The sequence below is a fragment of the Triticum aestivum genome, chromosome 5D (genome assembly GCF_018294505.1).
Source record: "Triticum aestivum cultivar Chinese Spring chromosome 5D, IWGSC CS RefSeq v2.1, whole genome shotgun sequence".
Classification (NCBI taxonomy): domain Eukaryota; kingdom Viridiplantae; phylum Streptophyta; class Magnoliopsida; order Poales; family Poaceae; genus Triticum; species Triticum aestivum.
In genome coordinates this window covers 292,791,189-292,863,277 of record NC_057808.1, presented here as the reverse complement: position 1 = coordinate 292,863,277, position 72,089 = coordinate 292,791,189, and the positions used below count along the sequence as shown (strand labels likewise).

General features: G+C 44.3%; 2 protein-coding genes across 3 annotated transcripts; both read left to right on the top strand.

The window, feature by feature from the left end:
• The first annotated feature begins 18,997 nt into the window (after positions 1–18,997).
• On the top strand, positions 18,998–25,363 carry LOC123121273 (UDP-glucose 4-epimerase 4). Its single transcript, XM_044541175.1, has 9 exons — positions 18,998–19,675; positions 21,268–21,317; positions 21,435–21,570; positions 22,089–22,190; positions 22,270–22,497; positions 23,408–23,492; positions 24,013–24,095; positions 24,688–24,779; positions 24,861–25,363. The coding sequence occupies exons 1-9, from the start codon at positions 19,022–19,024 to the stop codon at positions 24,973–24,975; spliced, it is 1,545 nt and encodes a 514-aa protein (XP_044397110.1). The 5' UTR covers positions 18,998–19,021; the 3' UTR covers positions 24,976–25,363.
• Positions 25,364–38,836: 13,473 nt separating this feature from the next.
• LOC123121271 (nudix hydrolase 20, chloroplastic) lies at positions 38,837–45,230 on the top strand. Of its 2 annotated transcripts, XR_006459650.1 has the most exons (10): positions 38,837–39,244; positions 39,347–39,411; positions 40,680–40,860; positions 42,592–42,672; positions 42,931–43,056; positions 43,870–43,949; positions 44,059–44,174; positions 44,280–44,400; positions 44,482–44,615; positions 44,908–45,230. XR_006459650.1 is itself a non-coding variant. In XM_044541174.1 (9 exons), exons 1-9 carry the CDS (start codon positions 38,987–38,989, stop codon positions 44,549–44,551), a joined length of 1,098 nt encoding a protein of 365 aa, XP_044397109.1. In that variant the 5' UTR covers positions 38,838–38,986; the 3' UTR covers positions 44,552–44,840. The 2 variants fall into 2 exon arrangements, 1 of the variants encoding a protein (XP_044397109.1); XM_044541174.1 differs by lacking the exon at positions 44,908–45,230 and having other exon boundaries at positions 38,838–39,244; positions 44,482–44,840.
• Positions 45,231–72,089: the final 26,859 nt, after the last annotated feature.

Below are 72,089 nucleotides of genomic sequence, written 5' to 3'. Positions count from 1 at the left end.
CACCGGCGGGTTTAGCCTCAAGAAACGGGCTAAGTGATCAACAGGTGGTGGTGGCGGTGGGTTGTTGTTGTTGTTGCCTTGGTTCTGCACTAACACTTGCATCAGGGCATTCTGTTGCTGAATCAACTGGGTGATCGCTGGTGGGAAAACAAATCCGGTGTCGCGTCTTGGAGGCATCTGATAGGTTAGAAAAGATGAGAGTTAAGAATAGAATGAGGTCTAGAGAGAAAACACTACCCATATGCTCATGAGGCAAATACAATCAATATCACTCAATCAATTCAAACAAGGCATAACAATTGATCTAACTAGCGTTACAAAGTGCTTGAACTATACTATTAAATGGGGAAAAACTACTACTGATATGGTGGTCTACTAGAAATTCTGATCCGTTGAAGACTCCATGATGTCTGCTCCAGCTTCGTCAACAAAGTCATCTTCACTTGGTTCCGAGTCAGTGTCGTCGATGATGATGTAGTTATCCGGACAAGTGCATTCGTCATCCTTTGCTTTTGGCACTGTATTTCCCATGAATACACCAATCTTCTTCTCCAGGTCGTCATTCTTCCGGGAACAAAACGTGAGATGCACTTGACAGAATTGATTAGTTCCCTATATGTATGTGTAGCGACCAGACCTCAACTGGTCTGTGCTGCTGTGCACCAGTGTCATCCCTGGATCAGTAATGCTGACACGCACAGTACAAATGGAGGATTTATAACAGAGTAGCAATCACACACTTATTACATCGAATATCTCCAAAGAGATTAAGTATGATAAATATGGCTTAAGGCCATCTAAATACGATAACAGCGGAAGACTTGGAAGATAAGTGAGTCCATCTACTCCAGCGGCATCACTGAGTATAAGACCACGACCTAAGGCACCTTACTCGTCGTCTGAAAAGTCTGCAACATGAAACGTTGCAGCCCGAAAACGGGTCAGCACATGGAATATGCTGGCAATGTAACACATAGAGAATAATGAACAATACTAATGCTATACTACATGCATGTATGGCTGGTGGAAAGCTCTACAGTTAAGTTTTTGCGAAAAGCCAATTTTTCCCTACTTCAAAGGAATAAATTTTATTTAACTATCATGGTGGTTGTGAAACATTGAGATGGTTGACAGCATCTCAATCCCAATTAAAAGTCATCATTAACCCAACAAAATTAATTAAAAGTAACATGGTGATGAGATTCAAATGAAAATCCAGGTACTAGATACTCAAATTGTCCATAACCGGGGACACGGCTAACCATGATTAGTTTGTACACTCTGCAGAGGTTTGCGCACTTTTCCCCACAAGACTCGATCGCCTCCGCTTGATTCTCGCACTGCATGATGTTTGAGAAACGGATGACCGAGACACAGTCTTTCAGGAACAATCACTCTTTACTCCGGGTGGACCGGTACACCTACTTTCCCCTACATCTGCTAGCCCACCTCTTCAAGAGATCATGTAACCTACTCAACTATGCTAGAGCCCATAATAGCTTGTGGCTGCACACGGAAGTTTCTAGCATGAATAATCTTATGATCCCTTTGAGCCTGGGTGGCGGTCCTTATACAAACAGACAACACTGGATTCTCCAGGTGCCTCAATCCACCCAGATGTGAGTTTTAGTTGCCACCTTAGGTAAACCATTATTAACAATCTCACATCTGTCATGAATATCTCTCAAAAACCAATCCACGTCTACGAGCATAGCATGGCAATATAATAGCAACGTAGAAGTAACTCCCAAGGGTTTGATAAGAGAACAGGTAATAGGTACTACCTCAACTACTTCCCAATTCCCACAATTTAATTAGATCCTAATCATGCAATTGTTTGAGGAGTAGATCTAATGCAATAAAACTGGGTATGGAAAGTATGATCAAAGTGTTACTTGCCTTGCTGATGATCCGAGAAACCTAGCGATTCGAAGTAACAAGCGGCACACTCCGGGTACTCTATCGCAAACAAACAAGCAAACAATAAGTACTTATCTAATGCACAGGTAAAACTCGAATGAAAGATCCAACCAGAAATTTCAACTTAAGAACTCCGGTTCGCAAAAAGAATCAACTCGAACGAAGCAACGAAAGTCAAACGGCGAAAGAAACAAGCTTCGTTTACTAATCTTGATCTAGGTCAAATTTTACAGTAGCAAAACTTGTTTGAGTAGGTTAAACTGAAAGAGAATTCCGAGACGAAACTCTAGGCACTTGAATCGCCTGATTCCGATAAACGAGCGAAAAGTTAAACAGAAACGAAGATTCGATCAGAAATCGAGATCTGAGATAATCGCGGAAAAATCTGACGAAAAAGAAAAACCGACGAACGGTTAAAGAACGGACGTTCGTTAACAGAGAAAATCCGACGAACGCGTTCGTTAAAACGAACGGGTCGGTGAACGCTCACAAAATAACAAACCGAAAAATAAACCGATCTAGGGTTTTTTTATGAACGGTTTTTTTTAAAACGGCAAACGACGGCGAGGTAATACCTCGTCGGGGCGGGCTCCGGCGGGGCTCGGCTGGCTCCGGCGAGGGGCGGCAGGTGCGGCGGGGCTCGGGGCGGCGAGGGGCGGCTCCGGCGGCGCGAGTGGCGAGCGGGCGGCGGCGGTGCGGGCGGGCTCGGGGCGGCGACGGGGTGAGAGGGAGGGCGGCGGCGGCTTATAAGAGGGGGGGTGGCGGCTTGGAGAGGGGGCAAGGCGGCGGGGCTCCCGTGCTCGAGCCGGACACGGCGCGGTGGCGGCGCTGGCGTACGCGGGGAGGAGACGCGGGGTGGGTCGGTGGCTCGGCTGGGCCTCGGCCCGGTCGGGCGCGGCTCGGGTTTTTTTTTAAATGTTCCGCCGAAAATTCGTAGAAAAATAAATAAAAATCCAAAAAAGATGAAACAAATTTTCCCCTCTAGTTAGAAAATTTAGAATAGGGTGAACATTTTTTGACACAAAATAAATTTTGAAAACGTGCAATATTTTTTTAATGCAATTAAAATTGCAAATAAAATCCGAATAAATTCCAATAAATGATTTTAACACTTTTCCTCCAATATTTCAATTGTTTTGGAGAAGTCATATTTTCTCCTCTCATTTATTTTTAATGAAATATTTTTTTTCCCGGAGAGAAAAATAATTAAAACCAAAATCCTCGTTTTATTATTTGATGAAAATCAAATATGAAAATTTGAGAAAAATCCCCAACTCTCTCCGAGGGTCCTTGAGTTGCTTTGGATTTATCGAGGATTTGTCAAAATGCAATAAAATATGATATGCAATGATGATCTATGTATAACATACCAAATTGAAAATTTGGGATGTTACAAACCTACCCCCCTTAAGATGAATCTCGCCCTCGAGATTCGGGTTGGCTAGAAAACAGGTGGGAGTGGTCCTTCCGTAGATCTTCCTCTCGCTCCCAGGTGGCTTCATCTTCCGTGTGGTGACTCCACTGGACTTTGCAAAACTTGATAACCTTACTGCGGGTAACTCGGCTGGCATACTCAAGAATCTTAACTGGTTTCTCCTCATAGGTCAAATCACTTTCCAGCTGAATTGCTTCCAGTGGCACAGTATCTCTCAGTGGTATCTCAGCCATCTCTGCGTGGCACTTCTTCAATTGGGAGACGTGAAATACATCATGAACTCCAGACAATCCTTCGGGCAATTCCAGTTTGTAGGCAACCTCTCCCATACGTTCCACAACTCTGTATGGTCCGATAAAACGGGGCGCTAAATTTCCCTTAACTCCAAAGCGCTTCACTCCTCGAAGTGGTGATACTCGAAGATAAACTCGGTCTCCGACTTCGTGAATTGTCTCCTTTCGTTTAGAATCAGCATAACTCTTCTGCCTGGACTGGGCTACCTTGAGCCTATCGCGAATCAACCTTACTTTCTGTTCAGACTCCTTAATCAGACCTGGTCCAAACAACTGACGGTCTCCAACTTCGTCCCATAACAACGGTGTTCTACACCTTCTTCCGTACAAAGCTTCGAAAGGGGCCATCTTCAAGCTGGTTTGATAACTGTTGTTGTAGGAAAACTCTGCATATGGCAAATTGTCGTCCCAACTAGATCCATAATCTAGTGCACAAGCTCTTAACATGTCCTCCAAAATCTGGTTGACTCTCTCGGTCTGTCCATCTGTCTGTGGGTGAAAAGGTGTACTAAATTCTAGCCTGGTTCCCAATGTTTCATGTAACGGCTTCCAAAACTTCGAGGTAAATTGGGTTCCTCTGTCTGATACAATGGTCCTCGGAACTCCATGCAAACATACGATCCTGGTCATGTATATCTTTGCCAACTTAGCACTGGTGTAAGTGGTCTTCACTGGAATGAAATGAGCCACTTTCGTCAAACGGCCGACTACAACCCATATTGAGTCATAGCCTGAACGAGTCCTGGGTAATCCTGTGATAAAATCCATGCCTATTTTATCCCACTTCCATTCGGGTATCGGCAATGGTTGTAGCAATCCTGCTGGCTTCTGATGCTCTGCCTTCACTCTGTGACATACATCACAAACTGCTACATATTCTGCAATATCCTTCTTCATTCCGGTCCACCAGAAAGTATTTTTCAGATCCAAATACATCTTGGTATTCCCTGGGTGAATCGAGTACGGTGAATCATGGGCTTCTTGCAAAGTCAACTTCCTGATCTCCGGATCATTTGGCACATATACGCGGTCCTCAAACCATAAGGTATCGTGCTCATCCTCACGAAATCCCTTGGCTTTTCCTTTGCTCATCTTCTCCTTTATCTCTTCAATCTCCTTGTCTCTCTTATGAGCTTCTCTGATCCTTTCCATCAAGGTAGACTGAATCTCCAATGTCGCTAAATAGCCTCTTGGGACTATCTCCAAACATAGCTCGTGAAGGTCCTCGGCTAACTCCTGAGGTAACTCTCCTGTCATGAGGGTGTTGACATGACTCTTGCGGCTCAACGCGTCTGCTACTACGTTAGCCTTTCCTGGATGATAATGCAATCTCATATCATAATCCTTAATAAGCTCCAACCATCTCCGCTGTCTGAGATTTAACTCCTTCTGCGTGAAAATATACTTCAAACTCTTGTGATCCGTGTACACCTCACAATGGTTTCCGATGAGAAAATGTCTCCATGTCTTCAATGCATGCACCACGGCTGCTAACTCCAAATCATGCGTAGCATAATTCTTCTCATGGGGTTTAAGTTGTCGTGAAGCATATGACACAACTCTTCCTTCCTGCATAAGCACTGCTCCAAGTCCTCGACGAGAAGCGTCGCAATAAACTTCATAGTCCTTGCGTTGATCTGGCAGAATCAACACTGGTGATGTAACCAATCGTTTCTTCAACTCTTGGAAACTAGCTTCACATTCCTCAGTCCAATTGAATTTGGTGTCCTTCTTCAATAGCTCAGTCATGGGCTTAGCAATCTTCGAGAAATTCTCGATGAATCTCCGGTAGTATCCTGCAAGTCCAAGAAAACTCCGGATTTCTCCAACTGTCGTGGGTGATTCCCAACTTGTCACTGTGTCAACCTTGGCAGGGTCTACTGCTATTCCTTCTCCAGAAATAACATGTCCAAGGAATCCAACTTCCTTCAACCAAAATTCACACTTGCTGAACTTGGCGTATAACTGATGTTCTCTGAGCTTCTCAAGTACCAATCGCAAATGCTCCTCATGCTCTTCCTCATTCTTGGAAAAGACTAAAATATCGTCAATTAACACCACGACGAACTTATCGAAGAACTCCATAAACACTATGTTCATCACGTTCATAAAATAGGCCGGTGCGTTAGTCAGACCAAATGACATAACGGTATACTCATACAATCCATATCTGGTGGTAAAAGCCGTCTTAGGTATATCCTGCTCTCGAATCTTTAACTGATGGTATCCTGATCGTAGATCGATCTTGGAAAATACTTTAGCTCCTTGTAGGCGGTCAAACAAATCATTGATCATCGGCAGTGGGTACTTGTTTTTGATGGTCACTTCATTCAGTCCACGGTAATCAACAACCATCCTCAGCGATCCATCTTTCTTCTCCACTAGAAGTACTGGTGATCCCCAAGGTGACGAACTTGGGCGAATATAGCCTTTATCTAGTAACTCCTTGATCTGCTTCTTAATTTCCTCCAAATCTTTTGCGGGCATCCTGTACGGTCTCTTAGATATTGGCCCTGTGCCTGGCAAAAGTTCAATCAAGAACTCAATGTCTCTATCTGGTGGCATGCCTGGCAACTCTTCTAGAAATACATCTGGATAATCCTTCACCACTGGTACTTCCTCGTGTACAACTCCTGATAAGGAATTCACTTGAGTCCTCTTCGGCATATGCCGGGATACATACTTGATCCTTTTTCCTTCTGGGGTGGTAAGCAAAATCGTCTTGTTGGCACAATCGATGTTTCCTCCATACAACGATAGCCAATCCATTCCCAAAATCGCATCCAAACCTTGCGACTCCAAAACTATGAGGTCTGAGGGGAAAACATGCCTACCAATGGCCAATGGTATCTGAAAACATCCTTGGCTTGCCATATACTCTGCTCCTGGCGAGGTTACTAGCATAGGGGTTTTGAGAACTTGAGTGGACAGCTTAAACTTATTCACAAATCCCCTTGGTATGTATGAATGCGATGCACCAGTATCGAAAAGAACGGTTGCAGTAAATGACTTAACCAAAAACTTACCTATTACTGCATCAGGCTGAGCTTCAACCTCCTCCATGCTCACGTGGTTCACATGTCCTTTGTTGAACGGGTTCGGCTTCTTCCCAGAGCTTCCATTGCCATTTCCATTTTGGGCTTCAGGACAATCAGTTGCATAATGTCCAGTCTTCTGGCACTTGAAACAAGTAACATGACTTAGATCCCTCTTGGCTGGGGTAGATGGGTTGGTACGGTTCTGTCCGTTGCTTCCTCCATTCCCATTACCATTCTTGGAGCCATTTTGGTTGTGCGAACTACCTCCTCCATGGGTATGCTGAAATTGTCCTCCCGGTTTCGGGGCAAATCGTGGCTTCTGCTGAGCTCCAGAATTGTACTTCCCTTGTCCATACTTCCTCTTATGGTTTTCAATCTGTTGTTGCTTCCCTTCAATCATGAGAGCCCTATCTACCAACTCCTGGTAGTTGTTGAAGGTTGCTACCATCAACTGCATACTCAGTTCATCATTCAGTCCTTCCAAAAATTTCTCCTGCTTGGCAGCATCTGTAGCAACGTCGTCTGGGGCATAACGTGCTAACTTACTGAAATCCTCCACATACTGGCCTACGGTGCGTCCTCCTTGGCGTAGGTTGCGAAACTCGCGCTTCTTCATAGCCATAGCTCCTGCTGAAACATGAGCTGTACGGAAAGCTTGCTGGAACTGGTCCCATGTGACAGTGTCAATAGGGTGCGTGGATGTATAATTCTCCCACCATGATGCTGCGGGTCCATCAAGCTGATGTGCGGCAAAACGCACTCTTTCCGCATCTGTGCATTCTGCAGTGGTCAACTCCCTTCCAACTTTGCGGAGCCAATCATCTGCCACAATCGGCTCGGTGCTACTGGAAAACACCGGCGGGTTTAGCCTCAAGAAACGGGCTAAGTGATCAACAGGTGGTGGTGGCGGTGGGTTGTTGTTGTTGTTGCCTTGGTTCTGCACTAACACTTGCATCAGGGCATTCTGTTGCTGAATCAACTGGGTGATCTCTGGTGGGAAAACAAATCCGGTGTCGCGTCTCGGAGGCATCTGATAGGTTAGAAAAGATGAGAGTTAAGAATAGAATGAGGTCTAGAGAGAAAACACTACCCATATGCTCATGAGACAAATACAATCAATATCACTCAATCAATTCAAACAAGGCATAACAATCGATCTAACTAGCGTTACAAAGTGCTTGAACTATACTATTAAATGGGGAAAAACTACTACTGATATGGTGGTCTACTAGAAATTCTGATCCGTTGAAGACTCCATGATGTCTGCTCCAGCTTCGTCAACAAAGTCATCTTCACTTGGTTCCGAGTCAGTGTCGTCGATGATGATGTAGTTATCCGGACAAGTGCATTCGTCATCCTTTGCTTTTGGCACTGGATTTCCCATGAATACACCAGTCTTCTTCTCCAGATCGTCATTCTTCCCTACTAGTGCGATGATTTCCTCCATATAATCCTCGCGTGTAGCCTTAAGTTCTTCCTCCAGCTCCTTGATCTTCGTCAATGCCTTCTTCAGTTCTTCCTTGTCCGAGCACATCTGGTTCTCCTGGCGACGGATATGTTGGTTTTGCTCCTGGATGAAAGCTGCGATTGATCCATCCTTCTTGGTTCTGATCATCTCCCATTGCGCGTCTCGGCGTCCACAAATCTGATAAATTGTATCCTTAAGCTCCTGGTGGTAGACTTCTCCAATGCGTCCCATAGCGATGTGTGCGGCCATGCTCTTCCCTAAACTCCAGGTTGGTGCTTCAAAAACCAATCTTATGGGTTCAGTAACTGGCACAAACGTCCTTCCTGGAATGTGAACTTGAATCTTCCAGCTCTCCTCTTCGGGTAATGTGGCGTTGTAGGTTCCGGTGATGCTTGGTATTCCTATGTTCAAATACTTAGTGACTTCCTTCAAGTGTCGACCAAAAGGCCTGTCTTCATCTGGTTGCATGAACTTGCTCCTTGCATCCGCCATTCCTAAAAGAGTAGAACGTGGAGAGGGGTCAGAAATGAGAAGAGAGAAGTGTTCTAGGGCTTAAGCTTAGTGGTCGTGTCCTACAGTCAGCGTGTGCTCTGATACCACATTTGTAGCGACCAGACCTCAAATGGTCCGTGCTGCTGTGCACCAGTGTCATCCCTGGATCAGTAATGCTGACACGCACAGTAGAAATGGAGGATTTATAACAGAGTAGCAATCACACACTTATTACATCGGATATCTCCAAAGAGATTAAGTATGATAAATATGGCTTAAGGCCATCTAAATACGATAACAGCAGAAGACTTGGAAGATAAGTGAGTCCATCAACTCCAGCGGCATCACTGAGTATAAGACCACGACCTAAGGCACCTTACTCGTCGTCTGAAAAGTCTGCAACATGAAACGTTGCAGCCCGAAAACGGGTCAGCACATGGAATATGCTGGCAATGTAACACATAGAGAATAATGAACAATACTAATGCTATACTACATGCATGTATGGCTGGTGGAAAGCTCTACAGTTAAGTTTTTGCGAAAAGCCAATTTTTCCCTACTTCAAAGGAATAAATTTTATTTAACTATCATGGTGGTTGTGAAACATTGAGATGGTTGACAGCATCTCAATCCCAATTAAAATTCATCATTAACCCAACAAAATTAATTAAAAGTAACATGGTGATGAGATTCAAATGAAAATCCAGGTACTAGATACTCAAATTGTCCATAACCGGGGACACGGCTAACCATGATTAGTTTGTACACTCTGCAGAGGTTTGCGCACTTTTCCCCACAAGACTCGATCGCCTCCGCTTGATTCTCGCACTGCATGATGTTTGAGAAACGGATGACCGAGACACAGTCTTTCAGGAACAATCACTCTTTACTCCGGGTGGACCGGTACACCTACTTTCCCCTACATCTGCTAGCCCACCTCTTCAAGAGATCATGTAACCTACTCAACTATGCTAGAGCCCATAATAGCTTGTGGCTGCACACGGAAGTTTCTAGCATGAATAATCTTATGATCCCTTTGAGCCTGGGTGGCGGTCCTTATACAAACAGACAACACTGGATTCTTCAGGTGCCTCAATCCACCCAGATGTGAGTTTTAGTTGCCACCTTAGGTAAACCATTATTAACAATCTCACATCTATCATGAATATCTCTCAAAAACCAATCCACGTCTACGAGCATAGCATGGCAATATAATAGCAACGTAGAAGTAACTCCCAAGGGTTTGATAAGAGAACAGGTAATAGGTACTACCTCAACTACTTCCCAATTCCCACAATTTAATTAGATCCTAATCATGCAATTGTTTGAGGAGTAGATCTAATGCAATAAAACTGGGTATGGAAAGTATGATCAAAGTGTTACTTGCCTTGCTGATGATCCGAGAAACCTAGCGATTCGAAGTAACAAGCGGCACACTCCGGGTACTCTATCGCAAACAAACAAGCAAACAATAAGTACTTATCTAATGCACAGGTAAAACTCGAATGAAAGATCCAACCAGAAATTTCAACTTAAGAACTCCGGTTTGCAAAAAGAATCAACTCAAACGAAGCAACGAAAGTCAAACGGCGAAAGAAACAAGCTTCGTTTACTAATCTGGATCTAGGTCAAATTTTACAGTAGCAAAACTTGTTTGAGTAGGTTAAACTGAAAGAGAATTCCGAGACGAAACTCTAGGCGCTTGAATCGCCTGATTCCGATAAACGAGCGAAATGTTAAACAGAAACGAAGATTCGATCAGAAATCGAGATCTGAGATAATCGCGGAAAAATCCGACGAAAAAGAAAAACCGACGAACGGTTAAAGAACGGACGTTCGTTAACAGAGAAAATCCGACGAACGCGTTCGTTAAAACGAACGGGTCGGTGAACGCTCACAAAATAACAAAACCGAAAAATAAACCGATCTAGGGTTTTTTTTATGAACGGTTTTTTTTAAAACGGCAAACGACGGCGAGGTAATACCTCGTCGGGGCGGGCTCCGGCGGGGCTCGGCTGGCTCCGGCGAGGGGCGGCAGGTGCGGCGGGGCTCGGGGCGGCGAGGGGCGGCTCCGGCGGCGCGAGTGGCGAGCGGGGCGGCGGCGCTAGGCGGCGGCGGTGCGGGCTCCCAGCGGCGGCGGTGCGGGCGGGCTCGGGGCGGCGACGGGGTGAGAGGGAGGGGCGGCGGCGGCTTGTAAGAGGGGAGGGTGGCGGCTTGGAGGAGGGGAAAGGCGGCGGGGCTCCCGTGCTCGAGCCGGACACGGCGCGGCGGCGGCGCTGGTGTACGCGGGGAGGAGACGCGGGGTGGGCCGGCGCCTCGGCTGGGCCTCGGCCCGGTCAGGCGCGGCGCGGGTTTTTTTTTTAATGTTCCGCCGAAAATTCGTAGAAAAATAAATAAAAATCCAAAAAAGATAAAACAAATTTTCCCCGTCTAGTTAGAAAATTTATAATAGGGTGAACATTTTTTTGACACAAAATAAATTTTTGAAAACGTGCAATATTTTTTAATGCAATTAAAATTGCAAATAAATTCCAATAAATGATTTTAACACTTTTCCTCCAATATTTCAATTGTTTTGGAGAAGTCATATTTTCTCCTCTCATTTATTTTTAATGAAATATTTTTTTTCCAGAGAGAAAAATAATTAAAACCAAAATCCTCGTTTTATTATTTGATGAAAATCAAATATGAAAATTCGAAAAAAATCCCCAACTCTCTCCGAGGGTCCTTGAGTTGCTTTGGATTTATCGAGGATTTGTCAAAAATGCAATAAAATATGATATGCAATGATGATCTATGTATAACATACCAAATTGAAAATTTGGGATGTTATAGTATGTTATCAACAACTTATCAAAATGAGATTAAGGGCATGATTGCACTTCCAATCTCCCCCTTTTTGGTAGTTGATGACAACATACATACGACTCTAAAAAATAAATAGACTTATGAAGCTTATGAGAGATTTGTAACAGAGCTCCCCCTTATTGTATGCATGGTGAAACTATAATATGGTCAAGAGCTCACATAGTACATTTCAAAGCATAGAATGACAACATACAAATAATGCACCATAGAGCTCAACTCAACATACATAGATAGCATAATGTTAAGAACACAAATACCACAGCATAGAGGTTCAACTTAACACCTAAAACATAATGGTCCAACGAGCTCAACACATAAAACATAATGGTCCAACGAGCTCAACATAGTGGTTCATCATACATAAATAACAGAGAGGTAAGATAAGATAAGTCTATGAAAAATCTCCTTCCCCTTGGCATCAAGTACCCAAAAGGGGAAGGCACCACAAAAGCCACAACATCCTCAGAGACCATCACCGTCATCGTCGTCGCCATGGGCAGCACTGCCTCCTGCCTCGTCAAAGAAATCTGCCCATTCAGGACCAGAAGGGAAGCCAAAGTCGGAAGGAGGAGCATCAGGAAGACGCTCATCCTCACTCACATCTGTGGCTCTGGAGGCTCTCAGACGAGCCTTCAGAGCATTCTTATAAGAGACCATGCGAGTGACCACATCATGATTTTTAGAACAGTAGAAGGAGACGGCCTTCATCATGGCTGAATGGGCCTTCCCGAGAAAGCGAGCAATGCGGCCGAAAGACCCCGAGCTAGGGGGAGTAGGACGAGACTGAGCAGCAGACCGTTGAGCAGTTGAGGATTTCTTGGGAGCCCAATCATTCGCCATATGGGGTGGAATGACCCACCGCGGATGAACATGAGTCCGAGCAATGGGAAAAGGAGCAATACTCTCAATAAAGGCTTGAAGAAAAGGAGCATGAGGAAAGGCCCTCCTGTATTGAAGACTAGCAAGACGAATCTCATGCCACATGAAGTGAGGAACATTGATCTTTCCGTTGGGATGTTCATAGAGATGATACATGAGATCAATACAATACCCGTTACAGGAACCTTTGTCACCCATCTTGGGATAGATGGTGCAGATGACACGGTGATAGATAATGAAAAAGGGAGATCGCCAAATAGATACTTGATTGAGATCTTTTCCCTTTTCCACTTCATCAAGCTCAGAAATAGGTTTGAGAAGATAGCCACAGGCCTCAATGTTTTTTGGGAGTGGGTCAGATTTATGAATTTTGAAACCAGTGTCAGGAAACCCAAGAGCCGCAACAAACTGAGTATAAGAGGCGGTGAGCTTGGTGTCAGAAGTCATCCAGGTGACGATCTTGTCAGGACCAAAGAAACACGTGGCATAAAACTGATGAATAACAGCGTGATTGTAATCATGGTGAAAAGCAAATGGAGCAGCAAGACCAGAGGACTCAATGAGTTCAATGGCTCCCGAATATTTCACGGGATGAGAACGGATATGCTCTAAGTCAACATAGAGATGGGCAGACAACCCCTTAGGAACAATGACTATAGTAAAAATGTCTGCCTGAACATTGGTACGAAAGTGAGGATCCCTCAAGTCATGCTCGACAGAGAACTGGTCAACATCGTGACGAAACTTAAGGTAGGCAAGTTTAGAGACTAAGGTGAAATCCTTGATTTCGCGACCTAGAGGCGGAGGAGGCTCAAAAGAAATGCGGCGAGCATCACCAGGAGGCTGATTTGGAGGTGGAGGAGGCATGTAGGAGGGCTTCCGTGTGCCAGGCTTGGGAGCATTTGCCCGAACAGCAACATACTCAGCCCATTCTTCGTATTCCATCTCCTCTTCATAGTCAGATCCTTCCGGTGAAGAAGTATCCTCATAGACAGTCTGTTTCCCAGCCCGCTTGCGCGGACGAAGACGCTCTTGCGAGTCATCAGAGCCACCGCGACGAGACGCTCAAAATCAGCATTAAGAGGGGGTACTCATTACCACAAGGAAACGAGGAATCGGTGATATGGGAGACCATAGTGATAAGAGTAGGGCAATAAAATTACCGCGAGCCAACGAGCCCCCGATATTTTTGTGAGTGGTATGCTTGACCTTCGGCATGGTATGGACAACCACACCTACATACGCGACCTCTAGTGAGAAGGGGATCACCACAATGCGTAAGAACAAACAATGGGAGGAGACGGATGGACAGGGGAAATACCGAGCCAGATCGAGGTGAGGGAGGAACAGATCGACGGTGGATCTGTCCGATTTCGCTGGACTCCTGGCGACAACGAGGCTCCTCGGCAGCGGAGCGGCGAAACCGCCCTCCCCAAGCAGCGCTGCAACGGACAGAGGAAGGGGATGGAAAATGGGAGAAGGGTTAGGGAAACGGACGGACAAACCCCTTCCCCGTTTTTATATGGGTCGCTGATTTACCGGACAACCGACATATGTCGAACGTCTGGGAGCTGATGGGTACGCCAGATAAGTCAGGTATCGGATGACCAGAGAACCTCGGACGTCCGAGAGCTGGGATGACCATTTAGGAATTGACGAGGAAATCTGCACAGCCACAGGACGTCCGAGAAGCGCCGCTCGACCGGTTGCTATGAGTCACCGGACGTCCGACATATGTCGGAAATCCGGTGTCAAATGACACTGATGACAGAAGGATATACTGAAATAAGTATATATTTATATATGATGAATCTCACATAGTGTTTAGCTAGACATGCAAATAGGGTTTTGATTAAGAGAAGTGGCACATAGAGCACAAAGAATATGAACATATGACAAAGAGGTGATGACCCACGAGAAACTACATAAGTTGCTCTAATTATTGGGCGGTGGCCTAGGCCACCATGTTTGAGTAATTGTGGTATGGTGCTACAAGAATAAGAACCTTGAGCCCATTTGCCACGACTCCATCATTAAAAGTACCATGATCACATAGTGATGTCATAGTGACTTTGAGAGTGTTTGGTTTATTTGTGCATCATATATGGCGAGAGAACTCATGAGTTGAATGTCTCCCCCTAAATACATGTCTACATCAAGACAAGACATGAAGTAAATGCATGCATGGGTACTAGATTTCACATAATATTATCAAGCTCCAAGATACCAAGTTCACGCCTAAGTTGACAAAAACTTGCTTCATCCAATGGTTTGGTGAAAATGTCTGCAAGTTGCATATCTGTACCAACAGGAGCAATATCAATGTCACCCTTTTCCACATGATCACTCAAGAAATGATACCTAATATCAATGTGCTTGGTGCGAAGATGATCTTTGGGATTCTCAGCAATATTGGTGGCACTTTCATTATCACATAGAAGAGGCACATGTCTATAGGTGATATGTAATCCTTCAAAGTTTGCCTCACCCATAGTAATTGAGTTGCACAACTGGCGGTTGCAATGTATTCAGCTTCGGCGGTGGAGAGGACGACACAATTTTGCTTCTTCGAGGACCAACTTACCAAGGAGCGTCCAAGAAATTGATATGCACCGGAGGTGGACTTCCGTCCCACTTTGTCTCCAGCCCAATCTGCATCCGTGTACCCAATGAGATCAAATTTAGCATCCTTGGGGTACCATAGACCCAACTTTGGGGTGTGAACAAGGTATCTAAGAATATGCTTAACCGCCTTATGATGACTTTCCCTAGGGGAAGCTTGAAATCTCGCACACATGCATACACTGAACATGATGTCTGTCCTAGATGCACAAAGATAAAGCAATGAACCAATCATAGAGCGGTAAATAGATGGGTCGAAAGGGATACCGTTTGTGTCTTTAGTGAGTACATTTTTTGTTGGCATGGGTGTCTTACATGGGCTAGCATTTGTCATGTCAAACTTCTCTGGAATATCCTTGAGGTATTTTGTTTGAGATAAGAAAATTCCTTCTTGAAATTGTTGTATTTGAAATCCGAGAAAGAACTTCAAGTTCGCATTGAGTGACATTTCAAAGTTCTTGGTCATGGAAGCCGCAAACTTCTTGCATAAATGAATGTTAGGAGAAACAAAAATGATGTTATCTACATAGATTTGGCACAATATCAAATCGCCCGGTCCCTCTTAGTAAAAAGAGTGGGATCAATCACCCCTCTCACAAAACCATCATCGAGTAAAAACTTCTTAAGATGATCATACCAAGCACGAGGTGCTTGTTTGAGACCATACAAAGCCTTGTGAAGTTTATACACATAGTCTTTGTGATCAGGATCAACGAACCCAGGTGGTTGTGATACATATACTTCTTCTTGTAGAGGACCGTTAAGGAAAGCACTCTTCACATCTATTTGATGTAATGTAAAACCATTGATAGAAAAGTTGGACCGGACGTCCGGCAAGCACCGGTCGTCCAACACATGGATAAAAACAGAGATCTAGTGTAGTAGAGGTGAGGGAAGGCGCACACGGAGCGGACGTCCGAGAGTGTCAGTCGTCCGGAAGGAATGAACTTTCGTTAATTTCGGCTCTGTGAAGTGGACCGGTCGTCCGGAAGCCGGTCGTCTGAAGGGATCGGAATCCGAGAATATCTCTACTGTGACATGACACCGGACATCCGGAGAGCACCGGACGTCCGGAGACTGACGGTCGTCCGGACAGAAACTGAGGCCAAAAGGCCTACTAAGATAGGAACACTATCTAAGAGATTTTATTCTAGATTTTGAGCAAGTCTTCTGCGAGAACCAGTGATCCCCTCTTAATAGTGCGGGATCCCTATACTCAAATAAAAGTAAAACACAGAAGGATCTAAAGCTTTGCATCTTGTTTCACCTTCCTTTGAGTATCTTGAATATGTAAGTTTTGAACCACACTAATATCTTCCGGGAACAAAACCTGAGATGCACTTGACATAATTGATTAGTTCCCTATATGTATGTTGTCAACAACTTATCAAAATAAGATTAAGGGCATGATTGCACTTTCAGCCCTCTTGCTGGATCAAGAAGGCGGAGGAAGTCATCGAGCTGAACGTGTGCAGAACGCGGAGGTGCCGTACGTTTGGTACTTGATCGGTTGGAGCGCGAAGAAGTTAGACTACATAAACCGCGTTGTTAAACGCTTCCGCTTACGGTCTACGAGGGTACATAGACACACTCTCCCCCTTCGTTGCTATGCATCTCCATGGATAGATCTTGCGTGTGCATATAATTTTTTTTGTTTTCCATGCAACGTTTCCCAACAGAGCCCGCCTGGGTTCTCGTTCTCGAAGATCAAGACGCTCTAACTCCAGACACGTTCGGGAGCTACTAACAGTGCAATACACTAGGGGTGGCTTACTTGGGGGAAGCCCAACATCAGACCCACCAAGGGGCTCGTACGACCTGGAGGGAGCCCCGCGATAGGAGGGAGCCCAGAGGCCCAGAAGGATCTTGACGATCATCTTGGAGTGCAAGTCAAGAATGATGGCGGCCTGAGGTCGATTAGATTCATGTGTAAACAGTAGCCTCCATCGTCTATATAAGATGAGGCTAGGGGTTAGCCAGAATCATCTACTCTCGTAGAAACATACTACCGATAGTCATACATCATCCCCCATTGTAACCCTCACATGAGGTACTCCATCATGAATGCAAACCAGAAGCAGGATGTAGGGTGTTATCCCTTCATGGGGGCCCGAACCTGGGTAACTTCCTCGCGTGACCTTTGTTTTGGTACTTTCGGCCATGTTCGCCACCCTATCGAGGGTACTGATGGTTCTATGTACCGTTAGCCTTAGTACCATGGTCCAAAGCAGAGGAGAATGGGGTCCCATCTGGTACTGACCCGACTCTACATCCGGCGGTTCTGCTCCAGCTGGGGAACGGTATTACTGCGATGTACATCGACAGTACTGGTTAAAATATAATAATTGATATTGTCGTAGCAGCGTCACCCTAGTACCATGGACCAAGATAGAGGAGAAGGAGACCCCTGCGGTAGTTGGTCTGGCACTCCGTCCTGTAGCTCCGCTCCAACTGGGGAGCGGTGCTACTGGTCAAGAGTGTGGTACTACTGGCCTAAAGGCAGTCAACGGCTGTGAAGGAGCAAATGCTACCGCTACCTACCCCAGTATTTTCCGGGTAGGGAAGTTCAGGGGCACCAGAAAAGGGTGGAGAACTCCTCGAATGTTGGGAGGGTTAAGTGTGTGCAATTTGGTTTGTGTTCATCAATGATTCAACCCATACCTTTCGAAGCGGACCCCCTCTTAATAGTACGGTTTTCCTACGACTCGAAGAAAACGTCGGAACACTGTCTTGCTTTTTTCCTTTTAGAGGGGCACCTAACCGTCTTGTGCCACTTTTAAATATACCTCTGTTGCTCAAGCACACAATTAGACCGCAAATTATGTTGTCATGTACACCAAAATCAGTTAGGGAGGGAAGGCCCTTTCACGTTTGATCAACCGGTGCATCATCTTCATTTAGACCAAGATGTCCATTTGTAGCCATTGGAGTCCCAATACCTTTAGAACCTTCTATATCAAACTTGTTGATCATTTCGTTGACGTATTTAGTTTGTATAACAAATGTACCTTCAATGTTTTGCTTTATTTGCAAGCCAATAAAAAACCTGAGTTCACCCACCTTATACGTTTGTGCCATTCCCTTATTGAACTCTTCACTAAAGTGGGTGTTAGTTGAAGCAAAGATAATATCATCAAACTAAATGCTTCACACAAAGAGTTCACCATGAAACCATGGACCTTCTTAGTAAATAAGGTTGAGTCAATTCATTCGCCAATGTCAAAACCCTTGTTTATAAGAATTTCTTTAAGAATTCATATTAAGCCCTAGGAGCTTGCTTGAGCCCATAAGAGCATCTCCAATAGGTGTCCCAAAATAATGTAGGGCCACTTTTTACATCACGAGGGAACAAAAACGCTGCTCCAATAGATGCCCTATATGCAAAAAGTTTCACTCCAAATATACAACATCTATACCAAGTGTTGTAAATTTGAAACACTTGGGCTTGGTGTTGCAACTCGGGGACCACGCCGAGACCAATCAAATTTGCTTCAACATGATGATTGTTTTACACCACTCTCTTGTTTGAACATGCGCCGTAAAATAAAGCACCCACTAGAAGACAATCGTGATGTATTTTGCAACAAACATCGTAGATGTTCGCATCCTTATAAATGCACGCCGACACAAGTATCTTGAGATTGAGAACGTCTTTTTCCATAAAATGAATATCGTCGAAAAACATGAAACAAATCTAGAAAAATGCAAGCAGAGTATCAAGTTTAGGATTTGAAACTGATTGACTGGTTCTGCCATAAAAGAATCTAAACATAGCGCTCAGATCTCACCTCTGTCACTTGTCGGTGTCCATATTAATCATGAGGTCTAGTATGTTCTAGGGCCACGAAAGCAGCCGTCCTCGCTAAACTAGCACGTCTCCACGGCATCGAATCATCAAATCAAACAATAAACAAGCAAAGCAAGGAAGCTCCCAAGGCGACTAGTCCAGCGACGACCTGCTCAGTCGACGGATTCCTTCCATTCCATCCCCGTCCACGTCGCGCCCATGTCGACCCGACGACGAGGACGCACGCAGACGCCACCCCTTCCTTCCTTCCTTCCTGTGACGCAACGCAACGCGGCCGCAGCGAGTCGCGGCACCGACAGGCAGCGTCGTCCCGTCACGGGGCGGGCGGGCCCCGCGCTGCGCGGTCGCAGGAGCGTAGCAGCCGAGCGAGCCAAAGCAAGCCGCCCGTCTGTCACTGGGGCGCGGGCCCCGCCGACACGCCCTCCTGTCCACTGGCGTGCGGCAACCCCGGACGAACTCGGACCGAGACCATTCAAATTTTCTTCCACTGCCCCTAGCCCCAGCCCCAGCCCATCTCTTCCTTCTCATCCCCCCTGCCTGTCTCCTCCTCCGCTCCGCTCGCTCCCTCCGCAGATCCGCGCCAGCGAGGACCCGGGGAGACGAATTCCCCCGCCGATGGCGGTGAACGGGTCGGCCAACGGGTCGTCGGGGGCCAACGGGTCGGCGGGGCCGACCAGGACCGTGCTGGTGACCGGCGGGGCGGGCTACATCGGCAGCCACGCCGTGCTGCAGCTGCTCGCCGCGGGCTTCCGCGCCGTCGTCGTCGACAGCCTCGAGAACTCCTCCGAGCTCGCCGTCCGCCGCGTCGCCGCGCTCGCCGGGGACCACGCGCGGAACCTCTCCTTCCACAAGGTAACGCCGTCGCCTCCGCTGCCACCGGGGCCACGCCCTCTCCCCCCCTTAGATACATTGCATCTCCCGTCGTCCTCGCCGGTCGATTGGGTGGTCCTTGGTGCGAGGATAGATCTCATCTCGTGCTTGACGTGCCGGCCACGCCCTTTGTGCTTTTCTAGGTAATGGAAGATCTACATTCCTGGTGTGTGCCCGCGGAATAGTTGTTTTCGGGCTTTTGGCGTGTTTAATCACTCTAGCTGTGACGAATTATGGGGGGAATTTGTTTGCTTCTTGGTTGCATTTGGAGTTGGGAATATTCGGTTCTAACAATTACCTGCTACAGATTCGTTTGCGCTTACTTACCTTTCTGGGTGATTTGAGACTCGTTACACGCTATGCAGATCTCACCGCTGCTGTTGTGGGGCCTGCAGCCATCATTTTTAGATGACTCGGTGTTTAATTTGACAATTTGCTTGTGGTCATGTTGGTGGATTTGTGAAGGGGATTTCGCTTTTTTCTGGCTGGCAAACTAGCCAAAACAATGTGGATTAATTTTGGCCAACAGCTCTGTGAAACTGTGAATGTAGGTTCTCACAGTGTGAGAACGTTAGGCATGCCATGGCGAATGCAGGGTATTTGTGATCAATTCACATATTTGTGGCTTATCTGGGCTGCAGATTCTCACAGAATTTGTAAAACATAGATATCATAACTTTATTTGGTCTACTGATGTTGTAGTCGATAGTGGTATGGAAGACGGTGACGTGGGAAATGGGATCTGGACCGTGTGTATATGTCATATCTCTTTGTTCGACATTGTTAATTATTGGCAGTTTAGTGCATGACGTGCCTGCATATTAATTTTTCTTTTCTTACAGTGCAATAAAAATTTGAACTATTTAGTGTTATGCTGTAAGCCTGTAATTTATGAATAAATGGAATGACTGTGCGCTAGAAATAGAACCACTGGTAAATTTCTGTATGACAGTGGTTTCAAAGTTATATTTTGGGTTGATTGCATTTTTAAGGTGTCACTTAGGTGGGTAGTTGAGGACTTGATTTGCAACTGTCCACTTTGTAAGGTGTGCACACTGCCAGTGCCTTGTTTGGTTAATTCACAAACTTGTATCACATTCACATCAACACTACACTTCTTTTACAGTTGGCTTTAATAATCTGATTCTTTTGTCATTGTCATTGAAACAAACAGGGTGGTTAGCTAGTCAATCAAAAACTTTTTTGACCGGGAATTAATCCAAACTTTGTATTGTCTTTTATTGTTATTGACCAAATCTAAGTGTTTAGTTCATAAACAAACGGCTGTGAAGTGTTCAGTTCATAAACAAACGGCCAAATCCGTCTGAACATGGAACCGTGGAAGTGAAAAAGGTGACTCTATGTTAATATACTTGTGTTTTTTGTGAAAGCAAATGATTTCTTACTATATGAAGCATTTAATAAATGATTTACGGAAATCTGTTGCTTCTTGTGTTACAGTTTGATTTGGATAACAAAATCAGATTATGTCTTTAACCCATATGGATATCTTAGTTATAAATAGCTCTACAGGAACATATAATGGAACACTAAAAACTTATCTGCTTCTGCAGGTTGATATCCGTGACGAGGATGCACTGGACGCTGTTTTTGCTTCCACAAGGTGCAGCACAATCTATATTAGTAATCAATGTACTTATGTTCATTCTTTACTTGTTTAATGCTTTGGCTTCTTGCTATGTGTAAAGGCATTTACATTCTTGAAATACATGTTTTCCAGATTTGATGCTGTTATTCACTTTGCTGGACTGAAAGCTGTCGGTGAAAGTGTACAGAAGCCGTTGTTTTACTATGACCATAACATTGCTGGCACAATAAATCTTTTGAAAGTCATGGCAGCCCATGAATGCAAGAAGGTACTTACAAGTCATGTATCCACAAGATACCTTGTACTCTCTGACCTCATGTGCACAAACTGCCTTAACTGATACAATTCATTACTCAGACTGTAATATGTTTCTTGGTAGTGCTTTGAACACTAGTAGCCTTTATCATACAAAAGTCACTAATTGTTTGAATATCATATTGCGTTCTGTAGAAATTCTATTAGTACATCTCATTTTAAAATAAAATTTAGGCCCTCTGCTTTCCAAGCTTTCCAATATAATTATGATGTATCAGACTGCAGTAGGATGCACTTGTAGACCACTTATTGTAGCTGCTCCTAGCTCCAACTTCTATAAATCGTAACAATTGATCCATGAATTTCCTAGATATGGTTAGCACATTCATGGTTTTCTTGATATATGTGGTTAAAATATATTTGTATTAGTGATTCTGTCTACCATCGAAAGTTTGCTGAGGCTCATTCCGTTATTTTTCTTGTTCATACCAGACGGATATTGACACGTGTTTATGTGTTCAAATGTTGTAGTTGGTGTTCTCATCATCAGCTGCAGTTTATGGATCACCTAAGAACTCACCCTGCACAGAGGAGTTTCCTCTCCTTCCGCACAATCCATATGGCAGAACCAAGGCATGTTACAGTTCTTTTACTATGCACAATCTTTGCATCGAGTCTTTTAACTAATTGTAGTGATACACATTAATTGCAGCTTATGGCTGAGGAGATATGCCGTGATATATACCGGTCAGATTCTGAGTGGAGAATCATTTTACTTAGGTACTTCAACCCGGTTGGGGCTCACCCCAGTGGATACCTTGGTGAAGACCCACGTGGAGTTCCAAACAACCTTATGCCCTACGTTCAGCAAGTTGCTGTTGGGAGGAGGCCGTCAGTGACAATCTTTGGAAATAACTATGCAACTAAAGATGGGACCGGGGTATTTTTTTTTTCACATGCTATTCTCAGTCAACTACCACTGAATTTTAAATTTGGTGAAACCATTTTGGTCCATTCAGTTCATGTCCCACCAACTACTAGACGCTACTTAGTAACTATGTAGTAGGAGTGCGCTGGCGTGCAGTGCAGTAGCTCTTTCTAGTTACCTATGTGTTTCTGAAATATAAATGGATCAAACTCTAGAAGAACTGGTATCAACAACAGTTGCTCCAGTTGGTCCCCTAGTTTCAAAATTTCGTAGCAAGTAATGGAATTGTGTAGCTCTTACTAAAACACAGTATTTTTGCAAACAAATAACTGAAGAAAAATAATCATAGTACTTGAGACAAGTTGTATAACTAGAAATGGTTGCCCTCAGATTTTTGTTCCATTGTGCAACTTAGAGCTTTTCATTAACTTTGTTTTTTTTTACTGAGCTTTGTATATCTTTAATATTTGTTTGCCTAAGTCACCAATGTATAGACCTGTAATACATATCTATCTGGTTCAATCTTGTTAGCAACTTAATGAATGATGCATTGGTATCATCATTTTCTCCTCTGCAGACAAATCCACAATGCTACCAGATGATGTGCTAATTAAATTATGTTGTCATGTGGGGCACTTATGTCATCAAAAGTTACATCAAAAGGCAAATCCGAGTCTCCTCAGAACAGTAGCATCAGACTCCTAATGCCTGGCTTATGACAAAACATAAGCAAAGAGGACAACAAATAAAACCACATCCTACATCCAAGATAGGCAATCCCATTCGAAAAAAGTCTTGTCCTGCATTTTCTTTCCAAGTGCTATTGCAAACTCCGAATGCCATGAATCATTTTGTGAATATGTTATGAAACCTGCAGTTAAGATTTTCTCATCTACTAAAGACACTTTTGCCTGGTGTGCAGGTACGAGATTACATTCATGTGCTTGATCTTGCTGAGGGGCATATTGCTGCACTGCGGAAGCTTTTTGATAGTTCGTCTAACATAGGTTTGCACAATTGACTGCATTCTGAAATACTTCATCACAAATACGTTATACTCCCTCCTTTTAGGTTTACAAGGTTTGCACGCATTTTGAGATTTATTTTGACAACCAATCAGACCAATAATATATGAGTTGTGTGCCATAAAATTATACCATTAGAATCTTTTTTCGAACACAAATTCATGGATATATTTTTATGACATATAATTACTATTTTGTTAATCAAATTGATTATCAAAGTTGTCCCCAAAATGCACGCGGGCCTTGTAAACCAAAAGGAGGTAGTATCATTTTCCAGACATATGTGTGTAACAACTTGAGTACTTAGCCGCTAACTACTCTTTTGCATTGCAAATCCCCAAGCCATAGAGAAATAATTTTTATTTTTATTTCATGTTTTGGAGTCCCTGCAAGTATTGAGTGCTCAAACTCCAATTTCTTCTACCTCTAAGTGCATAGGATGCTTGATGTATCAGTTTGCCCTTTAGTTTGATCTCGTACTAAAATTCAACTCATCATGCAGGATGTGAACCATACAACCTTGGGACTGGAAAGGGGACGTCAGTGTTGGAGATAGTCAATGCATTTGAGAAGGCTTCTGGAAAGGTATGTCTGATTTGATATACTGCGATTTTTGTAAATGCCTGATTCCTGTAATTTTTTTAAACATGGTATATATTTTGCTGGTTAGCATATATGACACAATCTGCTGAACTGTAACAGTATTCAAGTAATCCTTGGATTTATTCAGCAGATTGCATAGGGCTTTAGAGGCTTAAGCTGTGAGTCTTTGCAAATTGACAACTGACAATTGCATTGCACAGGAAAGTTGGGATTAGGAATTGTGTAGCTGCTGCAATTATTGACAAGACTTAAGTTTTCTTATTACGAAGTACAATCATGGAGTGGCTAGTACTTGTTTGGGTGAACAGACTGTTATGATGCTAAGCCCCTTCGTGCTGGTTAAGAGTAGATGTGTGAAAATTCTACGATTCATCATACAATGGCCTATAGAAAGTTTATGGGCGATTGCTAGACTTTGCAAGTACAGTTAACTGTGTTGCAATGTTATCATACCACGCTTGGCCAGACATTGTTTTAACTCTCCTGCCAAATGCCAATGATAGGAAGATCTGTATGAGTTGTTTTCTTCTTGTGCCTTCTTTTCTTATGCATATGTCTGTGTTCCCTATGTTAGAAAATCCCGCTGGTCATCGGTCAGCGCCGCCCTGGTGATGCCGAGATTCTCTTTGCAGGAACTGGCAAAGCAGAGAGAGAACTCAACTGGAAGTAAGCTGCTAACAGACTATCTACAATTTTTGTCAGCGGTACCATTCCTTTGGCAACTAAATGCTGCTATTCTGTCTGCAGAGCAAAATATGGCATCACGGAGATGTGCAGGGACCAGTGGAACTGGGCTAGCAAGAACCCTTACGGGTACGGGTCACCCGACTCGACCAAGCAGAACGGTAGCAATTCACACTGAACAACGCGGATCGGTCCGTGCGGACTCACTTGTACATGCAACTTAGTGCCTAAGAGCTGGGATCGGTGTAGATCTAGTCGGCCAGTCATACAGAGAAAGTTACAAGATTAGAAAAAAAAAGGTTGCTCTGTTGTTCTTCCGGTATCGGTACAAAATCTATCTTCCTCCTGCATATATTTTTTCGTCGAGATTGTTCTAGGAAGATTTGCTAGTTTGCTATAGTCGACCAGCTAATTCAATTCTTTTACTGCTAATTGAGTTGCATTGCCTAGCAGCTGTATACGAATCCTTTTTGTGCCTGTGCTGTAATAGTAATTAGACGAGCCACAGTAATACACTCAGCTTGGTTGTATCTTTTCTTTCATGCAGCGTGTTACCCTCCTGTGTATATATCAGAAATTTGGTCTACTCTGCCGTCTGGGTTTGGGAACTTTGGGGGTGTGCGGTGCTGCATTCCCCCCCTTGAGATTGTGCGGTGCACGTATAGTGACTCAGCGTGCAGAAATGCATATGCCTTGTGATGGCCTGTTGCTTATACCCATGAAAGACGCAATCTCCTCATCCATATCAAGATACTTTGCCAAGCATATGCGGATAATACTTCTGCCCAATTTTTTTTATTTTGAGTAGAATACTCTTGCCTGTCGATGAGGGCGTGCGAGGTGAGCGACTGCACAGGGCCCCCAAAATCTTGGGGCCCAGCCCGATTCGTACGTCTGATGTGCGACTCGCCCCACGCCTTGTTCTGCGTGGAGTCAAAGCGGAAGGCAAAACTTCGCTATGCCCTAATCCAGAATTAACCCTATTCACTTCGCGCCGCCTCAAAAACCAATCAACCTCGCGTCGCCGATCGGTTCGGTGAACAATACATCTCACGCCCCGCGGTGAACGGAGCAACGGAAACGGTAGGCTCTAGGGAGCCCGGCCACCGACATCGACCGACGGCGTCGCTGAGGCCGACGTTGACGATAAACAAGAAAAGATCTCGCCGTGAAAGCTGGCTGCTGGCGTCGTCCCTCATGATGGTGGAGTTGTACTCTTCTTCCAACAATGGTGTCTCCAGCTTTGCCGGCGGTCTGAGGACAACGTTGGATAAAACTTGTTAGCCGGACTCCGCCTCGTTTGCCGACCCAAGTCTAGCACCAATCGTAGGTAACTTTCTATGCTATATCCTCCTACCAACACATGAACTAGTAGTACTGCACTAAAACCAAACTGTAATGTGGTCTTCATTCGCAGTTTTATAATCCTTTCTCCATTGAGCATGGCGTGACTAATATCCTAGTCACGCCATGAGGCAATCAGAGAAGATCGGAAGTCCCGTCCTAAGTCCTGACTCTGTAAGTCATAACTTCATCGAATTATTGATCAATTTGTTATCCATCAATCATGTACTATAGGTCATCTAACTAGCCCACTGGATATATTTATTATTATTTTGATGTTTTTCAGTTAAAATATGAAGTCGCAATTTTTTACTCATACAACTTTACTATTTTCCATTAATTTTTTGATATACTTATAAATAGTACTCCCTTCGTCCCATAATATAAGAACGTTTTTGACACTACACTAGTGCCAAAAAGGTTCTTATATTATGGGACGGGGGAGTATGAAATAACACTAAGTTAAATAAATAAGTAAAGGTATACTTGTATGGATTTTTTAATGTAAGGGCCGAATTTTGCATTTCGCTCCGGTGCCTCAAATTCCCGGAGATGGCCTTGAAACCACTACACAATCATATAGTTTTCTTTCTTCATTGTCAAGTTAAGAGGAGTACCTGTGCATACTATGGTTTTGCGAAAAGAGCAGCAAAAAGTCCATTTAAACCTCGGTTATTCAGATGCAACAAAAAGTTGACTTCCATGTCAAGTGAAGGCTTGGGCTGAATGACTGGACTGAAATACAAGCAAGCAAGAATTTCAATTCTTTTACTGTGGCACTGGTTGGTCATGCAAATCTAACTTTTGGTGAGAAAACTTGTCGCAATTCTCTAGAGAAAACAATAGGTTAAAACTTGGTAGTGGTGATGCCCAACCGGTTCATGACTATTTTGTCAAAATGCAATGCGACAACCCGAACCTTTTTAGTGCCATGGATCTTGATGATGAATCTCAACTTGACAATGCTTTTGGGCTGATGCCAGAATTACAACAATGTATGACTCTTTTCACATTGTCATTAGTTTTGGCACAACATGTTTGATGAACAAATATGATACACATTTTACTTGTTATTCCGGAGTGAATCATCATGGCCACTCGGTGTTGCTAGGATGTGCTTTATTATCAAGAAAAGAAATGAATTACGCGTGTCTCAAATGGTCAGCCAAAAATTGTTGTAACTGATCAAGCAAAAGCAATTTAGAATTGTGTGGATTTTTTTTTCACAATCTCGATACAGATGGTGCTTGTGGCATATAATGAAAAAAATACTTAAAAAGTTACGTGGATAATGATGAATATGATCACATCTAGGTTGTTGTTGGCAAGACAGTTTATGATTTATTAATAATTAACAATTACATAGTTTTTGGGTCTTCCACAAATGCCAAAACCCAATGGTGATGATGATTAAACCTTGTGATTGTTGTTGAATCATAAACATTTTGCTAGCAGTAACCTTGATGTGATCATATTCATGATATCCACCTAACTTCTCAGGTATCTTTTTCATTATATGCCACAAGCACCATTTTTATCATGGTTCTGGAAAAATTATTTCCACGCAATTTTGAAATATGTTTCTTGATCAGTTACAATAGCTTTTGGTTGATGATTTGAGACACATGTAATTTATGCTTGAAATAGTCAAACAATGTTACATTATCTTCATTTGGTAATGAAATCACATCCTAGCAACACCGATTGGCCATGATGATTCATTCAGACAAAACAAAGTAAAAGGCATATCGTATTTGTTCATCAAATATGTTGTGTTAAAACTAATGACATCATTAAATAGTCATACACTGCTCCATTTCTGGCATAAAACTAAAAACATCCGAAGTCAAGATTGATCATAAGGTATGTGATACTAAAAAGTTAGGGTTGTCGGATATCATTCGGCAAAATGGTCACGAACTGCAACTGTTTCAGCATCACCACTGCCAAGTTTTAACTACCTTAATTTTTTTAGAAAATTGCGACATGTTTTCTCACCAAAAGTTGGGTTTGCATGACCATCTCTTGCTACAACAAAAGAATTGAAATTCGTGCTTACTCATATTCCAGCACGGTCATTTAGTTTAAGTCTTCGCTTGACATGGAAGTCTTAAATTTTGTTGCTTCTGAACATGCGAGAGTTAAGTAGACTTAATGTAAAATTATGATCCAAATGACCCGTCGAAAGATGAAATTTTCCATCAGGACCACATGTAATATTACTTTTAGCTTTACATCCTAACCCGGTTGTTTGATTTAGCTTCAACATATTTCTTGGGTCGGGCCGAGTCTTACCATAGCATGAGCATGAAAGTATAAGGTACTTTAGTTGTCCAACATTACCGTTGATTATTCTCGTCACACCAAACCCTTTTTTAGCATTCTTGTAGTACTCTTGTACCTGGTTCTCGGTATTAAAAGTCATCCCCAATTCATGGTCTCCAAGTAACGCATCTGGTTGAGCTTCACCATGGTCACGTTCAAGGTCCGTGTTGTTTTCCATCCACCCAATGTCGTTGTTATCACTTGAAATACACATGTCACTTTTCTTGCGGGGAAAATATGGTATACGGGTCACTTGATTCTTGAACACCAACATTATTCTCCTGAATGCTGCCATGTTAGCCATGAACTCAAAAACTCCATGTTGAACTTCGCCATATGTATGCAGCCATTTGGTCTTTTCTTTTGACAGGTTCGATCTGTTTTTTTACTTGCGTAATATATAGTGACACGTTTCCTTATTTATTTACTAGTAATTGGAGTACGTGCAATGCATGCTAGTATTAGACAAGTTATTAATTGTATTGCACATTAATATTAGGCTAGATATAAATTGCATGTTAATGTTAGATAGGGTATAATTACTTGGTTAATGCTAACATTGATATTAGGCATGATATCAATTAGTGGAGTGTCCTAAACATGTTTATAGTGTTAAACATGTTTAGTACTAAACAATAGAGCGATGTAGACCATTGGATAGGTACAGTTGAATGGATGAGATCTGTTGGATCTCCGCAATTCACTTTTTTTATATTGGTATATAGATATAGATTGCTTAGTCTCCGTCAAGTGACAATTTGGTTTGTTAGAATAAAATTATGTCAGTTTTTGTGACGGTGGTATGTGTCCTCATGGATCTGATTATTTCGATATGATGAGTTTTTTTAGTCTGGATATGATGAGTTTTATGCGCCATATTGTTTTTGTTAGTTTGAATTTTTTTGGAGTTGAAATCTTTCCTCAATGTTACAACGAAGATTTTGTGGTTTGAAGATTTGTGCTTTTAGGGGTTCATCCTAAGCTTGAGTACGTTCATCGCTCATCGTTTTTCTATCATTTTGGACGAGCGGCTCAAGGGGGCATCCAAGAGTCCTTTGTTGCTAATCAAGTTCATGAAGGGGGAGAGTGACGATATCAGTACTTCGGTCCAACTGTAATCTCTTTAGTGAACTCTTAGGTTTTGTCTTATAAGATTGATATTATGAAGAAGTTGTCTCCAAGAATATATATTTTAATTCTTAGCAGGAGTTGTAATTTCTTGTATTGTGGATCCAAAGCACTATACCTATAATGATTGCGAGTATTATTAAAGTTATACATGTGTTTCTTTATTTTTGAAAAATAACCGTCTCTGAAATAAGGTACTATTCTTTTCGAAAAAGGTGCAACTTTGCATCAATGTGATGTACATAGCTATTTTAATTTATTACTGAGCATAGTATAAAGAAAAATCCACGGTCAAACCATTACAAGATATGAAAAATTGGCACATATGATTAAGCCAATTTCTTTCACAAGGACGCCTTCAAGAAAGGATAATGTTGTCGGATCATGGGTTCCGGCAAAACCCTTAAGGTTCGAACACTGGGGTGCGCATGGAGATTTCCTCCCTACCGATCTACGCCCTAGCTCTCTAAGATCTCGCGGACGAACTCGACGAACTCACAACACAAAGACACAAGATTTATACTGGTTCGGGCCACCGTTGTGGTGTAATACCCTACTCCAGTGTGGTGGTGGATGGATTGCCTCTTGGGCTGATGATGAACAGTACAAGGGGAAGAACGGCCTCCTGAGGTTGAGGTGTTCTTGTGCTCTGCGGGTCGCTAAGGATTGGCTCAAGATCATATGCCTCTACTGTGGTGGCTAGTTCTACTTATATAGGCCCTGTTCCTCTCCTCAAATATTGAGTGGGAAGGGAGCCGACAACGGCCAATTTGAAAGGGGACATCTAGTACAGCTTATCCTAATAAATGCGGTCTTCGCCTGCAAAAGGCTCTGGTGATGACGCCATCTTGGGCTCCACGGTGACCTCCGTCCTGCCGTCCTGCTGGTCTTGGTCTCGTTGCATTGATATGGAAACCTTTGCCTGATGCCTGGGTACTCCGCGCCTGCGCTTGCCTCCTTAGCACCAAAGAGGAAACAAGGACGCTGCGCGCTGGCGCCCGTCTGATCTTGATCGTCATGGCCCGTCACGAGACCCTCGCGAGGTTTGCCCTACCTTGATATCTCTGCTTCTCGCGAGGCAGCCTGGTGAGGCCGCTCCTGAGGAGGTCTTATGTCGTTCGCCTCGTGAGGCTTGGCCCCTTGCGAGGGTCTTGAATGCCTTGTTGATGAAGACGGGCCGTACCGGCCTGCTAGCATAGCCACGCCATGGGCCGCAGGCAGGCAAGTCTGGGGAACCCCGTTCCCAGAACGCCGACAAATGTCCTCGCACCAGTGGCGCCACGTTCGATAATCCAATTTTCATCATGCTTGTTAAGACCAACCAACAAAAACCAACACAATAACAACAAGACAACTACTTCAACAAGATAACGATAGAAGTTCGTCATTGATATGCCCGATCAATAAAAGATAGGACAAAAATTTTCCATCTCAGACATGAAACGGTATTCCCAATCAATATCTTGATGATGGATAGTCCGATGGCTACCTTTTTCAGTGTTCTGTACCAGGGCCAAAAAGGTACTAGTGGATTGATGGTGTTAGAATTAATGGGCTAGGCCCATAGCAATTTCTGAAATCTCAAAGCCCATGTGTAAAATGGCAAGTGGTGGTGCTAAGTTTAGTCCCACCTTGGAAGTTGAAGAAGAGTTGGACCTTTTTATATAGTGGGTTCTCTCCACCACTCTAAGTGGTGTGTGAGAAGAGAAAGGGAAAACCACATGCGCGCGCTCGCTCGCCTCGCCTCGCCTGGCCTGGCCGGGCCGGGCCGTGGCGTGGCGTGGCGAGGCGAGGCGGCGCGTACATGCGACATGCGCGTGAATGGTCCGCCGAAATCCGGTCCGTCTCCTTGCAGGAGCGCAGCTTCCTTTTGCCGTTTTATTTTTATGTCTTGGCAGACAAGTTTTTGATTTCTTGTCCGGTAAGTATACGAATTAGAAACCGAGTCGGTTTGGGATTGTGGTCGCGACACAATACCGCCTCTGGTCCTAATATATATACAGCTACCGGCTGCGGCCAGAGACACACCGAAAAACACCTAGGGTTTTGCCTCATCTCACAACTTGCGCCGCCATCGTAGTCTACTCCATCCCAAACGCCGGCGTGCATCGGCGCGTGGGAGAGCAGGTCTCCGGAACCGTTCGTCTTTGCGATCCTGCACCGGGAGAGGACGAATTAGGTTTTTGGGAAGCGCTGTGCGCGACTGCTCAAATTCGTCATCACGGGTCGTCTTCCGTCCAAGTCGGGCGGTGCTACTCATCGTCGTATTCATCGCCGTCAGCAGCAGATCGTCGCCAACATCGTCATCAACACTGTCGCACCCATAATAGCTAACGATCAGTACGTCCAACATCCTCTGTTCATGTCTGTTTCTACAGCTATTGTTACGTGTTTGCTGCTGTTATGCATGTCTTGCTGTTCTTCTAGTTTGCTAGATTTTTGCATGCTAGTATCTCTTCTAGTCATGAATTATTTACTGGAATTAATCATGAACTTGCCTAATATTCCAACAATCCAAAAACCTAATTATAGGCAATTTCCTGAGTTAACTATGGCTGGATTCGCTGATGCACTGAGGCCGGATAAGTTTACCGGTGTGCACTTTAAGAGGTGGCAGGTGAAGACCACGCTCTGGCTTACTGCTCTGAAAGTTTTCCACGCTAGTGTTGGTGCTCCAGAGGGAATGACCGACGAAGATCGGAGAAAATTCCAGGAAGCCAATACTATGTTTGTGGGATGCATTCTGAGTGTTCTTGCTGACCGTCTGTGTGATGTGTACATGCACATAAATGACGGAAAGATTCTGTGGGATGCACTGAATGCAAAATTCGGTGCAACAGATGCAGGCAGTGAACTGTACATCATGGAGAGTTTTCATGACTACAAGATGGTGAATAACCGTTCTGTGGTTGAACAAGCTCATGAGATACAGTGCATTGTGAAGGAACTTGAACTCCTTAAATGTGTTCTACCCGACAAATTCGTGGCTGGGTGCATGATTGCAAAGTTGCCTCCTTCATGGAGGAATTTCGCCACAACTCTGAAGCATAAGAGACAGGAGATATCAGTTGAAAATCTGATTGCATCTCTTGATGTTGAAGAAAAAGCTCGGGCTAAAGATACCACTGAAAAAGGAGGTGAGGTTCAGCCTACTGCTAACATGGTGCAGAGGTACCCACAGAACAAGAACAAAGGGAAGAACAAACCTGTTTTCAACAAGCCTACCAAGACTACTACCTTCAAGAAGAAGAAGTTCAACAAGGCTGAGCTAGAGTGCTACGCCTGTGGGAAGCCTGGACACTTTTCCAAGGAATGCCCTGAACGTGCAGACCGCAGAGGGAAAACAAGCTCCAAGACTGTCAACATGGTGACCGCTAGCAATACTGATGGGTATGGTAATTTACCTATTGTGCTTTCAGTATTTCAATCATCTTCGTGGTGGATTGATTCGGGTGCTAACGTTCATGTGTGTGCTGACATCTCCCTGTTTACTTCTTATCAGGTCGCAAGGGATTCTTCCGTCCTAATGGGGAATGGGTCACATGCTTCTGTTCGTGGCATTGGCACGGTGGATCTGAAGTTTACTTCGGGAAAGATCGTGCAACTAAGGAACGTGCAGCATGTCCCTACTATGAACAAGAATCTAGTTAGCGGCTCCCTTCTATGTCGAGATGGATTTAAGGTAGTTTTAGAGTCCAATAAAGTAATCGTGTCAAGATTTGGACAATTTATAGGAAAAGGCTATGAGTGCGGAGGCTTGTTCCGCTTTTCTCTTTCAGATTTTTGCAATAAGTCAATAAACCAAATTTGTGCTAGTGTTAATGATGATGCAAGTATTTGGCACTCTCGTTTATGTCATATTAATTTTGGTTTAATGTCTCGGCTATCCAGCATGAGTTTAATTCCGAACTTCACAGTTGCCAAAGGTTCTAAGTGCCATAGTTGTGTGCAATCTAAGCAACCTCGAAAGCCTCATAAGGCTGCCGAGGAGAGAAACTTGGCACCTCTAGAACTCATACATTCTGATCTTTGTGAGATGAATGGTGTGTTGACAAAAGGTGGAAAGAGATATTTCATGACTTTGATTGATGATGCGACTAGATTTTGCTATGTTTATTTGTTGCAAACTAAAGATGAAGCATTAGACTACTTTAAAATCTATAAAGCTGAAGTTGAAAATCAACTAGAGAGAAAGATCAAGCGTCTTAGGTCCGATCGTGGTGGAGAGTATTTTCCAAAAGTTTTTGATGAATTTTGTGAGGAACATGGTATTATTCATGAGAGGACGCCTCCCTATTCACCTCAATCAAATGGAGTGGCCGAGAGGAAAAACCGCACATTGACTGACTTGGTGAATGCCATGTTAGACACTGCTGGTTTATCTAAGGCATGGTGGGGGGAGGCTCTATTGACTTCATGTCATGTCCTGAATAGAGTTCCCAACAATAATAAAGAGAAAACCCCTTATGAGGAGTGGGTTGGGAGAAAACCATCACTTTCTTATTTGCGCACTTGGGGATGTTTGGCAAAGGTCAATATTCCTATTCCTAAGAAACGCAAACTTGGACCAAAGACAGTGGATTGTGTCTTTCTAGGGTATGCTCAACGGAGCATTGCTTATAGGTTTTTAGTGGTAAAATCTGAAGTACCTGATATGCATGTTGATACTATAATGGAATCTCGTGATGCAACATTTTTTGAGAACATATTTCCTATGAAAGATATGCATAGCATTGCTAGATTTTCTTCTGAGATAATTCCTGAATCTAGTACAACTGATGAATATTTCGAACAATCACATGAGGAAGTCCTTGAGAAGGATAACAATGAAGTTCCTAGAAGGAACAAGAGACAAAGGATTGCAAAATCCTTTGGTGATGATTTCATTGTATACCTTGTGGACGACACACCCAAGACGATTGCAGAAGCATATGCATCTCCGGATGTAGATGATTGGAAAGAAGCTGTTCATAATGAGATGGACTCAATTCTTTCTAATGGAACTTGGGAACTAACTGATAGACCATATGGTTGTAAACCTGTGGGCTGTAAGTGGGTGTTCAAAAAGAAGCTAAAGCCTGATGGTACTATTGATAAGTACAAGGCGCGGCTAGTGGCCAAGGGCTACACTCAGAAAGAAGGCGAAGATTACTTTGACACCTATTCACCCGTTGCTAGAATGACCACCATTCGAGTGTTACTTTCCTTGGCTGCCTCTTATGGTCTTATCATTCATCAAATGGATGTAAAGACAGCTTTTCTCAATGGAGAGTTGGAAGAGGAGATCTATATGGATCAGCCTGACGGGTTTGTGGTAAAGGGTGAAGAGAGAAAGGTGTGCAAGTTGTTAAAATCTTTGTATGGTCTGAAACAGGCACCTAAGCAATGGCATGAGAAGTTTGAAAGAACTCTGACTTCTGCAGGATTTGTCATTAACGAGGCTGATAGGTGTGTTTACTATCGCCATGGTGGGGGCAATAGTGTCATATTATGTTTGTATGTGGACGACATACTGATCTTTGGTACAAACATTAATGCAATTAATGAGGTCAAGTCTTTTCTATCAAAAAGTTTTGACATGAAAGATCTGGGAGAAGCCGATGTAATTCTAAACATCAAACTTATTAAGGATGAGAGTGGGATTACATTAACGCAATCTCACTATGTTGAGAAGGTCTTGAACCGATTCGGTTTTATGGATAGCAAGCCTTCTCCAACACCTTATGATCCCAGCGTGACACTCAGAAAGAACAAGAAAGAAACGAGAGATCAATTAAGATACTCTCAAATTGTCGGTTCACTCATGTACTTAGCTAGCGCTACAAGACCAGATATCTCTTTTGCTGTGAGCAAACTGAGTAGGTTCATGTCCAACCCGGGTGATGATCATTGGCATGCACTAGAAAGGGTCTTGCGCTATCTGAGAGGTACTATGAGTTACGGAATTACTTATTCAGGGCATCCTGCTGTGCTAGAAGGATATAGTGATTCAAATTGGATCTCCGATGTTGATGTACTTTACGCAACAAGTGGGTATGTATTTACTCATGGTGGTGGCGCAGTGTCATGGAGGTCTTGCAAGCAAACCATATTGACGAGGTCAACTATGGAAGCAGAATTAACTGCTTTGGACACAGCTACTGTTGAGGCAGAATGGCCGCGTGAGCTCTTGATGGACTTGCCGGTTGTTGAAAAACCTGTACCGGCTATACTTATGAATTGTGATAACCAAACGGTTATCGCTAAAGTGAACAATTCTAAAGATAATGCAAAGTCATCAAGACACGTGGAAAGACGTTTGAAGTCTGTCAGGAAGTTGAGAAACTCCGGAGTAATAACTGTTACGTATATACAAACAGACAAAAACTTGGCAGAACCCTTTACAAAGGGACTATCACGAAATGTGATAGATATTGCATCGAGGGAGATGGGTATGAGACCCATAGATGTTACACCATAGTAGTAACCCAACCTTTGTGATCGGAGATCCCGTGAATTAGGATCTGGGAAGAACAAGCTATTGGTTAACTGAGGAGAGTAATAACTTATGATCGTCTCCAAGTGAAGATGCAAAACTCTCAGAGCTGTAAGGCTCAAATCTGTAAGGCAGGTTGGCAACATGCCTTAATGTGGTTCTATTGGCTATAATTAGCAAAGATGCTGTCCTACAGAGCAGTCTTGAAAGAACACACCTATATGAGTTCTGACTGTAAACGTCGCAGTCTATGAGGTTTGGGTGATCTCTAGTAAGCTCACGAAGAGACCAGGGAGTATGACGTATAAGCTCCAAACCGCGGGGTAGCCTACTGGCGGTCAGGTACTGGTTAAGACTTTGAGTGAAACCTGTTCACACAAAACTAGCAATTCAAGGCATAGTCCATTGTCAAGTTGTGAATGGATGTAGCTTAAAGTTCTAGGCAGAAGTTCAACTTAACAGTCTCTGCTGAAACACTGGTATATTAAACAAGTGGTGAGAGAAGGCAAATCTCTAAATGGGTATTTGAGATCTGGTGGGGGATTGTTAGAATTAATGGGCTAGGCCCATAGCAATTTCTGAAATCTCAAAGCCCATGTGTAAAATGACAAGTGGTGGTGCTAAGTTTAGTCCCACCTTGGAAGTTGAAGAAGAGTTGGACCTCTTTATATAGTGGGTTCTCTCCACCACTCTAAGTGGTGTGTGAGAAGAGAAAGGGAAAACCACACGCGCGCGCTCGCTCGCCTCGCCTCGCCTGGCCTGGCCGGGCCGGGCCGGGCCGGGCCGGGCCGGGCCGGGCCGGGCCGGGCCGTGGCGAGGCGGCGCGTACATGCGACATGCGCGTGAATGGTCCGCCGAAATCCGGTCCGTCTCCTTGCAGGAGCGCAGCTTCCTTTTGCCGTTTTATTTTTATGTCTTGGCAGACAAGTTTTTGATTTCTTGTCCGGTAAGTATATGAATTAGAAACCGAGTCGGTTTGGGATTGTGGTCGCGACACAATACCGCCTCTGGTCCTAATATATATACAGCTACCGGCTGCGGCCAGAGACACACCGAAAAACAAAACACCTAGGGTTTTGCCTCATCTCACAACTTGCGCCGCCATCGTAGTATACTCCATCCCAAACGCCGGCGTGCATCGGCGCGTGGGAGAGCAGGTCTCCGGAACCGTTCGTCTTTGCGATCCTGCACCGGGAGAGGACGAATTAGGTTTTTGGGAAGCGCTGTGCGCAACTGCTCAAATTCGTCATCACGGGTCGTCTTCCGTCCAAGTCGGGCGGTACTACTCATCGTCGTATTCATCGCCGTCAGCAGCAGATCGTTGCCAACATCGTCATCAACCCTGTCGCACCCATAATAGCTAACGATCAGTACGTCCAACATCCTCTGTTCATGTATGTTTCTACAGCTATTGTTATGTGTTTGCTGCTGTTATGCATGTCTTGCTGTTCTTCTAGTTTGCTAGATTTTTGCATGCTAGTATCTCTTCTAGTCATGAATTATTTACTGGAATTAATCATGAACTTGTCTAATATTCCAACAGATGGGCGTCTTTTCACTTACCTTGATTGCAGTCAGATGGATAGCCATGTCTCGCTGTGAAATCGAGCAATTTCATTCCGCACCTGTGCGAGTCACACCGAGCTTTCATCATAGTGTCAAATCTGCAGCCGTGGTGGTAGAAGCCTACGGGTAACCATCAATGCACCTTTTTTTAGTTTTTTGACGAGAAGGCTTTATGACTAGCTTTATTAAGTTTAAATAATGCTTTTCTGTAAAAATACTCAAATAATGCTTACATCTTTTTTTACATGATAATATGTGTCTTATTTATATCATAAGGATTACAGTACAAGACACATATGCATCAACCTAATAAAACTGAAAGGACGGCAAAATGCTGGTCTTTACACAAAAAAACATCAATCAAAAAATAAAATTACAAACAAGATTAACGAATTCTCTGAGCTTGACACTAATGCCCGTCACCTGGCTCTGACACCACTACAACAGCCACCAAAATAAAATATGGTGGATCATCTCCACACCCGAGCTCGACGCGGCTCCTTGATGATATGCAATTTTGCGGACCTTCAAGATGGCTCGCCAAAGGTAAAACTATTATCGTTGAACGAATCAGACCGAGTCAACACTCTAAACACGTCACCGAACTCCAGATCTGACACCCCCACATGGCTAAGATGTCAAACGAGGAAACCACACCTGTCATCCACGAACCACGGACCCGGGCACCCGGCATACGATCCACCATCTTCTAGATGCCCTCGATGCAGACCATAATCTGCATCCACTCTTGGACTACCTTCCAAGCTCCGCGCTGGAGTTAGAGCAAACGCCCTCATAACGGTGGAGCACGAGGACACATGTCCATCACAAGGATGTCGCCACTGCCGCATCATCCTTCCTGGAACAAAACGGGTTTTCATATCCATCATCAACCATAGGACCGATCGCCTTGTTGGGGTAGGATATGAAGAATCTTTATTTAGCGTCGACATCGCCATCGTCGTCGCCAAAACCAAGACCCAAAACCTAAGCTACTAATGACTATATCGATCCACACGCGTAAATCCGACGATCCCCTCATCATCAACCACCGAGGTCATAGATGGAGGGGAGCCGCCGGAAGACGGCTGCGTCAGGAAGGGCTCCTAGCGGCGGCGTTGAGATCGCTTTCTGTCTTCGCGTGAAAGAAAGAAATGATACGTCGGCCTAACAATTTAGTGCACCACTTGCTCATTGTGTCGCAGTATGAAATTTGTCGTGGACTCTTACCACTGTATTTATTCGTTTTTTAACTCAGACTTGATGATTGAATAGAAGGCAACAATTCCAACTAAAGAAAAGCGAAATCCCGCTTAGGCCCTTAAAATTACCAACAATCAGCATTTATCCAATGGTCGCCATCGCCACCTCCTTCTCCGCCGCCGCCGCCGTCGCCGTCGCCCGCCGGAGCTCCCCGGCTCACCTCCAGCTCGTCGCTCGCCGCCGCCTCCCGTTCTGCACAGCCGCCTCCTCATCCACCGTGCCACCTGCCGCTGCGGCGGGCTTTGGGTGGGCCGACGCCCTCCGAGTTGCCAGCGAATTCGGGGTCGGCGATGAGTCCGACCTTTCGGGATACTTCCAGAAGGTCGACATCTGCAACCGAGGAATGGTAGGTTCCCCCTTTGCGTTCTACTATCCTCACAACTGTGCGGGCGCGTGTATGTGAAATTGTCTCAGGTGTGTTGTGCGCGGATTTGTTTGGGTTTTGCAGGGTAACAAGGGGGAGTTCGTGGAGTTCATGGTGGAGGATCAAGTGGTGGGATACATCCACAAGGGGTGAGTGTAACGGGATCAAACATCTGCTCTTTAGTTTTCTCTGTGTAACATCTACTCCGAGAACAAATTTATCGAGGAAACAATGGTGGAGCAACACTCACCTGCAGACAATTTGAACAATAATATATGTGTGTTCCTTCTTGTGTTATCCCAAATCCTGTGATTTGTTCTCCTGTACTTTCATAAAGGCCTTGTCGCCGTCTCTTCATCCCCGACCGCCACACCTTGCGTCGCCCCTCCTTCACCAGAACCAATGCTCGCGCTTCCGGCGGCTCCCATTGCCACTTCGGCAGTGGGCATGGCTCCCCTTCCAGCGATGGCGGCCCCAGCTTACGACATGTTCTCATCTTTGGATTCTATCCTGACGGCCATGGGATTGTTCGGACATTGGCCAGGGCGAAATCCCTGCATGGCTTGCTGATGCTGGCAGCGGCGACACCTGCGGGTGCCGTCACCTTCCTGGAGGCGCTGCCACGGCCTTTTCTCCGTTCCCCTGCTCGAGCTCCGGGGGAAACCCCAGGTCCAGTTCCTTGGACCGGACGACGGCGACATCATGACGTCGTTCCCCTTCATGAAGGCGTCGTCTTGCTTGCTCGTGGCGTGTTTGGCATTGGATTCTGAGTTTCGGGACATCATCTTGATTAGGGCTGTTTCGCTTGGATAGGGTAGTTTAGCGCTGTGTTGTAGCTTCTGTTTGGGCTGAGCAACCCATGTCTCTCTGCTCCGGACACCATGTGTACGCCATGTTTGGTTCTGTCATGCGATGTACCCCTCCCCCTATGTTCACATTTCAACTTCTTCTATCACTGAAAAGATACGCAAGCTTTGCATATTCGCGAAAAAAATAAAGGCCTCCGGGCCTCTGCACCGAAAAATGCAAACAACTGCAAAAGCTTACAAACAAAATAAGCATCCTCTGATTTGTGCGAGGAGCTTCTCGTTAACTTAATTCTAATCCTTGTGTATATAGAAGAAAATTGGTGAGGTACTTCTCACATAATAGTTGAAGTAACATGTCAGTGTTTAATAATATTTAGACACTCATTTTTCCCCAGGACCTTAATTTTTATTTCTTTAATAAAGTAAATCATTTGAAGAGACAACAATCATGGATTAAACATGATAAGATGAACAGAGCTTGCATTTGTTAGCCAAGAGTGTTCGGATTGGCTAAGCGGAAGTCTATGAGGATATTGAAATACTTGTCATAGTCACATCATTGTGATTTAGGATCTATGAGATGTTTAACTTGGTGGTATTAATTTCAGGTTTACTGAACACCTGAGGGACTTCCATGATGTTTTTACCATTGTCTCGGGCAGCAATGGCAAGAACAGTGTGGAGCATGTGACTCTCCACTCATCGCTCAGGACTCCAGAAGATCGAACAATCGCCATCGGAGATGTCATAAAAGGCCTAGGGGAACTCATTCCTGGTATACGAAATGAGGTACTTGCCAGAATTGTATATATGAATTATTCTATGAACTTCATTCAAATTGCACATCTGCCGACTTAGTCAAATTTAGACAACTTCATGACTCCATTAGTGTAGCTAAATGGATAAACTAGTAAGGTGCTCGTGTGTTGTAACAAGATAGATGTTGTGCAACTTGTGTTGTTTAAAAGGGTAATGAAGGCAAAGATCAAGAATAACCAAATATTGAAGAATGGTGACAAATAAATGGAAAAGCGGGAATATAAACTTAGTTCATTTAACTGCTTCTACTGATTCTCGTCCAACACGAGCATATATTAGAAATAATATCTTCTTTCACACTGCATAACACAACTATTATGTGAGTACATCTTTGTACACAATATTCTTGGTAAATGTCCCAACAGGAATAGCTATCATCCTTTAGCGGTACAACAAGCACTTTAAAGACTATTTTTGGATGTAGCTCGAGATAAAGCAACATACAATTGTCCATGGGAAAAAAGGATCAGGGAGGTAGACTCCAACATTTGGTATTGTTTGCCATGTGCCTTATTTATGAGTCATAACAAAGCATAGTCTGATAGGAAATTGCTTCCTCTTGAACCCAATAGGTAATATTTCATCATCTGATTGGCACAACGGTATTCGAGGTAGAAAGCCTCTCTTTCCAGGATGTTGCCCCAACACGATTTTAACATTTATAAAATTTTCTGGAACCACATACTACCAACATTGTTCCGTTACACAAACCATTAGTTGGATCCAGGTGCCGTAGCAAGATCACGAGACAATTAACCTCCAGCTTGAGCACATGCGGAGGCAAGCCATTGGGCGTGAGCAAATTCAAATATTCAGAATGATAATTGACTAATTTTTGTGAGGACCATCCTCTGCATGATCAAAACTATGACATATCATTTCATCCCTAGGAACAATCAATTTTTTGTTATCCTATCAACATATGCATTTCATGTTGATAGGATAGCCTGAGAAGTAGTGTAATTCAGATTGGAGGTGCATTGGAAAGATATGATCGATGAGATCATAAGTATTAGAATCCACGCCGGTGTACGACACACAAATCTCGCCAACAGCACCTTTGGTGCCCCCACCTCCAGCAGGTGAATCGCCACAGCCACCGCTGGCAGACCTCTACCTTCTGGGCAGATTGCCCACCAACACCACCCCTTTACTTCAACTGCGACGAGATTTATGTTCGTGGTCACCGGTGCACGCGGCACTTCTTCATCAAGACTGACGACTACGGCCAAGGTAGCTCCATAACTGGTAGCCCCTCTCAATGGAGCAGAGAAGAATATTATCATTTACTTTTATCTACTTTTCATTAATTAGGGTCATGTCAGTAGTAGATCCTTCCATCATCTACGTCTGACCATTCGAGAAGGTTTTCTTAGTGTTTAGTTCTCTTGTGATACATATTTTTTTACCCGTCTGAGCTTTCTCCCCGAAGAGGAAGTGGTCATAACATCGTATGTGATAGTAATATTGTGGACAATGTAGACCAGTCTATTCCCCATTCTTTATCACGAGTGCTCTCTTTGCATATTTACCCATGCACTGTTGTGGGTAGTTCATGTTATAGTTTGGAGTGTTGTATCTATCTTCTGAATTCTGATACTATATGCAAGACTGTTTTAACTTTTTATTGCCTATCAAATTAACCTTACTTCCACATTTTCTCTTTGTTTTGCTTCTCTGGCAATATTTTGCAATATGCAGCTCTATCCAGTAACCTCATCTTACGGCATGCCTGTGTACTTCTCTCTGGAACGTGCTGCTGCTCCCTACTTTGGTATAAAGGTCTGATATTCTTGTGACACTTCCCTTTTTACTTCCTCCGTCCCATAATTTAAGAACGTTTTTCAAGCTAGTTAGTTTGAAAAACATTCTTATATTATGAGACGGAGGGAGTAATATATATGTTGCCCTTGTAGTATTATGCACCTCTAAAGGTACTCATCATCGATCCTCTCATCTATGCTATAAGTTTCCTGATTCTTATTAGCAATGTACCTAAGCAGCCTTCTCTATCTTTAAGTTTTTAGATCCTCATGGCAGGCTTATGGTGTTCATATGAATGGGTACATCGAGAAGCATGGTGAAAAGTCTCTTTGGATTGGTAAGAGAAGTGATGTGAAGCAAACTTACCCTGGGATGCTAGATCATCTTGTTGCTGGTGGCCTGGTATCGTTCTCGTTTCCTCTATTTTCTGTTCAAGTCCTTTTGTACTTCATTAGCTCTTCTATTGAAGATGGGTAACAATAATTACTGAATTGCTTAACACTGATTTCATGTGCACCAGTCATATAGTTCCTTTGATGCCAAACTCATTTTAAAATATTAAACTGGAATCTTATATGCATTAGATGACAATCTTGGAACTCCTATTTCAGAATATCTACTCTCCAATAATATGTATGAATACTTCCCATTTTTATAGGAGTAATTGCCTAGAGATTTCCACCAGTTCTAGACATTTTTTTAGAAAAGGAGGAAGACCCCCGGCCTCTGCATCTGTATGATGCATGCAGCCACTTTATTAATTATTCGCACCAGTTCTGGACCTGTTATGAAGATAATGCTGAATGCTCCTAGTAAGAGCTATAGCCTGTAGAATGTCACTGGCCAATTGCTTGAATCAGAATGATTAAATTATTTGGATTTTTCAGGTACCTATTCAATCTATCTAGTCTTAGTAAAGTAATTATTGTTGAAAGAATACATCCTGTCTTGCTAGGGTTATCTTTTTTTACCTATAAAATCATCTGGTGAATAACGTCCTTAGCGCCTCCATATTAGTCAAGCCGGGTGACTTAATATTTAGAAGTTAGGCTGCTTAAAATGGTGCTACCTTTGGAATAATTTTGCATGGAATTATGGATTCGACTGGCAGGCTCAAAGCTGTCGGTTACAGAAGTGCTGCACAGTACCCTTTTGATTTTCTTGTGGAACTGTATAGCTGTTAACTTACGTTTGACTCCATATGAATTTTTTTAGCCTTACGGAATCTCCTGTAAAGAGAATATCATCAAGGAATGTGAAGAGGAAGCAGGAATACCAAGATCCATGTCAACCAAGTAACATGCAAACTGCTGTTAGAAGTTCTAGTTTTTCTGTACTGTGACACCTCAATGTTTCGCTGTGCGAAGAACTGAACTCATAAGTATCAATGTTTTGTTTTGCTAGCGCTACTTCTGTTGGAGCCATTTCTTACATGGATATCAATGGGTTTAGATACAAAAGGGATGTTCTGTTCTGCTATGACCTTAGACTTCCTGTAGATTTCGTTCCTAATAATGAAGGTATGCATAACTAAAGCATTAATGCTAATATTCTGTTTTCCCATTCATACGAATGACATTTTGGCAAGCAGGTTATTAACCAGTGTGCTGCCAAACTTCTTGCAGATGGAGAAGTTGATAGCTTCAGACTAATCCCGGTACCACATGCTGCAAACATTATACGGAGGACAGATTTTTTCAAGCCAAACTGCAACCTTGTGATCATTGACTTCCTCTTCCGTCATGGGTAGTATATGCATTATTCCCCTAGTAGTGCAATTTGAAGAACAAATCTTCTCAGCTGTTGACATGGTGATCTTTCCTCCAGGTACATAAACCCAGACTGTAATGGGTACCTGAAGCTGCTGACAAGCTTGAGGAGTGGTGATTGTTCCTAGGGCTTGCAGTTCGCTGTTCAAACAGAAGAATCAGATTACCAGCATTAATCGTTGATTTTTTGGAGTAAGCTAGATGGCTGTCCATCAAAATCAGAATATTAACTTTAAAGTACAAACTGTACATGATTTTTTTTCTTTCTCTAAATGCATTTCTGTTCGCACATTATCTTTGACTCTTCAGTGAGTTTAGGGAGGTAAGGAAGTTCAGGAGGAAAGGGGGGCATAATAAAAGGAACATTAGTATACATGGTGCTGAACATGATGGCCTGCTTATTTCTGTAGTCTTTTATATGCTTGCGCTATTGGCTATTTTCTTGCAAATATTTTTCTTTTCAAAATGGTTTTGGTAACTGCAGGCCTGAAGCTAAACACCGTGTGCGCTCTATCCACCAGAATGGAACTTCGAGATCAGTCTTTATCAAAGCTGTATTAATAATTCCTGCCGACTGGCAGTTTGCAATAGATCCCTTTTTTTTTGCCTTTCTTGAGTCCCTCGATCTGGTTCAATTTCTCGCAAAAAGCTGGGGAGTTGGAGTCGAACCTCGTACCCCTACAGGTTAGTTATCAACTCAATTACCACTTGGGCTGGCTCAGCTTTGATGGTAAATCTAGCTTTCTTTTCTTTTGTACCTTCACATATCCAGCCAAAAAATAACAAAGAAAGGAACGCTTGTGTAAATAGCATGGTGCATAGGATTCGTACATGGGGTCCCTACCTAACTAAGTTGATGTCCATTAACCATCTCAAACTAAGTAGACTTTTTGTGTGAACTAAGCTCATTTTGTCTTCGGACTGAAAAAATTATGGATCCGGCCAAAAAATATTAAAAACAAACCCCGGTAAATTCTATGTAAATAGCATATACACCATGCACATGGTATTTTACACAAAAACACCGCGGTAACTTTGATCGAGCAAAAAAGTTGTTAAAAAGATACAAAAAAATAACCCTCAATAACTTCTCTGTAAATAACTTGATGACATAAGCAGCTTTGATCTGATAACTTATGTACAACACCATGATAACATCGACCCAAGGAAAAATTGTTGAAAACATCCTATGATAACTACTATGTAAATAGCATGGTAATTTAGGCCCCACATCACCTCGGGAAAGCTATTTTCCTGTTAGATCCGAACAATTTGGTATCCGTCTGATCGGCATCTCACGGTCACGATCGAGCGAGTAAACTACTCCTTTCACACGTCCCGGGTTGATGAAACATACAACCGTTGACTTTTGTGTGAATAGAATGGTAACTCACACATTGCACACATGATAACTTATGTACCCCGGTGCTGATAGCTTTGGCATGGGATGTGTGTGTGTGTGGGGGGGGGGGGGGGGGGGGGGGGGGGTGATTAAATATACCACTGTTAACTTTTGTGTGAATAGCATGTTAACTCACACATCACACACATGATAATTCATGTACCGCGGTCCTGATAACTTTGGCATGAGGTGTGTGTGTATGGGGGGGGGGGGGGGTTGATGAAATATCCCCCTGGTAACTTTTATGTGAATAGCATGGTAACTCGCATATTACAAACCTGATAACTTGTGTACCTCGGTCCTGATAACTTTGGCATGGGGGAGGGGTTGATGAAATATCCCCTCGGTAAATTTTGTGTGAATAGCATGGTAACTCACACATCGCAGATCTGATAATGTAGGTACAAACACTGCGGTAAATTTAGACCCGAAAAGAAGTTGTTGAAACATACCTCGGTTACTTCTATGCAAATAGCATGGTAATATATGCATCGCGGACCTGATAATTTAGGTACAAATACCACGGTAACTTTGACCCCGGGGAAAGAAGTATTTGAAAACACACCTCCGGTCACTTCTACATAAATAACATGGTAATATACATATAACATAACTGATAACTTTCCGGTAACTTTTGATCAAAACATGACAACATGAGATCTAATTTTGAAGTTCTCGTCGCGACGGAATTTTTATGTGAAAACGATTTTTCAATAAAAAAATGATAGTTTGAGCTATAAAATATTTTACAGTTTCAAAGGAGCAAGAATCTACAATGACATCTACGTTCCTATGCTCTAGTGCATTTGCATTTGAAGAGATTATTGGAGGAGCCATTTTATGCCCCGGTAATTTCTATGTAAACAGGATGGTAACTGACGTATCACAGAGGTGATAAGTTATTTAGCGTAGGTCTGATAATTTTTGATTCGAAAAAAGTCGTCGAAACATACCAACATGGGATCTTGTTTCGAAGGTCTCGTCGTTACGAATATTTTATGTGAAAACAATTTTTCAATCGGAGCGGCGGTTTGAGCTACAAAACATGTTGAGTTTGAAGATTGAGAGAATATTTGATGATGTCAGCAATTTTGTTCTATATGCATGGTTGCATGTGATTGACTATTACAAATACCGTGAGCAGCTCAATGTGATTACACTGCATGCATGCATAGTATTGAATTGAAGGTGTCATTCGGATTTGTTGCTAAACTCCCGTACGTGTGGAAGTTAGCACGGTCCATAAATAATATTCCCTCCGGCTCAAATTAATAGCTGCAGAGCCTATGCAATGGCAAATTGACAAAAAATCCTCACATATTCAAAATCTTAACAGAAAACTCCACCACAACAATTCACAAAATTCCGTCCTCTCCCGAGCGGGCGGACGCGACCCCGTTGTCCTCCCCACATGCGGCAGCCGGCTGGTGACCAACCCAGGTTGCACCCTAGGTCAACGCACCTTCTCCTTCTCATCTCAGTCATCTCCATCGCCAGCTCTCCTTCTCCTCATCTTCCCATTGTCTCCTGCGCTAGCTCTCTAGTGCCGCGCAAGCTCTCCAGCGCCTGAGCAAGCACCTCCATGTTCAGCGCAAGAGCAAACACTCCATACTCATGTGAATTTAGCAAAGAAAATTCTGCAGCGCAAGAGAATTTGCTCTCCATAGATACTTCATACCCCTGTGAATTTGGCAGAGAAAATTCACACAAAGTTCAGCAGAAAGCATTTTGATACTCCTGTGATTGATCAACCAGACATAATTCAATAGAGAGAATTTTGTTGCTGCTGTCAAAATTCAGTAGAGAATTTTGCTATTCCTGTCAAAATCCAGTAGAGTACATAGCAATCAGTGAATTCATACTCTTGTGATCGATCAAGCAACAGTTTCAACCATCAGTACTTAACAATCAGTTTCAATCAGCGGTACACAATTAGCAACCAACAATACTTATCAGCCACCAGTTTCAATCAGTTTCAACCAGGAGTAGCAGTTTAACCCGCAACAGCAAACACAGTAAGCAGCGGGAGTACTCAAATTGGTAGTAAATCAATGTAGTTTCAAGCGGCAGGATTTGGCACATCTTGCTCTGGAAGTGCAGCCAACAGTAAATCAGTGGTCCAAAAAGCAGCAGCAGTACTTGCCAGCAGTAAATTAGTAAAGCAGGAGTACAAGATAGCAGCAATAGCATCACATACCTGCAATGCAGTAACCAGTAGCAATGGCAGCCATGAACACCAGCAGCAGTAACCAGCGGCAAGCCCATGCCTAGGATGAACCTGCAGGTATTTTTCCAAAATATTCCAGTAAATACTCCTTCCATGGTTCAAGAGTGCAGTAATGACAAATGAATTTGTAAAAATTCAGTAAACTTGTCATTCAAATTGAGAGTATAACCATGAATTTTGGTTCATTTGACATTTAAACAGACTATTTAAATGTCATTTGAATATTGCATTTAAACCAAATGTGTCGTTAAAACCATTTAAACAAGTTTCAAATGCAATATTCACAGTATGAATATTGCAAATGCATGGTTCATTACTTCATTTGACATTTGGTCCAGAATATAACCAAATATTGCAAATGTTGCAAGGTTCAGTTGACATTTGAATATTGCATTAACCATATGAACATTTGGTCATTTGAATATTGCATGGTTGATTTGGTAATTTGAACATTTAGTTTGTTTACATATGAACAATTTTAACCATGCAGAGTATATTCATACTGTTTAAACAATGTCAAATGCAATATGGATATTTGGTTCAGCAGCAGAAACAACCTTTTGGTTAAACAGTTTTAATCATGCATTTCACATTTAAACAGTCTGAATATTCAGAGTATACTTTTATAGTATTAGAAACAGTCTGAATATGCCCATATTCAAAATTACTCATATGGTTCATGTTGTTTTTGCAATATCCAGAGTATACTTACCGCAATATTCAGACTTGTTTCATATACTCCTACTCCACATATACCTAATGGAGTACATCGCATACTCCACTAGGGAAGCTATGTACTCCTAGCTATTCATATACCTAGCTATTCAGAGTAGACTTGTTTCATATACTCCTAGCTATTCATATACCTAGTGGAGTACATCACATACTCCTAGCTATCCATAAAATAAATTCAACACCTACATGTATTTAGGGAAGCTAGCTATTCATATACCTAGTGGAGTACATCGCATGCTCCTAGCCATCCATAAAATAAATTCAACACCTACATGTATTAGGGAAGCTAGCTATTCATATACTCCACTAGGTATATGCTTAGCTATGCATCTAAAATTTAAGGATTATTCAAAGATTCTTATACTCACAAATTCATTTATTTAAGGAAGTTGTGCATCTAACTAGCTAGTCATGTATCTTTGCAGGTGTTGGGTAGCCATAGAGACAAGATCTACCAGATACTCACGAATTTGCAGCATATATTACATTGAAAGCACTGAGCAAGGACAAGGAAATTGAGAAGAAAGACAAAGAACATGTAGTTGATCTTTTGAACACAAGGCTCAGAACTGTTGAAAGGATATGGAAGTAGGCAAATGACAAGCTTGCAAGAGGGGAAGAGGTTGATGTTTTCAATAAAGGGAAGGGCGGTGTGGTAGAAAGAGGGCAAACCTTGGTCCCTCAAGGATACACTCGATTCCTCTCAAAAAAAGTTCTGTGTTGAGGGCGCTAGCTAGGTCTTTGGATATCCCCTATCCTACATTGCAAAGAAGGTTCAAATGGGGCGAAATAAGGCACCACACAAGCAGCCTCAAGCCCTCTCTAAAACCAGAAAACAAGATTGAAGGGCTCAGGTTCTGCATTTCAATGATTGATCAAACAACAATAGCAAATGTTATGCCTTCCTTCATTAATATGTAGAATATAGTGCACAATGATGAGAAGTGTTCCATATAACAAAGAGGAACAAAACCTATTACCTCCTACCTGAAGAACAAGATCCCATGCGCATTGTGCACAACAAGAACAATATCAGCAAGGTCATATTCTTAATCACAGTTGCAAGACCAAGATTTAATGGTCATGTACTGTGAAGCCCCCGATTCAATCGTACACTAATCATACATGCAAATGTGTACGATCAAGACCAGAGACTCACATGAAGATATCACAACACAACTCTAGACATAAATTAAAATAATACAAGCTTTATATTACAAGCCAGGGGTCTCGAGGGCTCGAATACAAATGAGTTAGCGGAAGCAGCAATATCTGAGTACAGACATAAGTAAACAGGTCTGCCTTAAGAAGGCTAGCACAAACATCAACAACGATCGAAAAGGCAAGGCCTCCTACCTGTGAGCCTCCTTACTACTCCTGGTCGTCGCCCGTCTCCACATAGTAGTAGGCTCCGTCGGGGTAGTAGTAGTCGTCGGCGGAGGCATCTGTCTCCTTTTTCTCTCTGTAAAAATAGGATTTTATAGAGTTGGAATTAGGGTCAGAGGGGCCTCGTTGGCCCCACTACCCACCAGCTGGGCCCCCTCCAGTGGGTCTTGGTTCCAGTAATTTTTATTATTTCCAAAACAATTCTCCAAAAAGTTTCGTCTAATTTCGAGAACTTTTATTTCTGCACAAAAACAACACCATGGTAGTTCTGCTGAAAACAACGTCAGTCTGGGTTAGTTTCATTCAAATCATGCAAATTAGAGTCCAAAACAAGAGCAAAAGTGTTTGGAAAAGTAGATACGATGGAGACGTATCAGTGACCCACGCGATGGCACGCCGGCGATGGTTACAGAGGGCAGCGGTGGGTCGCCGGACTCGCCGCTCCGCTGACGATCAGCCGAGAGCGACTACTGGACGGGGGCAGCAGTGCACGTCGGTCTGGAGCAGTAGCGGGTGCGGGGGCTGGCCGGAACGGCGTCGGCGGTGTCGCGCAATGGCGGTCGAAGCGAACTTGGGTGCGAGCACGCGAGAGAGCACATGAGGGGACTGCGGGCGCACGTCCGAGAGCTGCGGGCGTGCGCGGACACAAGGGGCTAGAGCGCTGCTGGCACACGGGCGAGGGCAGGGAGCGACGGGGTGGTCAGTGCACGAGGGGACTGCGGGCGCGCGTCCGAGAGCTGCGGGCGTGCGCGAACAGACGGGGCCAAAGCACCGCGGGCACATGGGCGAGGGTAGGGAGCGATGGGGCGGTCGGCGCGGTGAACGCGGCTGGCCGGAGGATGGCGACGCAGACGGAGACCTACAACGCCGAAAACGGAAGGGAAACATGGGGTGGCGTAGGCTCACCGGGGGGTGGCTGGTGGCGAGCTCGAGCGCGTCGGGAGCCTGCCAGAGCGCTGGATGACACGGCGGCCGTGGCGGCGACCGAAGGTGGGGATGAGGTCGGGGGGGGGGGACGCTGTAGTGCTCCCCGGCTTGGACTCGTGGTCGAGGGCGACGAGGAGGGTGACGGGGGAGCTTGTGGACGCCTCCTTAGGGCGCGGGGGCGACGGCGGGCGCGCAGGTGAGGGCGGCCATGGCGATGGGCGGTCGGGCGCCACAGATCTAGAGGAGGGGAGAGGCGAGAGGGGAGCATGGGGGGATGGAGGAGAGGGGCTAGGGTTTCAGGGCGTCAAGGGGGAGGCGTGAGCGTCTTCAAGTCGCCGGGGAGCCACCAGATGGCCGGCACGTGTCCATCCACGGCCACGGCCGGCTCACGTGTGGCCAGCAAGCCATGGAGGAGCAGTAGGAAGGGAGGGGGGGGGGTGGCCGGTGTTGGGTTGGGCTGTGCACTGTGCACTTGCGGCCCAGTCCAACAGTGAGCCTCTCAATCTTTTTCTTTTTCCTTTCTTTTCCATTTTCTTTTAATTGTTTCTGTTTTCTATTTCTTTTAAATCAGATTTAGTTTTATAAAATATGAAATTTGCACGTAAATTAATATTTTAAAATAGGCTACTACCACAAAAAGTTTGGCACCAAAATAAAATAGTTTAGTATTTTTATAATTTAAAAGCAATTAAATTATTGTTTTGCCCCTGTTTCAATTATTATAGGGCATTTAAACACTTCATAAAAAGTTGTTTTCTCCATCATAATTGACTATGGATATTTGCCACACTATGAACATTTTAGTTTTGAAGTTTGAAGAAATATTTTTTTGGCTTTGTTTTAAATTTAGAATTTGAACTTGATTTGGACCAAAGTGTGGTTTAGCAAATTAATTACAATGACATGGCACCATTAGTGTGTGATTACTGTAGCTTACACTGGGGGTGTTACATGTACTGTCACTAAGGACATCTACACCATCTGTATATGTTTAGAGAATACTCATAATCACCAGTAGATGGAGTATGAATGATTCATGGAGCAGAAAAAAGCACATAATCTATATATGCATCATTTTTTCTCATAGAGTACCACATAATCTATTTGGTGGCATATTGTGGCATCAATACAACTAATTCCTCTATTCGGTGTGTTTATCCTCATAATCATTATCATCAATTGTCTCTTAATAATCATAATTTGATGATAAATAAACAACATTGTGGACAATGTGTTGTCTTGTATAAGGACACAAACAAAAAAAGGGTTCTCCTACTCCTGTTCTCTTACAATCATTACTCCTCTGTTTACTCTTGTTTATTGTAATCTGCTGATTGACACTCCTTTTTATTCCTATAAGAACACAAATAAGATCCACTAAATGTTTATCTATTATCTGTTTACTCTTGTTTATTGTAATCTGCTGATGATACTCTTGTTTATTCCTATAAGGAGTACAATCATTATTTGTTGTCTAAGGATAGAAAAAAACACTCATGTGTATAAGGAGTAATTGCTCTCTTAAAAAACATTCACAACCGATAGGTTACTCCATTTGTGTCATCTCAATAAGCATTGACTATAACATGGACATCAAGCAAACAAATAGGTTTAGATAGCAAGATGTTTAGTCCTCATGGCACTACTGTAGGATGCTCCTAACGCGACACTATGATCAGAGACCCTTTGACGAAATTGTGTGTAATGCATTAATTGCAAACGGTGATGTAAAAAACCCGTAAAATAGGATGCAAAACATTTGCGATGGCGAATACATCAAACACGGTTCATATTACAGTTGCGTGTGCGATGCGGGACAAACGGTTAATCCTTAAGAACTATTTGCGATGTGGCAGAACAACAGAATGGGTGGCTATATAAAGGTGTGTGGGATATACAACATACGGTTCATTCGGACGAATTGTTTTCGATTAGGGAACACAACAGAAACGGTTAGCCAGATCAAGGTGTGTGTGATATACGACATACGGTTTATTCGGACGAACTGTTTTCGATTAGGGAACACAACAGAAACGGTTCAACTTAACAAGATGTGTGTGATACCGACCCAGATCATTGTCTGCGATTTCCTTCTTCTCTTGCCCCCGTGTCTTCTGGGCTTTGCCGCATGTGGCATTTTAAATTATCCAAAATATGTAAGACAATTATTATCCGCACCATTGTAAATTTATCGTCGTATTATCCGTTGCCATTTTATTTGTTGTCGTATTATCTGTTGCGCTATGTGGCATTTTAAATTATCCGGAATACAAGTTGAAAACATGAACAAAGAAAATGCTAACATTGAGCAGGGCCATGGGATCACAAGCAAACACCCTTCGTCCAGGTGCTTTAATTAACCGCGTGTTAAACAGTGGCTCGGCTGCCATTAATGGAGAAGTTGTGAGCGTTGCGGGCGTCTGGTGGATGGAGGTCAAAGAGCTCGCTTCCCGGTGAGCATGTGTGGCCTTGGCTGCTCACACGTGTCCCGTCGAGCCTGTGAGGTGGACAGGTCGCACGCGTCCCGTCAAGCCTGCGCGGCGGACTGCTCGCACGCATCCCGTCGAGCCTGTGCGGCAGACTGCTCGCACGCATCCCGTCGAGCCTGCACGGCGGACTGCTTGCACGCATCCGTCGAGCCTGCACGGCGGACTTCTCGCGCTCGCCCCGTCTAATCAAACAGCTGCATGCACGCCACCGAGTATGGTTAAATTTTGGCACAAAATACAAAGATGACCAATGAATGAGGGCCGAGGTAGTACTATCCCATAAGAAAAGAGGGACTCGTGGCCGCACTTAAATGGTTACGGGAACACACACGGTTCATATAATACAACCGTTTGCGAAATTAATGTGTCAGCTATTTAAACTAAAAAAATGTGTCAGCTATTTGTTTCAAAAGGACTTGTTGGCTATTAATGTCTGCGCCTTGTCTCAAACTGGACGATTTTTTTACCACTGCATATATGTGCCATGTCATGAAACCATGCCAAGTTTCATGTTTTTGGATGAGTTTTCGATTTACTGGGATTTAAAAACCGAGATTCTCAATGTATTAGGACGACGAGACGTTTGTAATTCATTCTCATTCCTTCAGTGAAACCTAAACATGCACCCAATAACACATGTATGATTTTTCACCCATTTTGCTTCACTAGAGTATGTGCTTGTAGTTCAAATTTGAATTATGAATTATATTAAATGCCTAGAAAACTCAATTAATATATAAAATGGCCAAACGAACCATGAACAGTTTCAAATTTCAGCACGACACTCCTGTTATTCTATGTTGCCTATAGAAAACAATATACAAGGCGAGAAGAGGCAGCGATTATATTTTTGACCAGAAGAGGGGCATGTTTCCCTACTGGAACCACGAGGGATGCGAGAAGCTCCGGCTTGTAAGAGGCTTGTAATATAGCTTGACCCAAATTGGAAAATTTGTTTACCACGACATATATGTGCCATGTCGTGACACCATGCCAAGTTTCATGATTTTCTGGTGAGTTTTGGATTTCCGGAGATTTAAAACCGAGATTCGCAATGTTAGAGGCCGAGCTAGGACGCCGAGATGGTTGAATTCATTCCCATTCCTTCCATGGGACCTAAACATGCACCCAAGGACACATGTATGATTTTTCTAGCAATTTTTGTGCACTGGAGCATGTATTTGTAGTTCGGATTTGAATTATGGACATTAAATGCCTATAATACTCAATTAATGTATAAAAGAGGTCAAATGAACTCTGAATAATTTCAAAGTTCAGCGTGAATCTTTCGTTGTTCCATGTTCCGTGTAGAAGAAAATACAAGGCGAGAAGAGGGAGCGATTATCATTTCGCCCACAAGGGGACACATTTCCCTATCAAAACCACGAGGGTTCTTGCAAGAGGCTCTGGTTTGTAATAAAGCTTGGCCCAAATTAGACAATTTTTTTACTACGACATATGTGTGCCATGACGTGACACCATGCCAACTTTCATAATTTTCTGGTGAGTTTTGGATTTACGGGGATTTAAAATTGAGACTCCCAATGTTTGAGGACGAGCCAGGATGTCGATACGATTGTAATTCATTCCCATTCCTTGCATGGGACCTAAACATGCACCCAAGGACACATGTATGATTTTTCTAGATATGTTGGTGAACTGGAGCATGTATTTGTAGTTCAAATTTGAATTATGGGCATTAAATGCCTATGAAACTCAATTAATGTATAAAATGACAAATGAACTCTGAATAATTTTAAATTTCAACACGGATATGCTGTCGTTCCATGTTGCCTGTAGAAAAAAAATATAAGGTGAAAAGAGGCAGCGATTGTCGTTTCGCCCACAAGCGGGACACATTTCCCTATCAGAACCACGAGGCTTCTTGAGGGATCTGAACACTCGGGATTTGAACAAATCACACACCAGACCCATACATTTTTTCGGGCCGCATGCAGAGTATATATAGGGGGTGCTCTGATCGAGCACATCTCCCTTGTGCGGTTTATAGACGCTGCACATATCTGTGGGCTCCCCGAGGTCTATATATATCATGCTTGACCGATAATGAGGCCCCCCACACAATCTACCCCTTTGACCCAACATACGAGAAGGGTTTGACCATGACGGTTTCCTATTGCTATGTGTGCCATGTTAGACCAAATAAAGTTTGAGCACATGTGTTGGATGACACCCCCCCCCCGCGTCTCAAAGTTGGGGAACTGACATCGTACATATTGAACCTGGCTTGGGGTCGGGTACGGTGTTCGGTTTGTAATGTAGTTGGTGCCCCATCAAAGTTGTGCATTGGGGTTTTAAACACATCACACACCACCCATACATATTTTCGTGCCGCATGCAATGTATAGGGGGTCTTCTGATCGACACGTCGCCCTTGTGCGATTTTTTGTGATGACACACATATCTGTGGGCTCCCCGGGTGTATATATATCATCCCTTTGACTGATAACGAGGGGTATGTGTGGCCATGAATGGATTCCTCCTACTTCGTGTTAGGGCTGGTCACCATCACATGTCATTCGAGCAAAGTTCGAGCTCATGCATTGTCAGGATTCCCTCCCACACGCTCGGATTGGTGGGTTGGACTGACACTGTACCCTGCGTATCTCGTCCTTAATTACCTGGCTTTCATGGTGGTTGTCTGTATTGAGAGGCAAGCGCCACATATAAATTGTACGTTATTCGATATTGAAAACACACATCACCCCTTCCAACGTACATCATTTTTCAGCCGCATGGAGGCGGTGCTAGTTTTGTGGTCCCTCTCGTGCGATTTTTGATGATGCACTACTGCAGGATGCTGCTAACGCGACACTATGACCAGAGACCCTTCGACGAAACTGTGTGCGATGCAATAATCGCAAACGGTGGTGTAAAAAACCCGTCAAAAAGGTGCAAATCGTTTGCGATGGAGGATGCATCAAACACGGTTCAGATTTTAGTTACGTGTGCGATGCAGGGCATACGGTTCAGTTCAATTAACTGTTTGTGATGAGGAGGAACAAAAGAAACGGGCAGCCAGATGAAGGTGTGTGCGATGTACATCATACGGTTCACTCGGATGAACTGTCTGTGATTAGGCAACACAAAAGAAACGGTCAGCCAAATCAAGGTGTGTGCGATATACAGCATGCGGTTCACTCGGATGAATTGTTTGTGTTGAGACAAGAGAACATAAATGATTCAACTTAACAAGATGTGTGTGATATGTGGCAAACAGGTCTGTAATCGGAAACGTGTGCGAAGACCGATAACAAGACAAACGATTGCTGCTAACAAGCCGTGTGTGTTGTGAGCAAACGATTGCTGGTATACAATTGTGAGTGATTGATGAAAACATCACCGACGGGTTCCATTGTTTATTCCGTGTGCGATGTGATTTTCTTTGTCGGCACAACATCTATGCTTTGTCTACAGAGCATCAACATATATACTTAAAAAGACAGCATTGCATAACCAAATTAAGCATACAATTACACAAGTGAATAGACACATAACATTTTCACACACCAAAGTAAGCAATTACATGCATACTAAACTAGGAGAAACGAGGATCTAATCATCTACTTATTGTTGCGACGACGCTTGCCATTGCTCTGCTTTCGACTGGATCCCTGGCTGTTTTGGGGAAGGAGGCACTTCCTCATGTCAACGATCCGCCTGTACATGTCGTAGCTCGTGTACGCCTCCTTGGCCGCGTACACGACGTGAGCTTTGTCAAGTTTCTCCATCTAGGCCGAGTGCCAGGCACGCTTGTCCTTGTTGCACAAATCCTTCATGTCTCTGTAGTAGGGGTCGATGATGGCCTCGGCGAGGTGAACCAGTGAGTCCTTCTCATGCTCCTTGCTGCCCAGATCTTGTATTGGCCCTGGATGTTGACAAGATCGTTGGTGATGTCCACCGTAGCGAACATCTAGTGGGAGCTGTTGACAAACCTGGAGAAACGCTCACAAGGCCTTGTGGCCATGCAGTAGTGGTAGACGAGAACGTGGTGGCGCACGCACATCTAGGCGATGACGACCTTGGGACGAGACCCGGCACGAGCATGGGTGTACTCGAGGTCGAACCCGATCACCTTGTACTTCTCCTCGGCAAGCAACAACTCCATGATCTGGATGGAGTGCTCCACCCAAACCGGGTCGTTGGTGTACACCACTGAGAGGTCCATGAACCTTCTTTGGGTGTCCACCACGGCACGCATGGTGAACTGCTGCTCGTCGTCGGCAGCCGCTCGGAGCGCCATTGGAGCCGCGCAGGATACCCTCTAAGAATTTCTCGTGGTGGGTGTGCTTCTTGCAATGGTGGAGCGCGATCGAAAGGTTGAAGAGACACAAGGGTTAAATGGCCGCTGTAATAAATGGGGGCCAGCCGGCCTGTAATCGTCACGTCTTGTCACGACATTCATAGTGGAGGATTCCAGTGCACGCTTGACAACACCGCACGACACCCGTGGGCTCGAAGAGGCACCAAATGTATCGTCGGGGAGCCTGTTCCCGCGCTACCGCGCTGTTTACCGCGCAAGCTTCCCGCCCGGCTAGTTTGGCCGCACATCGGCTAGAAGAGGGACAAATCGTGGGCGTTTATTGTCAAAAAGCTTTGTAAAAATGAAGTGTGTGGAATGACTTCGGTCATAAGTTTACCCGTGGGTGATGAGGTCAAAGTTACATAGAAGGGTGATGATCGACACTCGAGTGCGATAATTAATTCTGCGCTGTACATGACACACGGTGGAAGAAATCAATTGTGTGCAATAATGTCGAAGATCGCAGTCGAGTTAGCTATACAGATCGTGTGCTGTGAGATCGACAAGGTAAACAAATTCGAGAATGGTTAATAAAATCTAAGACCATTGCATATTAAGGTCAAAATAGTGCTACCAATATACGAGTCTCATACGATGCCATTTCAACGATTGTACCACAAAAGCTTGAAATATTACAAGGTTCAAATTCCAGAGTTATATGGCTCAAATTCAAAGATTACAAGGTTCAAACTGATATTAGAAATGAAATTCAGCTCATCAGCTGCAAACGCTCGCGCTGATCCGCTGAACATGGATATCAGAGAGGTTCAAACTAATATTACCACGTCTAAGTCTGGTTTCGAAACCTCACAATTCTTGCAAAGGGGATAGCCACTGAGAAGTCGTGTATGGGGTTGACACGATGACTTCCGATTACTCTGTCATCTGAAGTTCCAAAATGAAATTCAACATTTTTGGAGCCTATTCCATTATGCCGCAGGCGCCGGCCCTAATCAACAAACCATTCATTTTTGCGAAATAAATGTAGGGCAAACCTGATTTCCTTCAGCACCCTTGCTCTGGGAACAAAGGACCTGGCGAATATAATCTCCGGTAAGGTCCCTCGATAGGAGTTCAAAGTAATTGCTAAGAGATGCAGATCTAGGCATTCGACGTGATTGTTATATTGTATCACATTATCCACCACTGGGCCTAATCTTATCTGCAAAAGAAGAAAAAGTGTTAGTGCCTACATGCAGTTTTGAACATTACTATAGGCCTATTTGGTTTGCAGGATTTGTAAAATGCACTAACATGCCATCTTCGATCTGACATGATTAACATGGGCATTTGATTACATTCTAGAAAAATGTAGCCTTCTTCACAAGAGGTTGGAGTGGATGAAAAGTTCCCTATGAAAACTAGTACAGATGAATCCAAAGGAGAAATGTTTATTGATTGTAACCATATGGATCAAGCAACCAATATGGGGGGGGGACATGTATGTACTGAAATCCTCCAAAAGAATCCTTCAGAAATCGTAGTACATTGTCATTGTAAACTTGGAAAAAGGTGTCACAAATTGAACTCCCTTATGGTTAACATTTAACAGGAAAGGAACATCACCTAGATATATAGCTTCTCCAGGCACGGAAAGCATCTCAGGAAACTGACAACTTGCTCCAGGTTGGGGCCGATAGATTCTAGTGCCAAGACCTTCACTGTGCGCAGTTTTGGGGTCAAGCTTGTCGGAATCATTTTCTGAATGACAGTCGAACAAACATCTTCAAAATTAGAAATAATGTTAATTTGTAGAAGGAGAGGTAGAAGGCGGCCATTGTACCTGAATGGGTGTGGATCCAATAACAAGTTCAGAGTATTTGTCAGACGAGTAGCCCACCACTGTCAATTTTGGCGCAGAAATGACATTGATTCTTGTTGGACCTTCTTGATCAACTACAAGTAATCTCTCAAGTGCAGGTGTGTCCTCATTGACCATACCGTGGTACACATCTTGTGATGTCTTCCTGCCGCACCAGCAACACACATAAATAGTCCAGAGAGTCATGGAGGTGATGTGGAAGGTACTCAACCCATTGATCGCCTGAAGACGAAGGTAATCGAGTGCAGTACAGCCACGGAGCAGGCGGTCCATGTTACGGTTTGAGAGGCAGACGGCGACAAGCTCGAGGTGCTTCATTCATGGTAGAATAAGAGCGGGCGCGTCATTAAGGAGGTGGGATGGCAGTTCCTGGACTTGGAGACGCATAGCATGGGCGCGGGGCGGAGTGCGGATGTTGGCAGCGACTGTTGGGGAACACAGTACTTTCAAAAAATTTCCTACGCACACGCAAGATCCATCTAGGTGATGCATAGCAACGAGAGGGGAGAGTGTTGTCTACGTACCCTCGTAGACCGAAAGCGGAAGCGTTATGACAACGCGGTTGATGTAGTCGTACGTCTTCACGATCCGACCGATCCTAGTACCGAAAGTACGGCACCTCCGCAATCTACACACGTTCAACTCGGTGACGTCCCACGAACTCTCGATCCAGCTGAGTGTTGAGGGAGAGCTTCATCAGCACGATGGCGTGATGACGGTGATGATGAAGCTACCGGCGCAGGGCTTCGCCTAAGCACTACGACGATATGACCGAGGTGGATTATGGTGGAGAGGGGCACCGCACATGGCTAAGACAATGATCAACTTGTGTGTCTATCGGGTGCCCCCTGCCCCGTATGTAAAGGAGTGGAGGAGGGGGAGGGCCGGCCCTCTCTATGGCGTGCCCTAGGGGAGTCCTACTCCCACCGGGAGTAGGATTCCCCCTTCCAGGTAGGAGTAGGAGAGGAAGGAAGGAGGAGAGAGGGAGGAAGGAAAGGGGGGCTGGCCCCCCTCCCAATTCGGATTGGGCTTGGGGGGGGGGGGCGCCCCCTCCTAGGCCGCCTCCTCCTCTCTCCCTCTAAGGCCCACACACTCCCCAGGGGGTTCCGGTAACCTCCCGGTACTCCGGTAAATGCCCGAACTCACCAAGAACCATTCTGATGTCCAAATATAGCCATCCAATATATCGATCTTTATGTCTCGACTATTTTGAGACTCCTTGTCATGTCTGTGATCACATCCGGGACTCCGAACAACCATCGGTACATCAAAACACAAAAACTCATAATACCGATCGTCACAGAACATTAAGCGTGCGGACCCTACGGGTTCGAGAACTATGTAGACATGACCGAGACTTATCTCCGGTCAATAACCAATAGCGGAACCTGGATGCTCATATTGGTTCCTATATATTCTACAAAGATATTTATCGGTCAAACCGCATAACAACATACATTGTTCCCTTTATCATCGGTATGTTACTTGCCCGAGATTCGATCGTCGATATCTCAATACCTAGTTCAATCTCGTTACCGGCAAGTCTCTTTACTTTTTCCGTAATACATCATCCCGCAACTAACTCATTAGTCACATTGCTTGCAAGGCTTATAGTGATGTGCATTATCGAGAGGGCCCAGTGATACCTCTCCGACAATCGGAGTGACAAATCCTAATCTCGATCTATGCCAACTCAACAAACACCATTGGAGACACCTGTAGAGCATCTTTATAATCACCCAGTTACATTGTGACGTTTGATAGCACACAAAGTGTTCCTCCGGTATTCGGGAGTTGCATAATCTCATAGTCATAGGAACATGTATAAGTCATGAAGAAAGCAATAGCAACATACTAAACGATCAAGTGCTAAGCTAACGGAATGGGTCAAGTCAATCACATCATTCTCTAATGATGTGATCCCGTTAATCAAATGACAATTCATGTCTATGGCTAGGAAACTTAACCATCTTTGATTCAACGAGCTAGTCAAGTAGAGGCATACTAGTGACACTCTGTTTGTCTATGTATTCACACATGTACTAAGTTTCCGGTTAATACAATTCTAGCATGAATAATAAACAATTATCATGATATAAGGAAATGTAAATAACAACTTTATTATTGCCTCTAGGGCATATTTCCTTCAGTCTCCCACTTGCACTAGAGTCAATAATCTAGGTTACACAGTAATGATTCTAACACACAAGGAGTCTTGGTGCTGATCATGTTTTGCTCGTGAGAGAGGCTTAGTCAACAGGTCTGCAACATTCAGATCCGTATGTATCTTGCAAATCTCTATGTCTCCCTCCTTGACTTGATCGCGGATGGAATTGAAGCGTCTCTTGATGTGCTTGGTTCTCTTGTGAAATCTGGATTCCTTTGCCAAGGCAATTGCACCAGTATTGTCACAAAAGATTTTCATTGGACCCGATGCACTAGGTATGACACCTAGATTGGATATGAACTCCTTCATCCAGACTCCTTCATTTGCTGCTTCCGAAGCAGCTATGTACTCTGCTTCACACGTAGATCCCGCCACGACGCTTTGCTTAGAACTGCACCAACTGACGGCTCCACCGTTCAATATAAATACGTATCCGGTTTGTGACTTAGAGTCATCCGGATCAGTGTCAAAGCTTGCATCGACGTAACCATTTACGACAAGCTCTTTGTCACCTCCATAAACGAGAAACATATCCTTAGTCCTTTTCAGGTATTTCAGGATGTTCTTGACCGCTGTCCAGTGATCCACTCCTGGATTACTTTGGTACCTCCCTGCTAAACTAATAGCAAGGCACACATCAGGTCTGTTACACAGCATTGCATACATGATAGAACCTATGGCTGAAGCATAGGGAATGACCTTCATTTTTTTCTCTATCTTCTGCAGTGGTCGGGCATTGAGTCTGACTCAACTTCACACCTTGTAACACAGGCAAGAACCCTTTCTTTGCTTGATCCATTTTGAACTTCTTCAAAACTTTATCAAGGTATGTGCTTTGTGAAAGTCCAATTAAGCGTCTTGATCTATCTCTATAGATCTTGATGCCCAATATATAAGCAGCTTCACCGAGGTCTTTCATTGAAAAACTCTTGTTCAAGTATCCTTTTATGCTATCCAGAAATTCTATATCATTTCCAATCAACAATATGTCATCCACATATAATATTAGAAATGCTACAGAGCTCCCACTCACTTTCTTGTAAATACAGGCTTCTCCAAAAGTCTGTCTAAAACCATATGCTTTGATCACACTATCAAAATGTTTATTCCAACTCCGAGATGCTTGCACCAGTCCATAAATGGATCGCTAGAGCTTGCACACTTTTTAGCATCCTTTGGATTGATAAAACCTTCGGGTTGCATCATATACAACTCTTCTTCCAGAAATCCATTCAGGAATGCATTCTTTACATCCATTTGCCAAATTTCATAATCATAAAATGCAGCAATTGCTAACATGATTCGGACGGACTTAAGCATCGCTACGGGTGAGAAGGTCTCATCGTAGTCAACTCCTTGAACTTTGTTGAAAACCTTTTGCAACAAGTCGAGCTTTGTAGACAGTAACATTACCGTCAGCGTCAGTCTTCTTCTTGAAGATCCATTTATTCTCTATGGCTTGCCGATCATCGGGCAAGTCAACCAAAGTCCACACTTGGTTCTCATACATGGATCCCATCTCAGATTTCATGGCCTCAAGCCATTTCACGGAATCTGGGCTCATCATCGCTTCCTCATAGTTCATAGGTTCGTCATGGTCAAGTAACATGACCTCCATAATCGGATTACCGTACCACTCTGGTGCGGATCTTACTCTGGTTGACCTACGAGGTTCAGTAGTAACTTGATCTAAAGTTATATGATCATCGTTAGCTTCCTCACTAATTGGTGTAGGAGTCACAGGAACTGATTTCTGTGATGAACTACTTTCCAATAAGGGAGCAGGTACAGTTACCTCATCAAGTTCTACTTTCCTCCCACTCACTTCTTTCGAGAGAAACTCCTTCTCTAGAAAGGATCCATTCTTAGCAACGAATGTCTTGCCTTCGGATCTATGATAGAAGGTGTACCCAACAGTCTCCTTTGGGTATCCTATGAAGACACATTTCTCCGATTTGGGTTCGAGCTTATTAGGTTGAAGCTTTTTCACATAAGCATCACAGCCCCAAACTTTAAGAAACGACAACTTGAGTTTCTTGCTAAACCACAGTTCATAAGGTGTCGTCTCAATGGATTTAGATGGTGCCCTATTTAACGTGAATGCAGCCATCTCTAAATCATAACCCCAAAACTATAGCGGTAAATCAGTAAGAGACATCATAGATCGCACCATATCTAGTGAAGTATGATTACGACGTTCGTACACACCATTACATTGTGGTGTTCCGGGTGGCGTGAGTTGCGAAACTATTCCGCATTGTTTCAAATGAAGACCAAACTCGTAACTCAAATATTCTCCTCCATGATCAGATTGTAGAAATTTATTTTCTTGTTACAATGATTTTCCACTTCACTCTGAAATTCTTTGAACTTTTCAAATGTTTCAGACTTATGTTTCATTAAGTAGATATACCCATATCTTCTCAAATCATCTGTGAAGGTGAGAAAATAACGATACCCACCGCGAGCCTCAATATTCATCGGACCACATACATCAGTATGTATGATTTCCAACAAATCTGTTGCTCGCTCCATTGTTCCGGAGAACGTAGTTTTAGTCATCTTGCCCATGAGGCATGGTTCGCAAGTACCAAGTGATTCATAATCAAGTGATTCCAGAAGTCCATCAGAATGGAGTTTCTTCATGCGCTTTACACCAATATGACCTAAACAGCAGTGCCACAAATAAGTTGCACTATCATTATCGACTCTGCATCTTTTGGCTTCAATATTATGAATATGTGTGTCACTACTATCGAGATTCAACAAAAATAGACCACTCTTCAAGGGTGCACGACCATAAAAGATTTTACTCATATAAATAGAACAACCATTATTCTCTGATTTAAATGAATAACCGTCTCGCGTCAAACAAGATCCAGATATAATGTTCATGCTTAACGCTGGCACCAAATAACAATTATTCAGGTCTAAAACTAATCCCGAAGGTAGATGTAGAGGTAGCATGCCGACTGCGATCGCATCGACTTTGGAACCATTTCCCACGCGCATCGTCACCTCGTCCTTAGCCAATCTTCGCTTAATCCGTAGTCCCTGTTTCGAGTTGCAAATATTAGCAACAGAACCAGTATCAAATACCCAGGTACTACTGCGAGCATTAGTAAGGTACACATCAATAACATGTATATCACATATACCTTTGTTCACCTTGCCATCCTTCTTATCCGCCAAATACTTGGGGCAGTTCCGCTTCCAGTGACCAGTCCCTTTGCAGTAGAAGCACTCAGTCTCAGGCTTAGGTTCAGACTTGGGCTTCTTCACTTGAGCAGAAACTTGCTTGCTGTTCTTCTTGAAGTTCCCCTTCTTCCCTTTACCCTTTTTCTTGAAACTTGTGGTCTTGTTGAGCATCAACACTTGATGCTCTTTCTTGATTTCTACCTCCGCAGTTTTTAGCATTGCGAAGATCTCGGGAATTGTCTTAGCCATCCCTTGCATATTATAGTTCATCACGAAGCTCTTGTAGCTTGGTGGCAGTGATTGAAGAATTCTGTCAATGACACTATCATCAGGAAGATTAACTCCCAGTTGAATCAAGTGATTGTTATACCCAGACATTTTGAGTATATGCTCACTGACAGAACTATTCTCCTCCATTTTGCAGCTGTAGAACTTATTGAAGACTTCATATCTCTCAATCCGGGCATTTACTTGAAATATTAACTTCAACTCCTGGAACATCTCATATGCTCCATGACGTTCAAAACATCGTTGAAGTCCCGGTTCTAAGCCTTAAAGCATAGCACACTGAACTATCGAGTAGTCATCAGCTTTGCTCTGCCAGACGTTCATAACATCTGGCGTTGCTCCTGCAGCGGGTTTGGCACCTAGCGGTGCTTCCAGGATGTAATTCTTCTGTGCAGCAATGAGGATAATCCTCAAGTTACGGACCCAGTCCGTGTAGTTGCTACCATCATCTTTCAACTTAGCTTTCTCTAGGAACGCATTAAAATTCAACGGAACAACAACACGGGCCATCTATCTACAACAACATAGACATGCAAAATACTATCAGGTACTAAGTTTATGATAAATTAAAGTTCAATTAATCAAATTACTTAAGAAGTCCCACTTAGATAGACATCCCTCTAATCATCTAAGTGATCACGTGATCCAAATCAACTAAACCATGTCCGATCATCACGTGAGATGGAGTAGTTTTCAATGGTGAACACCACTATGTTGATCATATCTACTATATGATTCACGCTCGACCTTTCGGTCTCAGTGTTCTGAGGCCATATCTGCATATGCTAGGCTCGTCAAGTTTAACCCGAGTATTCTGCTTGTGCAAAACTAGCTTGCACCCGTTGTATGTGAACGTAGAGCTTATCACACCCGATCATCACGTGGTGTCTCGGCACGACGAACTTTCACAATGGTGCATACTTAGGGAGAACACTTGTACCTTGAAATTTAGTGAGAGATTATCTTATAATGCTACCGCCGAACTAAGAAAAATAAGATGCATAAAGGATAAACAACAGATGCAATCAATATAAGTGATATGATATGGTCATCATCATCTTGTGCCTATGATCTCCATCTCCAAAGCACCATCATGATTACCATCGTCACCGGCTTGACACCTTGATCTCCATCGAAGCATCGTTGTCATCTCGCCAACTATTGCTTCTACGACTATCGCTACCGCTTAGTGATAAAGTAAAGCAATTACATGGCGATTGCATTTCATACAATAAAGCGACAACCATATGGCTCCTGCCAGTTGCCGATAACTCTGTTACAAAACATGATCATCTCATACAATAAAATTTAGCATCATGTCTTGACCATATCACATCACAACATGCCCTGCAAAAACAAGTTAGACATCCTCTACTTTGTTGTTGCAAGTTTTACGTGGCTGCTACGGGCTGAGCAAGAACCGTTCTTACTTACGCATCAAAACCACAATGATTTTTCATCAAGCGTGCTGTTTTAACCTTCAACAAGGACCAGGCGTACCCACACTCGATTCAACTAAAGTTGGAGAAATTGACACCCGCCAGACACCTGTGTGCGAAGCACGTCGATAGAACCAGTCTCGCGTAAGCGTACGCGTAATGTCGGTCCGGGCCGCTTCATCCAACAATACCGCCGAATCAAAGTATGACATGCTGGTAAGCAGTATGACTATTATCGCCCACAACTCTATGTGTTCTACTCGTGCATATAACATCTACGCATAGACCTGGCTCGGGTGCCACTTTTGGGGAACGCAGTAATTTCAAAAAAATTCCTACGCACACGCAAGATCCATCTAGGTGATGCATAGCAACGGGAGGGGAGAGTGTTGTCTACGTACCCTCGTAGACTGAAAGCGGAAGCGTTATGCCAACGCGGTTGATGTAGTCGTACGTCTTCATGATCCGACCGATCCTAGTACCGAAAGTATGGCACCTCCGTGATCTGCACACGTTTAGCTCGCTGACGTCCCACGAACTCTCGATCCAGCCGAGTGTCGAGGGAGAGCTTCGTCAGCATGACGGCGTGATGATGGTGATGATGAAGCTACCGACGCAGGGCTTCGCCGAAGCACTACGATGATATGACCGAGGTGGATTATGGTGGAGGGGGTCACCGCACACGGCTAAGACAATGATCAACTTGTGTGTCTGTGGGGTGCCCCCTCCCCCGTATATAAAGGAGTGGAGGAGGGGGAGGTCCGACCCTCTCTATGGCGCGCCCTAGGGGAGTCCTACTCCCACCGGGAGTAGGATCCCCCCTTCCAAGTAGGAGTAGGAGAGGAAGGAAGGAGGAGAGAGGGAGGAAGGAAAGGGGGGTCGGCCCCCCTCCCAATTTGGATTGGGCTTGGGGGGGGGGGCGCCCCTCCTAGGCTGCCTCCTCCTCTCTCCCTCTAAGGCCCAATAAGGCCCATACACTCCCCAGGGGGTTCCGGTAACCTCCCGATACTCCGGTAAATGCCCGAACTCACCCGGAACCATTCCGATGTCCAAATATCACTACTAGAAAAAGGCCTACTAATGGTGCACCTAATTTGGCCATTAATGGCGCATTAGTGGTGCGCCATTAGTAGCACGCCATTAGTATATTTTACTAATGGCGCACCACTGGTGCGCCATTAGTATTTGGTATACTAATGGCGCACCCCAGGTGCGCCATTAGTATGCCTCCCAGGGGGCCATGTATACCCAGGTGCTTTGGCATACTAATGGCGCACTACAGCAGGATGCGCCATTAGTAACTTCGGCATACTAATGGCGCACTGTTTAGTGATGCGCCATTAGTATCCTTTGGCATACTAATGGCGCACTATGATGTGATGCGCCATTAGTATGAATATTAGGTTTTTTTTTATTTTTTATTTTCTGTTTTTTGCACAGGTTACAAAATGTATAATTGGACAAAATATAGACAACACACATCAACAACAGATTCATCGAATACAATAGAAGATTAGTCTCTGAATACAATTCATCATTTTAGTCTCCGAATACAATTCATCATATTAGTCTCCGAATTGAAAAGACCGAACAAAATGTATAAGTATGAATCATTATATTACAAGTCTCGAGACCGCGAGTTTGTCTTCACATTACAAGTCGATATCGATCATCTAAACTACCATCACATAGAAGAGAGCTGCGGTCATCACGATGAGCATCATCACGATGAAACTCGTCTTCATCCGGTTCCTCCAACGCTCCCTCCCCTCTCCCGCTAGATAGCGGGCGTATCTAGATTCGGCCTCGGCCCTAGTGGCGTACCCTTTGTAACTGTTACCGCTGAATCGGTGAACCTGTCTCCGACACTCCTCCCAGTTGTCGTAGACTCCGGGAACCTTACCCTTGTACACGACATACCACGGCATCGCTATGCAGTAGCCAAACGAAACGTTAGTACCAATTCACAGACAATACATAAGCAATATATAAGTATGCAACAGAACGATCGGAAGAGAAAAGCAAGACATTAATAGCATCGATTACATCTAAGTTGAAGGACTCTCGAAACCAAAGAGACATACTACAAGTTCATTAAAGTTTAATTACAACATGAGCCAATCGATGTTTCAGAACTAGACACAGCATCACTGCTTTCGACTCGACTCAAGGGACCGGAGCGTGGATGAAGCCGCCGTCTATCGTGGGAGTCATGAAACCACGGGCGTTGTCAGCCTGCATTTGTAGGATTGTGTCGATGTCATTGTTGGACGGTTGATTTCTGAGGTAGAACTGCCCCGAGGTACGAAGGACATCTTGATGGATGATTTCCGCAAACTCCGACTGGATGCGAAAGAATTCTTGTCTGATGTCCGCGTCCTGGATTGCCGACACGCTCGCGGCCCAATCTTTGAGTCTACTCGGTAGCAGTAGTTGATGATGGTCCCGTACGATCGCCCGCATGTGATGGATGGCGTAGTAGGCACCCTTCTGACCGCCAGGCGGCTGCTTGACGCAGCAGAACGTCGTGTTGTGGGAGAACACGTGCTTGCCGTACTTACGAATAGGCCTGGTGAAGGTGCCTCCAGATTTGACGTAGCCGGGGAGAACATCATCAAGAACCTTCTTGACATTTGTGTAGTCTACGTTCGACTGACGGTCCGGGTCGAAATACGTGGCCATGGAATATTTGGGGCTTAGGAGGATGAGCGTGCAATGTGTGTCACTGCAGAAAACACGGAATGTTAAAAGAAAAACGATCGAAATCTAAGAATTCATATGTTACGGGGCGGTTGAGGGGAGGACTTACTCGGGAAAGTAAGGCACGAGGAAGTTGTCCTTATCTTGGTTTGCCAGAATGACGCCTTCGAGGTAAGAACTCGCGACTTGCCGGTCCCCAGCGCTGCCCAAGATCTTGGCACGCATGTAGAAGGGGTCGACTATCACGATGTCCGGGGTCTTGTCGCGAATGATCCGCATCTCCATACTCAGCGAAAATAGCCGAACGAAGGTGTAGTGCAGCGGATGAAGGTTCAACATAGCGTGGATGTCATCAAACCGCAGGACGATCGTACCCCCGATGGAGTTATCCACAAAGCCCTTGCCCTCTGGCACCTTGGCCGCGAAAACCGGGTATGCCACATCCTTCTCTCGGAGACGCCGCTTCTCCAAAGAAAGAACACTGTCATGCAGACTCCGCATAGCACCGGTTGCAGCATCGAGCATATTTCTCGGTAGCATCGGCCTACCCGCCACATGCACCCTCCTCGAGATATCCGCAGTTGAAGGTGGCCCGTCCTGAGCACGGATCGTACTCGGTGCCGGCTGGCCCGCACCCTTGTTAGTCTTTCTTTTGCGTGCCTTCTTCTTGATCTCCTGTAATGGGACCGAGTTCTGCTCACAGACCGCCTTCTTGAGTGTGTTGGGGCTGATCATATTTGGCACCTCGCCTATCTGAGGCTCGGTGAAGTCGGCAGCTGGAGGCGTCTCCTGAGAGCTGAACTGCAGACGACGCCTGTTGCAACTTGGCTTCTCCGCGGTACCAGCTAGATCGCACACGTCTTTTGTTGGGTTGGGTTCTTGAGAAGGAGGCCCCATGAAGTCGCCACCATCCCCATGATCGGCAAAGTACTGATCGACGTTGGCAAATGTATCGTCGTCGTCGTTCTGATCCTGTGCCATATGCATGTTTGGATCCAGTGGCATAGGGATGTCCGGCACCGTTGCGGCGGTCTTGCCATGGGGCCGACTTGGCGCCGGCACGACTGGCGGTGTTGTCTTTGGGGTGGTGTCCCCCGCCCCCAAACGAATCTGGCTCTTCGGCCAAAGCAGGGGCCAGCTCAGGCAGGCGCTGAGGTTCATCACGTCATCATCGTCGGCCCCCATGGGTCGAATCAGAGGTAACACCTCGTCGCAGCCTGGCAGCACCCGAACCAGTTGAACCCTAAACAAGTTGGGTGGCATCTGGGTACCGTGGAACAAGGGGTTGCCCGGTTGAACGATTTTGCCCTTGGCGACATCGACCAACTCGTTGTTCACGAAGTGCAGGAGAGTGCACGGAACGTCGGCGGCGCCCTGCGAAAACATGTAGGGCGTTAGGGATGCCCAGTCAAAGGCAAGGAGATGAAGTCCTCGGCCGAGAGAGGCTTAATTAGTTACCGTGATGATGGCGTCGAGCTCGGCTAATGTCGAGGCACCGCCAACGGCGGGCGTGCAGTTGACGGAGGGGCCGCTTGCTGCAGAGGTGCCGGCCGGCGTACACCCGGGTGCATTAAGCTCCCGTGCCGGCGTCGGAGACACCAATGCCGGCTCCGCCGGAGACACCAATGGCCCCGCCATCGCGTTCTGCGAGTTGCTGGCCGTGAAGCTAGGAATCGGGGGCGGCCCCTGTTGGCCGCCCGCAATCCACGCACTAATCCCCTGGATCAAGGTAGGCACAATGGCGGTGATCGTCGCTCCGAGTTGTTGTTGCACTTGCTCTTGGACAATCTCCGGAATCCGCGCCACCTGTGCCCTGAGTTCTTGAACCTCGCGCGCCTGGCTTTCCGAGCTGGTCTTTTTCTCCTTTCGCCCAGCAGTGTCATAGTATGACGACCATTTTGTCGACAAGCCTTTGCCGGCCACACGACCAGCTGACGTCGGCTTACTGAGCTTATCCTTGTTCTTCATTACATTCAACGCCCTATTTAGAGTGGTGTCCCAAGGGTTGCTCTTAGTCGACCCCGCGCTACTGCTTTCAGTCGCCTGCGGAAGGAATGTGAACCATTTAGAAATTTGGCTTCATTAATTAGAATGCAACCATATGGAGCTAATTACGAGGGGGTGTATTCCTTACCAGAACAAGCTCAAGCGCCCTGGTCTTCGGATCCGTGGTAAGCTCCTTTGTTTTCGGGTCCTTCTTGTACCGGGCCCTGACAAAGTTCCTGGTCTGCTTGTCACCGTATTTATCGAAGAGGGGCGGTAGGCCTTGCTCGGCACGGTCCGCCTCCTCCTTGTCCCATATAGGCTCCGCCACTCTGTAACCGCCGGGACCGAGTGTGTGTTCCCCTAAGTTCAGCTCCCGCATTTCTTTCCCCCACTTACTTGATTCGGAGTGTGCGGTGCTCGAGCAATTGATCTTGGAAGTCGTTGTAGTCATCTTCGGTGATCGAAGGATTTTTCTCCTTGATCTTCTCATAACTCTCACCTTTCTCGATCATTCTCTTCACATTGCTTTTCCAAGTAGACAGGGCCTTGGTCATCTTCGTGAGGGCAGCATTGTTC

Excerpts from the sequence above, each read along its gene's own strand:
- LOC123121273 (XM_044541175.1), top strand. The coding sequence starts at position 19,022 with ATGTCGACCCGACGACGAGGACGCACGCAGACGCCACCCCTTCCTTCC. Across the intron at positions 19,676-21,267 it reads GGAACCTCTCCTTCCACAAG|GTTGATATCCGTGACGAGGA; the intron begins GTAACGCCGTCG and ends CTGCTTCTGCAG. Across the intron at positions 22,498-23,407 it reads CAACTAAAGATGGGACCGGG|GTACGAGATTACATTCATGT; the intron begins GTATTTTTTTTT and ends CCTGGTGTGCAG.
- LOC123121271 (XM_044541174.1), top strand. The coding sequence starts at position 38,987 with ATGGTCGCCATCGCCACCTCCTTCTCCGCCGCCGCCGCCGTCGCCGTC. Across the intron at positions 43,057-43,869 it reads ATCTTGTTGCTGGTGGCCTG|CCTTACGGAATCTCCTGTAA; the intron begins GTATCGTTCTCG and ends GAATTTTTTTAG. Across the intron at positions 43,950-44,058 it reads CCAAGATCCATGTCAACCAA|CGCTACTTCTGTTGGAGCCA; the intron begins GTAACATGCAAA and ends TTGTTTTGCTAG.